The following is a 71870-nucleotide window of genomic DNA, read 5'->3' as shown; positions in this document are numbered from 1 at the left end:
ACGGCGTCTGCGTGCTGGGGGTTTTCTGGAGTCGACCTGCGACGTCACCGCAGAAAAGGTCACGCTCCCGCCCACGGCGGGTGGCATGCGGGGACGCGATGACCTCACCGACCGGCTCCCCCGTGTCGCAACGCCGCCGCCCCGGTACGTCGCCCCGGGCGGATGTCGGAGCTGACCAGGACACCGCTTTTTTTTTTCCGCTGTTTCGTCACTGAATCCTTCCACTAGGAAAGTATGGCTGTGTCGGGCCCTCCACCAGAGCAGCACGCTAACTTCGCGAGGGGGCTTTCCAGCTCTCGGCTCCCCTTCCACCGAGCGATAATGTTCTCTAGAATCGGGCCTGTGTGAAAGTGATGTGGTCATCGCTGCCGACTAAACCGACGAGGCAACAGGGTGTGTCTCTGTCTGCTCGGCCCCACAGAGAATTCCATCTGAGAGTTCAACCTGTGATAGGTACAGGTGTTCAATCAACTGAACGCTGGGTTTGGAAAATGGGTTTGGGTTCGGATTGGGACTTTGCTTTGTGCGCATGGGATTTCCATGGATAAGAACCAAGTTGTGTATTCTTAAAAAATGAGTAAGAGACACCAGGAAGACATTGCCAACAGTCAATAGCATATTTTATTTTGTTTGGCATTTAAAAATAAGAGTAAAACAAGCAATAAAGCACAAAATGGTATTTTTTTTCCACTGAAGGGCAGTCAGGTTCAGTGTGAGGGAATAACATTCAATAACAGAAATATCACTGTAATACAACAATTACTATGAAACCTGGCTCTCCAGTGGCCCCTATAGGAACAGTGAAGTACACTTTTGATCACCGGTAGCTTCCCGCCACACAAACTGGTATGGCTTGGCACAGAAACAGCACTTCCATGGCTGCCTGGAAGCATGAAGTGCTAACCACATGACCCCAACAAGCCCTGGAGTTTCTCACTGCTGAGACCAGCTTTGATTGGCCGATTCTGACCAGCTTGATTTTGGCAGACCGTTTCTAATATTACATATCCATTCGTTGTAGTCATGCAACTAAGTCATGCTCCCCACCACATCTGAGGCAGCGTGAACAGACAGGACAGTTTTCTGAAGGTGCTGCAAACCTCAAACAGTAGACTCGTGCCAGAGCACAGAAGTTCTGGCAGAAATGTGAAGTGAAAATAAGAGAATAGAAGTCAGGTAGAAGTAAACAAGGCAACGTGATTTTCACAGTAAACAAAAGAACAAAAAAAAAAAAGAAAACATTTTTTTTCTTCTCTTCCATAGTTAAAGCTTTGGTGCGAGTCAGAATCAATGCGGGAATGGATTTTGCGAGTCGGCTAAACTGAGCAAAATATAAAAAGCGGCTGCTATCGATGTCTGAGACGATTCTCCGCTCCAGACTAAATGTTATGGTGAGACCTCTTCTGTCCCCAGTTTCAGAAATCTGACGTCTGTGGCAGTCTGTGGCCGCCCCCGGATTCCAGTGTCAGCGGCCGCTGCTCCACCCCTCCTCAGCAAAGACCCGAGCACGCCCAAATTTAGCTTATTACACAAATGGCCCAGAGAGATCAGCCGGAAGAAAGATGGTAGCTTCGCCCTGCCAACATTTATGCTTTGCCTTCAATGTAGCTTCCAACTGTGTGATAAACCGTGTTGAAAGGAACGAGTTTAAAACAAGGGGAAGAAAGTGGCAGGTCTGGGATCAGCTAGCTTGTTGGTGAGGTGCTCTGAAACCCAGCGGAGGAGTGGGTGTGTGTATGGTCTTTATGAGGACATGTGAGCCCAGAGACATGGTGGAACAACTGTCACAATCTCTTGTTTTTCTTCATCTTGCTAACAGACACCCAAGGTCTAACTGAGAACACTATCAACAGACTACCTCATTTTCCATTTAACCTATATATGTCACTGCAGGCTGGCATTACTTTTTCCTGCAAGAAGTAAAAGTTTGAACTTTTGAACAGCACTATGTACTGTAAAACTGTACGTATTCTGTATACATGTAAGTGTTTGAAATCTGAAACGTTTTTAACACTTGAAAATGAATAACAGGGGAAATGAACAATTGGTCCCTCTGAGCTCACATCACATCCCTGCACTTTCCCTGGGCTTCACTTCCTCACAGAACAAGCCTGTGTGCTTTTTTTTGCCATTACAGCAGAGGCAAGTCAGCAGATTGTCATTCAGAGGAATTTATGAATCACAGGTCAACACAATGAAGAAGAGCAGTGTTCACAGCTCCTTTCTCTGAAGTACCTTCACCCCGTCACCGTCACATTCATAAGTAGTGTCTATTGGCTAAGATTTGATATATTACTGTACATTTTCACCGTCGCCACCAACATTTCAACTAACACAGCTACAGCATTCACGCCTCACGTGCAACTTCAAGTCTATACTGTCCCCTACAGTTGGAGACCGTAGGCTAACCAGCGCACTGCACAGTGGCCAGACTGAGGAAATGTATTCTCAGACCCTTCTCAGACCCAAACCCGGCCTCGTTGGGCGTTTAGGGCGATCCAGATAAACTCTACCAGCTCGCACAAAAGCAGCCGAGGGAGTGGATTGCATCCTCTTGTGAGGTAATCGAGAAGTTCAGTTGTTGTTTGGTTGTTAGGGGAAGCGACGGGGGCGTGGCTTCCCCTGGCGGCTGGTTGTCAGGATTTGGGTCGACTCTCGGAGGGGGTGGGGGTGGGAGGGGGAGCGGGGTTCACTGTTGGGGGGGCTCAGGGTCACTGCCGGAGAGCTGCTGGAGCTGCAGGTCCACTCTGGCGCGCCGGTTCTTCTGGATGGCGTTCCCGCCGGCGTATCCCAGCAGCCCCCCGCTCACCGCCGCCACCACCCCCGCCACCTTGAACCCCGCCAGCAGCCCCAGGGGCCCGCCCACCACCCCGCCCAGCACTGCCCCCGCCACCGGCAGCACTGCCATCTTGTACTTCACCGCCTGGGAGAGGAGAGAGGGGCGGGGTAGAGGAAAGACAGGGTCAGAGCGGAGTGGGTGGCGGGGAGAGGAGAGGTCAAGAAAGGCAACGGGGTCAAAAAGAGGAACGTCAGGACGAGGAAACAGAAAAGGGGAACAGAGACAGTGATCGTGACCACAGAGTGATGACCCTCAAGGCACAATCGCTTGGTTAACACTAGTAAATCTCACGAAGTACAGCTCCTGCCCCCAAAAAAAAACATTTCACATGCACACGCACACACGTGTGCTGCCGTTCCGACGGACACAACCGGCTGGCGGTGTTCCAGCTGGGCCGGAACTGAGGGATCTCTGTCGTTTGATCGGGGAGCAGGGTCAGCGCCGGCGTACTTGTCGGCAGGTTTTTTAACAAGCGAGGTGCTGGCAAAGGGGCCCGATAAGAGCAGCCTGCAAAATCTCCCCTTTCATGATCAGTCGCCCTCCCAGTGAGAAGGGGGGGCGGGGGCGCATTTTAATCAGCGCAATTAAAAAAACCAAAGGAAATTAAGCTTCTGCATACGTCGCGTTCCCCAGAAACAAATTAATTGATATCCTCTGAAAAGGAGGAGGCTTCTTTTGGGGCCTCTGTGGACATTAATAAGAAACTCCTCTAAACGCTCCTGGAGAATTCACTCTACGCCCCCCCCGGAACCCGGTGCCACCTGATTAATGCTGAACTTTGAAATTAATACCTTTCAAACGAGCTTACGGTTGCAGGAAATTTAATTTAAGAGATGGCAAACTTTAAATGACGGAGGGACGTGTTTGGTGAGCGCTCCTGTAATTGCGCCTGGTCAGATGGCAGATAGTGGCTCTTCAAACGCCGTTCTGAGGAGCTCCCGGCTTCTGACACTCCTCTGATCTCCGATATCTTCTGAAGCCGACAGGGTTTCTCTGCCCCCCCCAAACCCCCCCCCCCCACACCCCCGCTGCTGTTTACAGACAAATTAATTAGCCCCGGCCTCCCGTGGACAGAGGCAGGGAGGCGGCCCTTTCTTCTCCAACCCCACCCAGGGCATTTTAATTGCCTCCTCCAATCGGGCGGCGTGACCTTCTGCGTTTTGATTTTCTGACACCAAAAAACTCCGGAGCAGCCCGACGGAAGTTGTCCCGGAACTTGCGTGAAGCTGTCCCCGTGATTCCGCTGTTCCGCATGCTGTTCGTCCGATTGGGCGCTGGCCCGGTGATTCCACTGTTCCGCATGCTGTTCGTCCGATTGGGTGCTGGCCCGCTGATTCCGCTGTTCCGCTTGCTGTTCGTCCGATTGGGTGCTGGCCCGCTGATTCCGCTGTTCCGCTTGCTGTTCGTCCGATTGGGCGCTGGCCCGCTGATTCCGCTGTTCCGCTTGCTGTTCGTCCGATTGGGCGCTGGCCCGCTGATTCCGCTGTTCCGCTTGCTGTTCGTCCGATTGGGTGCTGGCCCGCTGATTCCGCTGTTCCGCTTGCTGTTCGTCCGATTGGGTGCTGGCCCGCTGATTCCGCTGTTCCCCTTGCTGTTTGTCCGATTGGGTGCTGGCCCGCTGATTCCGCTGTTCCGCTTGCTGTTCGTCCGATTGGGTGCTGGCCCGCTGATTCCGCTGTTCCCCTTGCTGTTTGTCCGATTGGGTGCTGGCCCGCTGATTCCGCTGTTCCGCTTGCTGTTCGTCCGATTGGGTGCTGGCCCGCTGATTCCGCTGTTCCGCTGATTCCGCTGTTCCCCTTGCTGTTTGTCCGATTGGGTGCTGGCCCGCTGATTCCGCTGTTCCGCTGATTCCACTGTTCCCCTTGCTGTTCGTCCGATTGGGTGCTGGCCCGCTGATTCCGCTGTTCCGCTGATTCCGCTGTTCCCCTTGCTGTTTGTCCGATTGGGTGCTGGCCCGCTGATTCCGCTGTTCCGCTTGCTGTTCGTCTGATTGGGTGCTGGCCCGCTGATTCCGCTGTTCTGCTTGCTGTTCGTTCAGTCGTTCACTGGCCTGTTGATGCTGTCCCGTCCACTCACGGCCACAGCTCTGACACAACGCCCCTGTTCCACGCCGCTGAGCAGTCACCAAAACCATCCCCCTTTTCTGGCCACCACATTAGCATTCTGTCCTGCCATTGGTGGAGGAGTCATATTTCCAATCTGTTCGTGATGAATCAATGTCTGACTATAATTCTAGAATATTCAGAGTCCTGATAAACACCTATACAGCCGTGCTCACCAGCAACCTGTCTGCCTTGCGCTGAACCCTGTGCTGCTGAATTGGCAGAGGAGTTTTCTGGTCACTCCTTTTTCTGTCAGGCTGCAATGCCGTATGGGATATTAGGGCAAAAAACTACACCAGACACAAAGAGTATCTTTCTATCATTTCCTTAGCATTACATCACGTCCTTAGCGTCCATCATGCAGTTTCTGACCCCTCCCCTTCACACTCATCTCCCCAAGTACAGCACCATGGTGTGCCTTTAGCATTGCCCCCAGTGTACACTCAGGCCTACTCCGTCCAAGCCTGCCAGATAAAGCTACCGGCTGCGTTATATAGCTGGAGGGCAGGCCCTAACCAGTGCCAGATTCCCGCCACTTGAGCGATGACATTAATGTGGCTGTTCATGGGACAGGAGGACATCTACACCCTGCACGCATCTTTGGTTCTCTGCTGTTCTTCTCAGCGCCCCCTAACAGCAATCCCACAGAACTGCAACTTCCTGGATGAACACGAGAGGGATCTCCCTACACGAGTCTGGATCGCCAGTTACAGCTCGCTAACCTCTGATACGACATGCAAACACAACAGCGTGCACCTGACAGAGAGAGAAAACTCACTACTATTAGGAACGGTCAAAAGCAGGAATCTGAGGAAGTGAAAGAAAATTTTACAAGTAGGGTGTATGATGTGTGAATATCTCAATTATTGTATCTAAATACAAAACACACACACACACACACTTGTTCACTCAAAGCCGTCTCACACACACACACACACACACACACACACACACTCAAAGCGGTCACACACACATACGCGCACGCCTGTGCTCGGCCCTGCAGTCAATCAGCATTTACAGGCTTTTTTGGCTGCGCTCGGGGGCCGGGCTCTCGGCTATCGAGCGCGCCGCTGGAGCACAAACAGCATTGGCGGAGGCTCTTTTACAGAGTTAGGAATTGATGTGGCCCTTCAGCACTCTCAACACTTGCCCACATCGGCTCGCTGCAAGAGACCATCACAACACGGATTGATTTTTTCCCTTTCTCTCGGCTCCCGCCACCCCCGCCCCTCCCTCCCCCTCTCCTCTTCCCCCCTCCCCCCTTATTTCCTTAATTGCAGCTTCCCTCAGTATTCGGAGGGGGTGGATCAATGGGGCGAGCGTTGCGGATGGCTGGGAGGCAGAGCGCCATCGATTCCCCCCCCCCAGCAGGCGCTCTCCCGCTCACCTTCCCCAGGCTCCGCGATCCTTCCTCCACGTTGGCCGCCGCCGCGCTGACGTTGTCCTCGATGCTGTCAATCTTGGCCTGTTGGGACTGAGAGATGATGGGAGTGAGGCGCGGGGGGAGGAGCGCACGCTGGGGCGCGGCGGGGGGGAGGGGGTCGGGCGCGCGCACACACGCACTCAGTGCCCGTAATCGCGGGCCTGCCAGTCGACGTGGGCCCCACGGCGGGCACCGGGATCTATTAAAGACGCCTCTTCCTCCTCCTCCTCCTCCCGCTGCCTCTCCCTCGTGCCTCCGCTCCCCACCGATGCTCGGGGCCGTCACCACGCTGAGCGCCGTTTGTGTGACAGTTTGCGCGCGGTGACAGCGTCTCTGTGACAGACTGCTCAGCTGCGCGCGACAGAGGTCGGGGGACCCAGCTCCGGGGTGGCACGCTGCTGTTGCCCCCTCTAGCAAGGTTGGGGCTGGGGAGGGGTCCTCACCACCTGGACGTCTTCAGCTAAGATGCCGGCGTTTACGAGGACCCCCCCCCCCTTCCCAACAGCTGTAAAATGGGGGCTTCGAAAACTTTAGGGGCACAGGGCCTGGGGATGTGAATCGCATGGGCAGGTGATATGTTGTCTTTGGGGGTGGGGGGTGCAGGTGTTGGTGAATGGAGCGGGACCGGGTTCAGCGCTTGGATGAAAGCGTTAAAGAGGAGCGGGCGGGGGCAGGAAGGCCGGGCGGGTGCGCGGGAGGCTTATGAAATATTCAGAGAGTGGCAGCTGTCTCTCACTTTGTGCCTGGGCCGTGTCAGTGTGAGCTCGCAGCAGCCCGCTCCCCTAGTCATTAGGAACTGCTGGTAAATCTGGCTTTAAAGAACCCCCCTCCCGCCTCACCCCCACTCCCCACCGGCCCGGAAGAGGGGGGGGTTTGGGGAAGGGGGGTTACGTCAAGGATATTGAGAACCTGCAGAAGCAGTAACCAAGCCCTCTCGCCGCCGTACCCCCGGGGCGCGCCAGTGTCCCCCCTTTCAGGCCCTGGCCTGCTTTTCTGGCCCCGCAGACAGGGAGGGAATTTTTCTCTCACCTCTCCTGGCTTCACTTGACAGTGGGGTGTGGGGTGGATTAGTGTGGTCGGTATGGGCCCGCTTAGGCGTCTGTCGGGCCTTCCTTCATTATTCACTCACATTTATCTTCATTGTTCCACAATAACCACCTATCAGTCACGTCCCACCTGTGTGTGTGTGTGTGTGTGTTTTGCTGAACGCCTGAGCGTGGTATCTCAGGACAGAGTGTTTACTTCGCTGGTGAGAGGAGGAGCTGGGTATTACTCCCTGCGCTCGGCCATGTACCCCTAAGGACACTCCCACACACCACACGCAAACATCCTTGCAGGCATGTGCGCAGACAAACACACACAAACACACACGAGCACAGCCTTTTTGTCTCTACCTTTCACTCACTCACACACACACACACACACACACACACACACACACACACGACTCCCAACTCTCCGCTCTCCCTCCCTCAGTGACAGCCTCCTGTCTTTCATTCTCCCCCCTCAGGACACGGCTGCTCACTACTGAGGCCTAATCAGTCCTGTCTGTCTTTAACCCGGGACCTGTCTCCCGGGGACAGAGCCCAGCAACAGCCCCGCACCCAACAGAGGAATGAGGGGTCCGGGGGGGGATATGAGCTTCCAATTATAGACAGAGCGGAGGCCTGGATATTAGCAGATCCCTGTACATTTAACGCAGCTGTAGAAAGCTGTCTGATGTTTGCAAGGTCCGTCGCAAAGGCCTGTTTCACTCCCATCCCTTTCAACGCAGCCGGGAGAGGGGAAATGGTGTGAGGACACTGGCAGCTGGGCTGGATCAAAACTCAGAGCAATCGACTGGTAGCATAGCCTAGCGTTCAGACGGCGGTCTGTCGCGACACTCCCGCTGTAACCGCAGGGCAGTTTTTCGTAAGGCCGTGGCCCATGACAAGAGAGCAGCGGTGGGACAGGGCCGCCGCCCAGGCCGCGGCGGAAACGTCCTGGCCTCCTCGCCCCGAACGCAGACGGACGTGCGCCTCGACCCGTCCCTGCCTCGCCCTGGCGCAGGTGAGAGCGTTTATTAAAAGCAATGCTTTACCGCCGGCCACCATAATCGCCATTATCATGAGCGTGATTACCCTGCAGGCCCATTAATCCTGGCTTGTTAGCGGCTGCAGGGCCTGGGCGCCTTGTCATGTCGGCGCGGGTCCCCCCTCAATCACCCCAGCCCCTGGCAGACGGGGGCCTTGATGAGATTCTCCGATCAATACAGCCCCATAGGCCCAGCGGAGACAGGGCCCCGCCACGCCGCGCTCACTCAGACACCCTTCCCAAGCCCTTAGCGTTCCTGTCACCAGGGCGTGCCAGAGTGATCGCTGTCACCCCCTGCCCCTCCCCCCCCCCCGCCCCCCCTGCAGAACGGGCTCCTGGCCCAAATACAGAGGGCTATTACCCAGAGCTAATGGTGATCGATACTCACATGGACCAGCTCCGAGAACTCGTTTACCAGGCCGTTCAGTTCCAGCAGGTCCTGGGGTAAGCAACCAAAGACAGGAGAGGGGTGTCAAAAAACCATCTACTGCACTCAGACAAACAACGAAAAAAGATACACTGTAACTTGACTTGATGCGTTTTTTAATGTAATGTATACCGTGTAATCTAGAGAGTGATGCTGAGTGTCTGATGTGGACTGTCGAATGGCATGTACCTGTAATCCCACTTAATTCAATCAGAACACAATGGGCTCCTGTCAGTCCTGCCTGACCAGATTATATCGATACACGGAAACCCCGCCCAGGCCAAGAGAGACGCATCACGAGGCTACGCTTTCATGGGGCATGTTGTGGACACTTCACTCTGCTATGAGACAGACTGGGGGGGGGGGCAGGTGTACCTCCTCCAGGGTCTCCCAGGACTCTGCGGCATTCTGGTCATGCGGGATTTCGGGCAGAGGGAGCTGGGTCTGAGCGAGGTGATAACCCTCGCCCTCCTCACCGCCCGCAACATCGTCTGATAGGAGAGGGAAACACAGTCGGTATGCCCATTCATTTACCACGAAACCCCAAAATCAGCATCTGATGCATATAAGCGTGCGTTGCGTGTACCTCACTCGTAAGTCGCTTTAGATAAAAGCGTCTGCCAAATGAATAAATGTAAATGACATAAGAGTATCAGAGCCACCAGATGGAGAGTGGGGCGTGGCAGGTTTACTGGTGTGGCGGGCTACCTGGCGTGGAGATGGAGCGGGAGAGGGCGGGGCCCGCGGGGGGGCCCTCGGCGGCGGGAGGCGGGGGCCCTAGCCGCGCGGCCGACTCAGAGTGCAGCCTCAGGAAGTCGTGGGCGGCGGTGGAGGCGCGCTCTTTGGTGGGCCGCACCAGCTTCTCCAGGGCTGCTGCGTCCTCGCTTCGCACACGCCCGCACAGCTTCTCCATCTCCCGTATGTTCGCCCGCAGTTGCTGCGGGACACCAGAGGGAGGCGCAAGGGAGTTACTTCACTGCCTCTCACAGAGCTGGTTCCTTATTAAGGACATTATGCAACCCTGTGCTCTCAACATCAGCACCCTCACCTCTACTCCATACTGCTATTCACTACTAATTTAACCAGCAAAGATGTGGCACACACGCTGAAACTCTTAATGAAAGGATTTGTTGGCAACGCTGCGGCTGGTGTCCACCAGGATCAATTCTGCTCCGATTCACTGATCCTTACATCATCTGGATGCACCGAAACGAGGGCACAGAGCATGAGGCAACCCATTCAGAGGATATGGGGATCACTGAACCCGCGCGCAGTTGCCGCATGACCTGAGACCATATGCGTGACGACTGGTTAGACGTTCTGTATTCCTGAGGGCACGGCCACTGGGCTCCACTTGTTAGAGGGGGCTACAAAGGGATTGGATATTGCGTGTTCCACCTCGGGGCTACAGAGGGATTACAAATCACTGAATCAGCCTGAGGCTCCATGTGCGGCGGGGGGGGGGGGGGTCAAGAGGAACGGCTGGAGGGGGTTCAAAGGTCAAGAGCCTGCCGATAGAAAGGTTCCACTCCCGCGCGCTAATTACGGATGCTGAATAAACATGCGGGGGCAGCACAATTACGCTTGTAAAGACTGGATTAGCGCTGAGCCACTGCAGTAACGGGGCGGACACGTGCTCTTCAGCACGCTTATGTCCCGCCGCCATCCACGCTGCCAGCCCTCCAGCCGCCCGCTGTCCCGCGCCAGACAGCACTGAGGATCTGCTCATTCAGCTTCATGCAGCATCTGCAACATCGTCTGACAACAGCTGCAACCCTGCTATAGCCCATTGTTTTCCACGTAAAAAAAGACCAGGCCGGTTATGCTATGGAAATCCACTCGTAATCCATTCTATGTTTGCAAGCTGTCTTGTTAAAGCAGGCAGGAAGTTGCAATTTTTTATGCTTTTTCCCCTTTTTGCAACGGTGTTTTGGAAGGAGCAACTGTATACTTGTCTCACCGTGACAACCTCTACATCTGCACAAGAGGGCTGGGGCAAGACGGCTGCAATCCTCAGATACGTGCTGTCAGTACTTCAGCCCCCTAGCTGTTGTTTTTGTGTTTCTCCCTGTCTGTCAGTGTCGTCCATGTGCTTTTGTGTACAGTTCCCATGTTTTCCGGCCCTGCCCTGCTCTCCGCCCTGTCCCCGCCCACCTGATCACCTCCACCTGCCTGCCTGCCCACCTGCATCCCATCTCCTCGTCAGCCCAGTCCTTTATATACCCTGCTTGTCGCTGTCTCGTTGCCAGTTCGTCTCAGTTTTTCTCTGTTGCGTACCCGCCTGATTACTCGTGTTATTGATCCTGTGCTGACTTCTGCCTGACTTCCGACCTCGTCCCTGCCTGCCACCCCGACTTGGTTACCTGATCTGCCCGCCTGCCCGGTTTGACCCAGCCTGCTCCTGTTTTTGATCCCTGCTCCTTCGATATCCTGCCTCTGACTGCCTTCCTGGTTTTTGATCCTGCCTGTTCTGCCACTACGAACTTGCCCTGCGATTTTCCCATTCCAATAAACCACTTGGAACCTGAGTACGCCCGGTCTGCGCTTGAGTCCGTGCCTGCGCCCTGGCACATGCACCTGCAGCCAATGGATGTTTTCCACACTGGTCACACAGTGCACTGCAGTGGAGTGGCCACCCACTGGAGGATAGGCACCCTTGCAAGAAGAACTGCAGGGTCCCTGAGAGTGGCAATACGAGGAAGCCCTGTCTGACCTGCTCACCGCTCTCTGCAGCGGAACCTCTGTTCTTCCTGTCAGTGTCACAGCAAATGACATGATCGGTTTCAAATTTGGTTCACAGACCTCAGCCTGCACCCAAAGCACCTTGCTGACTGTAGGGGTGCAATGAATAATTGACGTACGAGTAAAATCGACCAAATGACCAAATTAGTTGCAAACAAATTTAACTGGCGATTAGTTGGTGATGTCATCACGTGTGTTTTTCGTGCTGACTCGGGATGCTTAGACATGTAGCCTAAGCTGCGTTGCTTTACTGGAGTGAACAATAGAGATGGCAACACCTTCACGACCAAAGACCTCAAAAGTGTGGCAGCATTTCACTCTTAACCCTTTCGCACATAACTTATTTTATGCTATGTAGCGCACGTGTTATGTTATATGGTTCGTTATGTTTTCATTAGCGTTATTAAGCTTCTCATAGTTTTGTTAGCATTTGCTATATTTTTTAATGTTAAATCGCTGTTTCCTCAAAGCTAAAATTAGCTAGAATTTTTCCAATCTCATGTTCTAATCACAGCGGTGCTAACATATGCACTAAACAGCTAATCACACCGGTGTGACTGTACGTGCGAAAGGGTTAACTCTGCCAAGAAGGTTGTGAACTGCAACATTTGAAAACCTGACCTTGCCTGGCATGGGAGAATATCGGTTATGTTCGAGCATCTGAAGAGGTGGCACGTTGGCTCCCTGGATGATGAAGACTCGACTCGTTAAGTTAGTTAGCTAGTTAGCATAGCTAATGTTAATGTTAAAATCCATGTTACTGAACATTATGAGCTGTAACGTTTTCTATTTTGAAATACATTTTCTCTTGATCAATAAATTATTAATGACATTGAACATACAGTGTAGCAAATAATAACCTATTATTCACAACAATCCTGTTCACATTCCAAATGTGCCCTAGCTTTACAATGTTAAACCAGAGCCTGACTGCTGTTTAGAAATTCTCTGGAGACAGTGTTGCTGCTGATTGCACAAGTTTAGAGAACACCGGAGAATTTGATACTTTCTAAATCGCGAAAGATTTCTACAACTCGTGTCTATGCGTGTGTGCCCATTGTGGGTTGCATTTGAATTAATTCGAACGAGTTATGGGTTTGTTGGATCTCATAATGCTACCATGTATGGCTTTCTTCAAAGGAAGCAGACTTGTACTCTCCAGCAAGCAACTGCCCTCACTGAATTAGTCCTAGTAACCATTCATTAAAAGATGTATTTTTGAATGAAGTTCTCATCTTTATTGTCTTTATTGTTATTTAGCATATGCTTAAAACAGCCTCAAGCTAAATTTAAAAGCTGATAGATAAATAAGAGCCATTGAGTAATTGTACGATTCATAATCCGAACAGTCGATTATTCGTTTCAATAATCAATAGATTATTCGACTCAAAAAATAGTCGTTAGTTGCAGCCCTAGCTGACAGAGCCATCAAAACTGGGACACACACTGGGAAGTTGCATTTCAGTTAATGATCATGAACACTACCACTTCACTCTACCACATCCAGTTTACTCACTCCTCAAACTGAAAATGCTGAACTCAAAATGAAAGCATCACTGATGAAGGTTGAACTTAAAGCCTCCGCAGAAATACGTAAACAAAACACACACACTATATATGTATATAAATATATAACATGTATATACATACCAGTACCAGTCAAAAGTTTGGACATAACAGTAAAGACATCAAAACTATGAAATAACACAAATGGAATTATGTAGTGACCAAAAAAAAGTGTTAGATTCTTCAAAGTAGCCAAAACAATTTTTTAAGTAAAATTTTTTTGGGAAAGAAATTCATACATTGGCATCAACTACATTATTTACACTTGTCTAAGAAACACGTTTCAAGCATTTAAGCATATGTCTTTAGATCAGAATGTCCTGAATGAATGCATGTTTTCCATTATCTTAATCAGGTCTGTCTTTTGACTGGTATGGTGTATACGTGTGTGTGTGTGTGTGTGTCTATATATATATATATATATATATATATATATATATATATATATATATATATATAGCGAGAGAGCAAGATGGTATTATTGTATTATTATATTGTTGCATTCTAGGTATTATTGCTTACACTAATTTACATTAGATCAGAAGGCTCAGCTTTAATAGAAATTGAATAAAAGCAATACAATTTTCAGAAAAAGCCCATGTCTGTATTGTTGACTTAGGAAAATTCTAACAAAGCTGAATGCAAATTGGCCCTGTGGAGGTGTGGTGACTGTGTTATCTGTGGGTGAAATCTCTCTCCTGTAACAGGTCACAGAGAAAGGAATGGTTCAGTGGCTTCTCACAGTCATGGGCCCACAGGTCATAACACCAGGCCATCCCACCGCTGTCACCATGTCCACAACAGCATGCGACGCACTCAGCAGTCCATGGGGGCGTTGGAGAAAATGATCTAATCTAGAGCATGCAATTATTTTGGAAGCCTTAGTGCATCACCTGCAGCCCCAAGCTGTGAACTTTATGTTACAAAAAGCAGCTTTGCTGAGGCTGGCAGTGTAGGACATTTAAAACCACAAAAAAATGTAAACACGAGGACTAAAGAAAAAAACCCTTGCCTCCCTCTTGAGCCGTTAGAAAGAAGGTTGTGGGTGGGGGCGTTGAATCTGCAATGTTTTGCGTTTTTCTGCTGTTTGAAGCCGAGGGGCAGGTGGTTTAGCCGGGGCTGGGGAGCAGGCTAAGAAAAGACAGCATTTCGCGGCTCACGTCAGTCTGTGGGAGACAGACACACTGCGCCGGGGGGGAGGGGTAGTGGGCTCCTGGAGCAGCAGGGACGCGAGCTCGAGAGGGACGTCTGGCTGCAGACGTTTATTCATCGTCACCCCGAGAGTGGTGGGTGGCCACCCGAAAATAGCTCGGCTCCTCCTCCGGCAGACGCGCTAATGTCAGGCGCTAACCGCCTCGACAGCGGCGCTGCAGACCGGGCTGAGAGTGCCGCTGGCCCGCCCACCGCTGCCGGAGCGCCTGCCCGATGCCACCAGGGACCACCGCGCCGTCCCCTCTGCCCCGCAGCCACGGTAGCGGACACGCGCCACGCTTGCTCATTCACCTTAAGCCCTTAATTGTGCAATTGAATGAACTGTGTTTTATTGGATACGGTTTAACCCCCTTTCTCTGCTCTTGAGACGGGTTATTAAAGAGATTTGTAAAAACCAGACCGGCTGACTCTTTGTACGGGGTGTGCCTGGCCTGCTCATGGCACGCTTTGACGCACCCTAACCACCTATTCTAACACCCGAGTCCAGGGCGAAACAAAGCAGGGGACCATGTACCTAAACATGCACTGGCTGGCAAACAACCCCTGAACACTTCTGCTGTCAGAAGAAGTAGAATGTGTCTCTCAACGGTGGGTTGTGGATCTCCACCGGTTAAAAGCAGCTAAAGATAACGCTCCGCGTAATTAACTCCTCAAAGCCGAGGACGGGGCCACGGCTTCGCCCTGACACATCAGGGGGGAGGGGGGGATCACAGAGCCCTCGCCAGCTTTAATCTCCCCCCACGCTTTAATTACCTCACTCTGATCCCCCCGTTCCCGCTCCCCGTTTGGGCCTGTTGACTCCACCACACCTGGCTCCGCTCACGGTCCTGCTCCCAGTTCTGCGGGGGCTACGGCAGCTAAGGGAAGGAGGAGGGAGCGTTTTCAACTCGCAGGACCCTCACGTTTGCGGTAGCTTACAGGAGCAAGCGCGACAAGACACCCCAACTCTGGTGGTCTGCAGAGGCTCCCGACTCTCCTCCAACCCAAACACGTGCACCCCGCCTGATCCAAACGGTCAGCGGCTCCACTGACACAGCCCAGCCTCTCCGCTTATCGTTATCTGCGCACTCGTGGTTCCGAGAGAACGAGAGAAGCCCCGGGGCTCCAGCCCCCCCACCCCCCCCGGGGCCAAAGAGCTCCGTCCAACGGGAACGGCAGGCGCACGTCAGGGAGAGAATGAATGAGCCGTTTTGTTCACCTGCGCAGTAAGCGTGCGCCACGCTAACTTGGGCTCCACAAGGAAGTTTCACATCCTTCAGTTTCAAATGCAAAAACCAGGTCCTGCCACTCCCCAACTGCCTGAACCCGCTGACCTGGGCACCCGTGGAGTTTTCATATGACTGCCTTCCACTTTCCCTTCTTCATCTGTCTTCTCTTTTTTTTGTTTTTCCTCTTTGCGACCAAAAAAAAAAAAAAAAAAAAATGAAAGAAACTTGCAGAGAGAGAGAGAGAGAGAGAGAGGTGGGAGGGCTGATTCAGTGCGGGTTTTGACAGACAGTGAAATTCAGTCCTGCGGTGCCATTTCACACCACTGTCATTTAAAGATTGTACAGATGAGCATGTGGGATGATATTGAGCGGATAATCACCCGCTGCAATGTGACACATATATAGACGCGCCGCTCATGAATGTCACGGTTATCTATTAATCAATGCTTTATTGTTTTTATCGGATCGGATCCTGCCGAAGCGCGCTTTCATCCCCCCTCTGTGACATCGACACTGCTTTCGGCGGTCGATGGCGGGTAGCACGCGAGGAAGCGCTCCACTGCTTTGAGTGGCACCTGAACGCGAGTCACCGTTTCACGGTCGGTACAGTGAGCGTGTTAAACTTGTGAAGGCTTTTACAATCCAACCATCTCAAACCTTCACTGGGGGAACGGGGCATGAAAGGTGTTTGACCGGACCGATTTGTATTGAGGTCAACAGCCATTAAAAATATCTCCGCAGACATGCTAACACGCGAGGCTGGACAGAGCAGGTGCATGATCACACCAATATAATTGTATTCAACAGGAAGGCATTAAAAATAACCCAGACGGGTGGTGGTGGTGGTGGGGGGGGTGGGGATCGGCATGGACTGAAAGAGGAGAGGCAGAGGGGCCCACTTCCTGTGAAGCAACACCTACCCGATTTACAGCCCACCGCACACACAACACACAGGGGAGATCGCCTGCAGAACCCCTCTCACTCTCACTCTCACTCCCTCCTTCTCTCCGTCCTGTCTGTCCCTCCGCTCCCCGGCTCCCCAGAGCCATGCCTGCCGCTCAGACAATGGCCGGTACCCCCCCCCCCCCCCCCCACACGCTGGCATTCGCCCCCGAGTCGCTGTTAGGCTACCCGCACACGCGCGCGCACTCAGCAGCCCGAACACAAGAAAGCACTCTGGCCTCCCGCGGGACACCCGGGGGGTAGGTGTATGTTATTTGGGGGGGGGTGTACGGAAGTCGCCCCTGGATGGAACACGGGGCAGGAGGGCAGAGAAACCATCGCTCAACCCCCCCCCCCCCAACCCGAACACCCCCACCTCCCAATGTTTGCGTACCACTAACACAGAAAGATTGTCACACTGCCACAGTGTGCTAAGAGACCCTCCACCACAAGAGCTGAAGCGCAGCACATGTTACTGCTGTGTAAGTACAGACAAAAGTGCGCACCTCAAACCTCATCTTCAAAGCAATCAGCCGCCGACAAGAGCATTTCCATACAGAAACATGAGAGAGATACATAAAAATGTATATAATAAATATGTCAGTACAACCTAATGTAAAATAACTTGTAGTAATAATAAAAAATACTATTAAAATGGTTCACTTTCAGGTTATCCTCTGGATATGTCTGTAAATTTTCACTTCAGTCGCAAAGCACATAAATGCACATTTATGATACAAGCCCATAACAAACGGTATGGCATTTAGCAAATGAACTCATGGATCATTAATCTAATAAACTGGTCCTTTATTATTATTTGACTAATTAAAGGCTGATATGTATTTTATACCTGTATATGTTTATACATATTTTCTGTAGCAACAGTAATATATTCCAATTCTAAAGCTTCCTTTAACTAAACACAGGCTTTGTTAATCTAATAAACTGGTCCTTTATTATTATTTGACTAATTAAAGGCTGATATGTATTTTATACCTGTATATGTTTATACATATTTTCTGTAGCAACAGTAATATATCCCAGCTAAGGCCTCTTTTAACTAAACACAGGCTCTGTTTTCCTAAAATGAATTATTGTAGCCGGTAATGCACCCTTCTCCCTTACAAACACGCAGAGCATGTCACAATATCATGGTAGAGAGGATTACTTTTTATTACACCTTACATTACTGTGCATTTCTGAGTATAAAAAACTATCAGCAGTATGGCATGGAGGTAAGGAGCAGGGCTTGTAACCAAAAGGTTGCTGGTTCAATTCCCTGCTAAGGCAACTGCTGTTGGACCCTTGGGCAAGGTGCTTAACCCACGATTGCCTCAATAAATATCCAACCGTACAAAGGGATAAAACTACAACCTACTGTATGTAAGTCACTCTGCATAAGAGCATCTACTAAATGACAATAATATAATGTATTAAATAGCAAACAATTTCACAAGATATATATACATATAGTTTTTGAGAGGGGCTTAAAAAATAAATTGACGTTGCTTTTATTAATAATAATTTTACATTATGCTTGCCTTAGACGAGGAAAATGGCCTCATTAATGGAGATGGGAGGCATGTAGGCTATTACTGAAGGACAATCACACAAACCATGAGGTACTCATTATCATGTGCAAAAACCTACGTTGTGCGTGTTTAAATCTATAAATGAAGCATTTACTACATGTGTAAAATTACTCGTTCATTGCGTCATTACAGCCTGCAGTTGCTGCTCTTAGTACATTCCTCCACTGGAGTAAACACCGAGACAAAGGGTGCCATTGAGTGCTCCCCTTCTCCCACAGGTTACATGCGCAATGTAGTAATAACTTGTGCCTGTGAATCATAAACTTGCTCACAGTGGTTCCTGCGGCCTGACCGTGCTTACGCGGCATGGAGATATGGAGGGGGGGGTGGACAGGGAGTTGGAGTGACTGTGTATGGAAGAAAGAAACAGCTCTCAGAGGGGGGGAGAGAGAGAGAGAGAGAGAAAGAGAGGGGGAGAGGCAGAGGAAGAGAGAGAGAGAGAGATAGAAATAGACACAAGTAGACAGAGGACTGTACGCCCATTGTTGCACGCTCCCCCCCTTGTTCCTGGACGTAACTTTCCTAGTATCCTGGAGGCTGTGACATCACAGCCTGCCGGGTAACGCGTGAGGTGGATGGTGGGGGGGGTACATTCCACTGGCACATTCTGCGGTGGACAGTTTCTGGAACAGCGCGAGCACATGACGGTCCCGGCCCTCTGACGATGACATCACGCGGGCAGCCCCTGCCCGGCCCCCGCTCGCCCCGGGACCCCGCCGCGCCGCTGCTGAGGGAACCGAGAGGAACTGGCAGCTTCCGCCGGGGCAGGAGTCAGGGCAGGAAGCGGTGCTCGAGAAGCGTCGCCACGAACGCGATGCGAGTGACGTCAGGAGGGAAACTCGTAGCGGGCGAATCTGGGAGGGGCCCTGCCGATCGAAGACCGGCCTGCTAATGTGGACGTCTCGGATGTGCCAGATTGACCGAGGCATCGGCATAGCCTCAGGGCTGCGGATTCCAGGGAACGGTGGGGGCTGGGGGTGTGGGGTGTGGGGGGGTTAACTTAGAAACACTGGGTATAAACTGTGACTCATGACTCATATGCTGTTTTGGTGGACGACTCACAGAGGGGGAATGTGCTTCCTGTAAGCCTGTAAACTACTGCACTCTTCCCACTGCATTTGCCACACTGCTGCTGTTGGCATTCCCCACACTGCAAAAGGGACACTCATTTAGAAAAGACCAGCATGAAAAGGCAACCTCTTCAAGTGAACCTGAGCATTGGTTCAGCACCGGTTCAGGTGCGCTATAGTGCCATTGTCTCCTCAAAACCCTCCAATTAGCTAAACTTTTTCAAAGTACACACAGGGTCTACTTATCCCCATACACCCTTTAAATTTCCAGATGTAAAGAAGGACAGTATCACTGACACTTCGAGGTGGACGGGTGTTACGGGGGGAGTTGGAGGGGTGGGGGCTGGGTCTCACGCATTAAGACATCGGCTCCCACACCACTCACACCCTTGAGGTGGACTCTGAGGGACATGCATGCACGAATCGTGCGCACTTCCTGTGAATTGTCACAGTGAGAAAGTGTCGCCCAAGATGGGCCGAGTTTCAAATGGAGTAAAAAAATACCAGAGGCGCAGCACGAAAAACACACATCAGCATTTTAGGCGGGTTCTGCCTTTCCTGTTCACACACATGTGTGGTTCAGAAATCACACTTTCGTACACGCTAAAGATTTCATGGAATCAAAAATCTTGACACTTCTAGGTGAGTGGCTGGTACGACACGTGAAATTTTCAGTAACAGCAATAAAAAATTCATAAAATGAAACCACTGCCCTAACGGCAACACGCCCGACATTACAGCAATCTCAGACAGGAAGGGGCAAATCATAATCTCTAATCCACTTCCCTCTACCAACAATAGGCTGCACGCGCTGCAAATTAATTACATTATGCAAATCAGCGGTTTGGCGATTCATTCTGTGGTAGATAATTGCGTGCCTGTTGATTAAAAACGCGGTCGGCTATATGGGCTGTGCACTTAACCAAACTGGTGCGTCTTTGAGAAGATGACCTTCGATTGGTCACTCAGATATGACCCCACATGACATTCCTAAGTCCAGCTGCCTCACGCTGCTTTGACCATCTCTCATCCCATCTGATCTTTCAGTGGCAGCTCTTAACCTCCAGCACTTCAGGTGAAATTCAGAACCCTGCCAGCACTAGCTAACCACTAGCTCTGCCCTGCTGCACTAGCTAACCCTGTACTCCAAACCATACACTGAACCTTTGCTCAGTGTACATTAAAATTCCAGACCTGAGACCAGACAGAATGCTCTAGCATAGTGATGGGGACCCTGTGTGGCTGGAGGTGCCATTTCTTAAAGGGGTGTTGAGCTGAGGTCCTGGATGGCTGTGGAATATCCTACTGTAGTTACGGTAAATACTGAGAGTGCCTAGGCTAGAGTCCCAAAATCGCCTTCTAAACCCACCTTCTCATCATCCTCGCTACATTTAACGTGCTACATAATCCCTTCCCATGAGGGGCTCTGAAATGTACCCTGACGAGGGCCAATCCCTCCAGCAACCTCCCAAGTCTTCTCATGATGAAGTAACGGGCCAGGAAGCCAGCCCAGGCCAGGTTATTTGGGGGGGGGGGGGGGGGGGGGGGGGGCAGGGGGGGGGCAGAGGAGTCCACGTTTGTATGGGAGGGATGCTGTCTTACCTGCACGGTGCGGCTGGCGTTGATGTGCTCCTGGTGCAGCCGGTCCCACTGCCGGCAGCGCTGGAACTGAAAAACACACAGATACAGATGCATCTCCGTTACAACACACACACACACACAACTGACCCATCAGTCCAACTGCCAACTCAGATGTCAGGAGGAAAGTTCACTCACAGAGTGCGTGACAGTTCATTCTGGATTTGAAATATTCGATGATTATTGTCTAGGGCCACACAGTAGGCCCATTTCTCCTGCTAATTGAAAATCGTAATGACATTTATGCCAAGATGACCATCAAAATGGTAGGACAGGCCAAAGTGACTATCATGTCCTGACTGAACACATGACACTCACTGCATGGCAGCCACCCTCTTGCAAGTGCAACTGCTTTTCCAACATATAAGGCTGTCACGGTACAGACCAATGACAGAGGGAGTGGTACAAAGAGCTCTGTGATTACCATCTGCCAGGCCCACGACAAGTTATCAGACACATGACAGGCCCCGCCCACTGAGACTCTCTGTTTTCATCATCATGGCTGCACGCATGTCCCAGCGCCCCGCAGCTGTAGGAACACACCGTCACACGATATGCCAGAAACAGTCACCATCAAACACTGAAAACATAACGGGAGAGTGAGGCTTCATGAACCCCGGGAGCGCCATGAGGTGGAGGTTACCATGGGCTGTGAATCGCTGATGCCCAGGAAGTAATCAAAAGAGTACTTTCCGCGGCAGCATACCATGATTTGTTCAAACTGGCAAGCCACTGCCAACACAACAAGGCTCTGTCCATTCTGGGGCTTGCGATGCCTCGCTCTCCCATGACTAATTAAAAGCTTGAGCTCTTTCAACAGACGTGTCCCACAATCATTTCAGCGGGGGGTGGACGGGATGGGGGGGTTTGATCATTTTTTTGCTTCCGCTGGGGTGCGTCTTGTGAAACGTGCCCGCGTGCAGCTCGGTTGATTTTAACAGCGGCCATTTCAAGCTACGTTAATTTAACATGACCGCGCTGGCCTGGTAATTAACAGGCTGTCTTCCGCTGGAGAGGGCCTGCCCTCGCGGAACAATGCTTCCCCTGCACCCCGCCGTGAGAGGCCGAGCCGCGAGCCGCGTGCCTCTGCCAGGCCCCGGCGAGCGCCGGTCCAGCTGGCGCTCTGAGGCCAGAGCCCTGCTCCGGGGGCGAGGGCGCGGGCCAGGCCCCGCCGTGCCCTCTCCTCCACCCCGCTGACATCGACAGGTGCTGGCCCTCATGTCCCCTAATCCTCCACCTGGACTCCGTGCCCCTGTTCCCAGAAAGGGGAGGTGGGGGGGGGGACCGTTGGCGCACCCCCACAGTAAAACTGCTAGGGCGGGCACAAACGAACGCCTGGTAAGGTGGCGGTCAGCCTGGATGAATTAAATAAGGGAGAGAGCAGCCAGACTCTGGATTCCTTAAAGACTCAGGGTGTGTTGCATCTGCATCAGTCAGTGAATGAGCAGATTCTGTGTTCCAGCTCTCGGAATGGCCCAGAACACCTGACACAGATTACCCAGATGGGTACGTGTCTCCACATGTCAGACAGTGTCACAGATCCAACATCTGTGACACTGTTAAACCCGCACCGCCAACCTCAAAATGTGAACTGCAGTGGTCAGGCCTGATGATTCAAACGTTGCCAGGTTGATTCCAAGGTGGGGCACTGCTATTGTACCCTTGACAATATGTCAGCTGTGCAACTCAATCCAAATAAGGGCATTTACAAAGCAAATAATGTGACATGGTGCACACACTGATTTCATATGGGTGCGCTGTGTAGACGTTTTGCGATGGAAGTCCCTGTACCTTCTCGATGTTGATCTGGTGCTTCTGCAGCCTCTCCAGGTCGGTGGGAATGGCCACCTTGATGAACTTGTTGATGGGCGGCTCCAGACGCCGCAGGGGCAGCTTCGCGGCCTCGTCCGCCATGCCTCCGCCCCGCCCACCCGGCTCACCCCTAGGTTTGCCGCCCGGGTCACGCAGCTCCGTGCCCTTGCATTCAGGCCCCAGGGCATGGACTGCACCCCCGCACGCTCACGTCAGGGCTACGCTCAGCCTCCACTGCTGCCTGGAGGGTGACAGGGGAAAACAGGAGTCTGGGCTTTAGCACAAGAGGACCATTTCTTGGGTAGAACTTAACCAGCACTTACAAAAATCCAACCAAGGTACAAATTACTATACCAGAGTCAGATCAATGTGTTATCTGTGGGACGAGATAAATTATTTTAGGTCTTTATTGTAGATAAAGTCTGGAGGGAATGCTTATTTTTCTGCAGCACACTGTGAGGATGCAACATCATTCACTAACATGGCCAGTTTTATTGGCTGTAGTTAATGTACTGGTGGGCTGTTGGGCAAGAGCAAGGGCATCTAGTCTGACGGCTACATGACCACTTATGATTCATGATGGCAGAATTAATTAGCCAAGCAAAGTTCAAGCTTTCATGACAGGTAGCTAATCTCCACAACAACACTTTCCAGCGCTAGTCTTGTTAGTTAAACATCATTTGCTAAAGTTAGCTAATTTAAGCGTTACATGCTCAAAAAATTGTTTCGTTGTTTCGTTTTGTGCTCGCTGCCTAACAGCTGCTACACCACACTAGCGCTTAACTAGCTATTTATAGAATATTTCACCCGGGAAAAGCTGACATTTTTACACTTCATAGCGTGTGTACATGTACACAGCACTGATAACGTCGTGTGTACAGACACAAACAATTTCAAGCGGTGTCGTTCCAGTCCTTTTTAGAAAGTTGGCCAGCTAGCAAGCTAGCCAGCTAACCATAAAGCTAATATTTCAGCCAGCTGGTTGCTAACGTAAGATAACTACATCCTTCAACGTTAGCAAGACGGCTAACTTGTCAGATAACTTTGCAAGAGTTAGCTAAGTTACCTGCTAGCTAGCTACGTAGCTAGGTTACTGACAATGCAAACAAGTTGTCTTCACTATAAAGTATGTAAGTTAGCTAGCTAGCTCTTCGGTTGCTGGCACTGGAATCATCAAAAACAGACCTACCGTTACAGAAAAAGGAATGGCAGATAGCCAGCCAGACAGATAAACGGGTCACTTTTTGTTTCTTTTTCTTGCGAACTCAGAAAAACAGCAGCTGACCAGCTGCAACTTTCTGTTGGTAAACAAGGCTGACAGTATCTTCCTTGTGTTCCTACTAATTCCTTCCGACCTAAAACTGTAACAGAGATTCAGAACCGATGAGGAAACAGTGCGTTGCAGTGTACGGGGAAAGTAGACGACAAATACCGGTTTGAATTGATGGTAATGGATAGTAGGTTATTAAATAATAAATCGCATTCTACACGTAGAAAACTGAAATCATCTGCATTTGAAGTACTTGTGAAATACATTTTCAGCACAACTGTAAATAGTTACTAAATTCACAAGGACATTTCTAACAAACTTTTTTTTTAGATTTTAAAGTTCTAAAGTTTTAAAGTTCATTGTCATTCTAATTATATTCGTTTAATTTTAAGTTTGTCTCCAAATGAACAAAACCTGATGCTGAAAAGCCATTTCTGCTGTTCCTAATTTAAAGTATCCTTAGACTTAACACTATTACTTAGGCAAATACCAAACCTAACCGTTTATCATACTTGTGGTGTTCTGTAAAGCACCATGCACCATGACAAAAGCACAATGTTGCTGAAACACTGGGTTTTGTGGTCACATGTAGCAGACAGGTTGACACCACTAGAAACAGCAGCTCACTGAAGACTTTTTAAGGGGTGATGACTTGATGTGGCAATGCCAATTCAACTGTGGCATGGGAGACTGCAGTTAGATAGAATGTGTTAGGTCAGCTCTTTACCTGATACATTGGTGTTAGTTGGATGCATAAAGTTGCTCACTTTTTCTGGTATGAGGTAAGATATGCCAAATGTGATGTGATACAGACTCAGCAGCTCCCCGATAACCACAGAGCAGCTTTTTGCTAGCACAAGAAAAGGAGTATGGACACTCAGATTAAGGTGGAGGCATCATTGCTGGTTTTGGCCTTGTTATCATGTGAAGAGGTCTGGACCGTTTTGAAGTGAATTGCTAACACCGCTGTGCCATTGCACCAAAAACAGGTTTACTTTCTGGCTCAGGTTTAAATAAGAAAAGCTTTTTGTGTCGAAGGGTGTATAACCCTATCTCTTCACGATTCCACCAAACAGCCAATGAAATAAGAGAATGTAACAGTGTCATCAAATGAACCAAATACAGCTCTTGACATGATAACAGCCAGGAGGGAGTGATGTCAGAGGTAGGGTCCCTCCCCTGCCGTGGCCGAGGCCTCCGACACAGGCTGCTGTTCTTCCACTGCGCTCACCCTCCGGGGGGCCCAGGGGAGCTGTCTTCCGGCTTAAGAGGATAGCAGCAGATTAACCGCCACACGTGAGCTCCATCGCGGGGCCTCCTGCTCACTGTGCCGCGGGTCTGGCGCCTCGCTGGGGCCTCCCCCCGACCACAACTGCAGCCTCCTTGGCTACCACAGCTGTTCCCTCTTGATGTGCACATTGAACCCAAGGAGTCAGACCAGTCATGTCCAAGGTCTAGCTGAAGCAACCACAGGACCAAGGCAGGAACAAGGGGCTGATTGCTTTCATGACTTTCATGATTGCTTTCTGTCCACCTGGTGCATGCTTATAAAAAGTGGCTCAAAAAGGGTTCTTCTTGGAGGTGTAAGGTTATGCCTAGTTCTCCCAGAGGGACAAGTCCCAAAAACCTGCATGGCAATAGTTACAACCCATTTTTCTTTATTCTTAGAGTGCATGATGGATGTGATATTATAGAGTCAAAGCAGTGCAGTGAAGCCCCTGTGCAGATAAAACATGCATTAAAGTACATTATGCTATATATATATACGATGATATGTGTGTATATACATATATGCTATACGGTATGCTGTATTATGCTATCGTGCTCTTAGAGGGGATTGGATAGGTAGAGACGAATCGCATGGTGTGCACTACACTACAAATGGCATGTACTGTACATACATTGTATGCATATGTGCCTAGTACTCAACATGGATTAGCCTACAGTATCACATGCAATATGCAACATGCAACATGGGTTGATGTAACAGAGATCTTGGGCAGCAAAGCCTTTGGTGTTGGGGGTTTGGAGTTTCGCGATTACCAGCGGCAACCATGCGTCACATAAAGTGATACTCTGGCATGGCGATAAACATAGATTAGGAAAGAAATCCACCCTCGGGTCTGAGGACATGAGGCACAGTCCCAATGTCTGATGCTCACCATTGATGCTTAAGTCTTGAGGTGCCTTGTATCATGGTTTGGGATATAGGCTTATGACCAGAGGCTTGCAGATTTGATTCCCTAATGGGGCACATTTGCTGTAGACATAAGGAAGACATTTACCCCAAGAAGTCTCAGTAAATGTATTGTCATTCACTCATGAAAAGCATATAAAATATAAGTTGTGTAAAGTGCCCTGGATAAGCAGCTGTGTGATCAGCAAATAAATTATGATAATAACTGGCAACCACCGGTGTGGAATTAAAGTTTACATGATGTGATCTGGATGAAAAAAACACCAAGCTTGTTCTGTTCTCGTTCGTGTAACACAAACACAGTTAGAAGTAAACAGTTGTTTGCACTCCCATTAAGTGTTATGACACTTAAGAGGTACAGAGAGAAGAAAAAATAACAGCCACTGAATAACAAAGCCCACGAGTGGGAGGATGGAACATGTGAAAATCTTGTGGTCGAAACTGAATTTGTTTGAACACTAGCGTTTGAGCTTCACCGTTTCTCCCTCAAGATATTAGAATCCGAGCGGGGCTTGGCTCGGATCCCCAGCCTTTCTGTCTCTCCTTCACTCTGTCTCCCTCTGTCTCAGAAGCAGCGATAACGATCGCATCAAAGGCGAACAGATTGCGTGCATGTATCTGCATTTTTTTGGTACCAGCCACTGCCGTCTCAAAAACCCACCCCCCCACCATCTCCTACATGCAGTTTCTGAAAAGGAGACGGAGCCTTTGATGAACGTCTGTCACTCCCCACACGTGTGGCTGCTTGGGCCCATCTAAACTCTGGCCAATGGCAGCTGCAGCACTCACACCCCCTCCGAGTCTGCCTGAGGCTGGGGGAGTCCCGAAAGCGCGAGGGCGTGTGAAGCCATGGCTGAGACAGGAGCAGGGCTCTTTGACAGTGGAGGCCTCGTCGCTGGTCAGGCCCAACCCCGCAGGCTAGGCGAGCCTTCCATTTTCCCAGCAGGCCTCTTGGTGAAGCCAGGTCTGAAGGGCTTTGATGCCAGCCACACTTCAAGGTCCGTGTGTGCTTTTAGGTAAGCGTAGCTATGAGGCTATAAGTCAAAGTACACACGTACACACGTCCTTCTGTTGACCTGAGAATGCTGGAGGGAAACAATGACTTGTGGTTTGCATAGAATAGGGTCAGTTAGTGGTTTCAGCATTGGTCTGTACACACCAGGTTATTGTTCATGTTTTCTCATTGTTATTGTTATGTGTTATAAGTGCACCTTCCATCTCATTCCCAAGCACCTAACTAATCTCACACTTCTCCCCCGCTTCCTGCCTAATCCCCTCTTTGAACACTCTAACACAGGGCTGAGAGGACAGGGGTTGGCGGTATTCTCCCAGACTGATTTCCCAGCTCGGGTCTGTTTAACCGAAGGATAATCCGTTCAGCCTCCGGGGTGCAAACGAGGGGCGCGCGTCTGTGACTCTCACACAGCCGTACTGAGACGCCCCGCGCGGCTCACCCGGCCCCGTCACCCCGCCCTAATGTACCTGCGGACCAGGGAAATTGAACGCAATCACACCAGGGGCTTGCATGATGAGCATTTTCAGGGTAGACGGCAGGCTAGGTATAAAGGTGTGGGGGGTGGAGTGGGGGCAGACAGAGAGGAGCTGTGCTTGAGCGGTCACACTAGGAAACGTCGCAAAGGCGGAGGGGGGGTGGGGCGGGACCTGTGTGTCTGCCTGGCTCTGGGAAGGTGGTGGTGTTGTGGGGGGGGTGTCTGGATGAGTTTGCTACTGGTCGGTGGGGCGGGGATTGTGGGCGGAGCCTGGGTCTAGCAGGGTGTTCTATTGTGTCGGGGCCAATGCGTGACGAATGGCGAGAGGATGCCACACAGAACCCCTCCCCCCAGCCCCTGTCAGAGCAGGAGTGGCAGGTGCGGCGCATCGCAGGTGCCACACACTGCAGGATAAACAAGAGCGTGCCAACCATCTGGATGAGAGGAGCGCGCTCAATAGAGGCCCCTTCACGGGTGTTTAATATTACATCGGTCCAGCCCCCCCATGGTCTCCCCGGGCGGAGAAGCGGGGAATTAACCCCCAGCCCCCACTCAATCACCCGCTGGCTCTCACAGTGAGCTGCTAACTCCTCCAAGGTGTGACCAATCCTCTTCTGCTGCGATGGGAGTTTTTAATTAACGCTCAAGGGGTATCTGGTATCTGTCGGACCTGATCAATTTCGACTGGACGTGACTGACAGCTTCCTTTCAGCTCGCCTGTCGTCCCACATATCCATCGTTGTAATCTGTTCCCTTTAGTATTTTATTTCACACCATCGCTGTGTTGTTCACACTCTGAATATTTCCCATAGTGCACTTGGAATATAGATTACTTCCTGTGAATGGGGACACTATAACCTGGTTGGGCCAATTGTACAAACAACCAGGAATTGTCCATATGCTTTCACAATAAGTATCCAAACATTAGTTTGGTCTTCAAAGCTTGAGAATTCCAGAGTGAAATACTTTAAAATTTAAGCAAGCAATCTGAGCCTTTAAAAACATTCACATGATCCTCTTGTGATGTTGCTGAGAGTAAATAGATCTGTGGTATGGATTACTAAATCTTACAAATTCTTGGCATTCTCTTCACTGGCAAACAAGGAGTGTTTGACACTTGTTTTTTGAATGAAGCAGCCTACAGTAGACAAACTGTTTGACAGCAAAGTCATCTACAAGATTCAAAACACTCAGTGTGATCCTACAACCTCAAATCAAAAAGTTTCACACCCCCGGACCACCTCGAGCTTACGCAAATGTACATAGATGAGCAGTGTCACTTGAGAAATGACAAATCGCTTTTGATTCGCCTCCTCCCCTTCACGCTTCCTACATGAAGCATGTCTCTCTTTTGTGTGTGAACCGCGCCCTTTCAAACAGGCGGGATTTGGACGTGCCCCTCAGTGCAGCCATGTGATGTCATGTGATGGCTACTGACCCCCAGGCAAAGTAGGAATGCCCTGGTGTGCTGAAATGACAGGCCATCAGAATGGTCCAGCCTGAAGCCCTGGATCAGATTTCAGTGTGAGGAGATCCCCAGGGCCAACAGTGCATACGAGGAATAAGTGTTGTGGATACATTTGTAATCAAACCTCACAGGTGACCGGAATCCAAAATACGCTGCAATTTTAAACAAAAGGGCTTCGTTCTGGACCAAGCTGACTTTTGTTTTCACTAACCACTACTGCACAATCAGTACACATTGCACATGCGAGTGCAGCTAGACAGAGGCTTGCCCGCATTGTCTTTTCAGGTCTATGCCTCTGAATTGCAACTGTAGGTAATTTGCTCAGGATGTGCGGTGGAGGGTTTTATTTATTTATTTTTTTGTGTTTTTTTTTTTTTTTTTCCTTGGTTCTCTCCAGAAGCAGCCTTTGATAATAGCGACGGCCTGTTTGTGGTGTGACAGAGGTGTACAGACAAACACAAGACACTCTCAGACAAAATAATCAGTACTATTTTATGATTTTCAAAGTGCTGAACAGAAACTCCAGTGAACCGAAGGGGAAAGAAAAATAAAACAGAAAAAGGAAACCAAACAGGGACATCGAAAAAGTCTCTTTTTTTTTTTGCCTTTTTGTTTCTCTTCTTCAAAAAACAATGCACAACTCGTACCACAATATTTGAAAAAAGCTATCAGATAAAAACACTTCAAAATATTAGTTTTGTATATATATATTTATATATTTATATAATTTGATTTTTTTTTTACTTAAAACCACTGCCACTTGTTTTGTTTGCTTGAACTCTTGAACTCGGTGTGCGATCAAGCCCTTGGTGAGTGCCCAGTTAAAAAAAAAAAACAGAGCTACACAGAGCCGGAAGTCTTTGCAATAAATACAGGCGAAGCCAATACAATATACCATGCATATAATCCTTTTTTCCTTTTTTGTACAAATAAAGACATTATGCAACAAATCCTTTTGTCTTAATAAATGGCATCGACAATATAAACATACAAAAAAAGAGTATGAATTCGGAATGTATCGTGCCAGCCCCAACATTCTGTCTAAGGCCCTCAATTCTGTTTCTGCTGCCCGAAAAAATAACCCATCCAAACGTCCTTCCTCTTGAGGGGTTGTGAAGAGACCTCGTCCCCACTCCGTCTTCCACAACCTCTGTGAGGGTGTAAGTGCTTTAAACCCAATTCTTTCCGTGTACCTCCTCCCCTCTCCAAATTCCGTTGTCCTACCCCTAAAATCAGTTTACTACGGCAAATTCAAGTTTGTGGAACTCCGTCATCAAAAAGTTAGTGCGACTAGTCTGCTGTTATCTCTTGCCTTATTTTGTTTCGATGTTTTTTTCTCCATCTTTTTGAAGCTGTTATACTCTCTACCTATGCCTTGTGCCTTAGTATTAAAATAATTTAGAGTTTGATAAAGTAACGAGACCTTTCTCTCTCTGTCTTTTTTAAGATAGCACTTAAGAAATTGCACTTAAATTACAGGAGCAAAAAATGCCATTGTCACCTTGCCTCGTGTGTATTTCTCATGTATTCAGTTTAATGCACTCCATAAAATACAATGTGATGTCTAACTGCAGTCAGAATCCAACTGTCCACGCCTTGATAAACCGTACATAAACTGAATACACCAAAGACATCCACTGGTGATGCTTTTGGCCTGCGATACAATTTGATACAAACATCCACTGACTTTTTGAAAAAAAAAAAAAATAGAATTCGCAGAGTTCATTGATTACCCGAAATAGAAACTTCGGGACGTTATACTTTACACACAACTGCACTACAGGTGTAGCTCTAACAGTGCACGCCAACCTGTCCTGGTGGCCAGATTGGGTTAGAGTCTTTTCCTCAGAAAAAAATCACTACTGACTAACCACAGCCAAAAAATACGCTGCCCACTGTTGCCAAAATAGACTGACCTCCATGGGGAGAAAGTGTCTTTTTTGTTTCCTCTTTTGTTTGCTGACGATACTTCCCCCTCCCCCTTGAAAAAGCAAAAAAAGAGAAAGGAAAGTGAAAGCAGTTGATTGATTTGTGTTTTTTTTGTTTTTTGTTTTTTTTTTTTTTGTCGTCAGAAATGTAAAACCAGGGGTTCATGGGACCCCGCGAGGTTTCTGGCCTGTAGAAGTCAATGAGTCTCTCAGTGTCTCTGGGCCAGAGCTCCGCCCCTCTGTGCTAGTTCAGGGCATCTGGTGGCGAGAGCGTCTTCGAGGGACCGGTACAGCAGAAGGGTGACCCTGCTGCACACCGGATTTTGGTGGGATGGGGGGGGGGGTGGGGACAAGGGGAGTCGTGTGGGGTGGTGGAGCTGTGGGTGTGGCTAGCGTGCCCCCCCCACCATCAGTAGGGAAGGGTGTCCAGGAACCTGTCAATGACAGGCGGGGGCGGCACCAGGTCCTCCAGCTTCAGGTAGAAGATGCGCTGGAGCCCCTGCGTGCGCTGGGAGCGGAGCTCCACCCTCACGTTCAGCACCCTGCTCAGGGAGGCCGGCCCCTTGGCTGCCGCCGCCGCCCCGCCCACCGCCACGCCCGCTCCGAAGCCAAGGTGATCCCTTAGGCAGCAGATGATCTTGTTCTGGATCTCCTCCACTTTCTTTGGTTCTTTTAATCCTGGGCACTGTTCTGGATGGAGGGGGAGAGAGAGAGAGAGAGAGAGGAGGACGATAAATCACGGTGACTCAAGAACACAAGCAAGGACTTTTTAATTTGCTCAGTTTTATTCCTGACGTGCACCACACATGTTTTTCCATTTAAGACATCTCCCAGAAATGCCTATAACACCTTGAAGCCTTCCTGATAAATTTTATCTTTGGTGCAAAGCACACGTGAAAAAATGCCTTTGTGTGGTCAAACCTTCACTCCAGCTCGCACCCCTGAAGGCCCGGCTTCCCTTCCGGTGGGAGCAGAGGCCCCTCTCTCAGCCTGCTACATGCCACCACACACCACCCCGAGAGCCAGACACAAACACAAGTACCCGACGCTCAACAATTAACAGGATTATACAGCACTCTGAGCAGCCAAACACGATTAGGCCTTTCACAAATTAAGTTTGCCATGGCAACCCTGCAGTCAAGGCACAGGCAAGAGCTTTAGACCGGGGGGCTTGTTAATGTGATACTAATTTATTCTGTGGCAGCTATACAGAGAACAGGGTGTTCAGCCTGTCAATCTCAACATACATAAATAAGCGGCAAAAAAGAAAAGACATAAGAAATAACCAGATAACCAATTGTGGGCATTGTGTGTCTGTGAGGCCTTCGTATTATTGACAGAGCGGTAATGCGATTTATGATCCGGCCTCAAAATAGATTCGCTGAGGATAGCATGGGTGGCGATAGCGGCAATGGTCGGTACTGCTAGGTGATGGTGGGTAAGGAGCTACCAAGTTCAGACTTGGTGCCAACCTGTCTGGGCTGACTATGCTGAGGGGACCGCTGGGCTCAGGGTTTCACCATAGACGCCGCAGATCACTGCCACTCATTCTGTGAGTCCCTAGCCCTACGCCGGCTGCACTGCCTTTAATCCATAACAAGGACAATTGTTGCCAATGTGAGCATGGATCAATACTGTTCCTGGCATTCATGTCAATACCTCAAACTGCAGGTGCCCAAGGGTGGAGACCCCACAAACCTAAATAGTGTGTGTGCGTCTATGTGTGTGTTTATGTGGTGGTGGGGGGGTCAGGTAGCCATGGAGACATGGAGAGTTTCCACCTGTGGCGGCGTCATGCTGGAATAAACAAAGTTGTAGGAGTATGGAGTGGCGACACTGTGTTTGCCCACTGTCGAAAACGCCAGACCGTGAACCACATTGTTCCCTTTTTCTAAGGGCGCCAGTACTCTTTCTCTCTCTCTCTATCTCTCCCTCTTTCTTCTATTCCACTCTCCCTCTCTCCCTCTCTCCCTCCTCCTCCTCCTCCTCCTCCTCCCGGGATCTAATCAATGACACTTTTTTTGTGGCGAACACTTTTAGCGCAGTCGATAGGCGGGAGCGCCACGGTGGGATGGGGGGGAGGTGGACGGCTGGGCTCGGCACAGTCAGGCGGCCCATTTATGAGGAGCGCACCATGGGGATCCGCTCAATTCCGCCAGAGAGTTAAGTGCTCCTCCGGAGGTGGCAGTTTTGGGGGTGGGGGGAGGGGTCCACCTGACGGTTCCACGACACTCTCCAGCAGCCCGACGAGCATTTGTGTCCCACTGTGCGAGCTCAGGAAGTCCAATTAGCTGGTGGCTTTCTCTGGCCTGAGAGCTGGGACTTGTGGTTTGATGTTGGTGCTGTGTGCTGCTCGCAGCCACCACAGTTCACTGTAGATTTTTTCCACTTGCTTCATTAATTTGATCTCGTGGAATTGGGCTAAATGGTGGACCAGGCTCTTCCTAAGTTGGCTGTCTGTGATTCAGTTTCACATAGCGCTATTTCAAAACTCATGTTCACTTAAAATGCTAACAAGATCATCCAATAAAAAGGCTATGATGCGTCGATATGAGGTACGCTTTAAACGTCAGGCTACAACAGCCCACAAAGATCTTCAGCTTTGGCTGCAGTCTCAGGACAGTATGTTCCTCATGTTGAAAAACACAGGCGATGCAGTTGAAAACACGATGATACTGACCCCAGATACTGACCCCCAGCTCCAGATCACACTGCCGCGGCATAGACCGGCCAGTGTTCCGAAACATTCCGCCCAATTTAAGAGGAAAATTCGACTCCGAGGCATCACAAGACAAATGGAATTCAATTCAGCGCTAGATAAGAATTTTTCTCCAGTTTTCCAGGAGTGCACTCAGCTCTCTCTCCATCCCTCTTTTGCAACAATGGATATGTATAAAAAATTGTTCATGGTATTTTTGCTCTGGTGGAAGTGCAGGAAATAGAAGTAGTTAGAGCGGTGAATGGGAGCGACGCGTGAGAGAACAGAGGGAGACAGAGTGGAGAAAGAGGAGAGACACTGGAGGTAATACAGAGAGTCTGAGCTAAAGCCGCAGCGTGAGAAACATGAGACGCACTAGATACAGCAGTGAGAGGCTGAGCAGAAATGGCAAGAAAGAGGAGATAATGGTTAAAAAAGAGACAGTACAGGGAGAACAAACTCTCAGGGTTGGGGAGAGGTCAAGAACTGCGCCGAGGCACTGGAAGAAAGAGAGGTTTAACACTGCCCCCCCCCCTTCCCCTCCCTCCCTCCCCTCTCCCTCTCCCCCCGTCTCTGTGAACCTTCATTTCCTCAGGCCGCTCTCCTCCTAAGCTAATCTCCCTGCTTCGCTTATTCACACACACTTATTCAATCCATCGATCCGGCCACACTTGCCATTCATCATGGACCCCTTCCTGCAGGTTTTTCTGTGTGTGTCACTAGGCAACATGCGCAAACAAACACAAACTGAACGGCGGAAAAAAAGAGAGAGAAAATACAAATTTAATTCGGCATTATGTGCTGTCAGCGTCGCTCACGGGTATGGTTTCCCGTAACTTACAAGGAGGTGCTTTCAATTTTCCACTCCTTTGTCGAGATAAAAATAAAAACATTTGTTTTTCACTTAATCTAATACCACTGTTAAAGACATCCTTTTCAAGGCCCAAATCGTGTAACGAGTGTTCTGGGTTAAGGCCGGAAAGTAAAACTTTCATGGAAAATTAACTTGATTAGCAGAGCGTTATTCACCTGGTGATAAAAGGGATCCATTCGCAATAAACTGCATGTTCGCTTGCATTTCTGCAAATAGATTGGAGCCAACCCAAAACATGGATGGTGTAAAACAACCTCTCTTGCCGTCTTAATTTTCTACGCTCCAAACCCCTTATCTGGTCCTGTTCCGTTCCTGCACCACTTTATCCCAGCTCTGGCCCCTCTGTATACCCCATCCTGCACCAGCTCACTTTCCACCCTATACTCTGTCCCAGTATCCCTCCGCTACCATCATGCCTGTCTGTGGCATTTCTGCAGTCCACTGTCACTCTTACAGCCAGCACTAACCTTCTGTAGCCCCACTAGAATACTGACTGTTGAGGCCACCCTGCCAGAGTAAAAGTCCCTGCTATGTCCTCCACAGACACCACCAAAGGCAAACCCCCTGGTGTGTTCTCCATAGTACCATGGAGCTACAGAGCTCTCCTTCATCCCCCTTCGCCTCCTGTGATTGGCCCAAATGAAAAGTGCTCAGGGAGCTTTTTGCCAGTGGCCCCCGAGGCTTGGAGCATTCTGCTTTCACTGCATTCCACCCTGTTAAATCTGAGAGAGATGCGGCCGGTAATCCTGGCGTCCCGAAATCAACTCCCCCCTCGTAAACGGCTTTTCATTTCCACCATCAAACCCTGGCATGAGGGGAGCAGTCACACCAAGTAATAAACATAAAATACAGGAGGAGCAAAATCGGGAGCGTGGGAATTATTGATGAAACAGTGCTCTGTGTGTGTGTGTGTGTGTGCTGGAGGGCTGAGGTAAAATAAAAACACACACACGAACACATCCCCACGCACACACACAAACACGCACACACACAAACACACACAAGGCAGGCGTTTGTGGAATACCCTCAAGCCAGGTTCCATTCACGGCCTCTCTGATACATTCTCCACCGGGCGCTCTCTTTCTCTCTCCCTCTCGCAGCTCATGCGGCTGCCGCGATGACGGAACGAGGAGCGCTGACGTCGCTTCACACATAGGCTCTGATTGCATCAGAGTACACCGGGTACTCACCCGCCCACACGCAGCGCGCTAGGTACACTCAGTCTCCGCCAGCACCTGTCGCACACCTGCGCTTAGCTCCACACCCCGAATTACCGGAACAATCGCGTCTGAGCCGTGGTTTAATTAAGCGTTCCCTCGCAGAGAGGTGTGACATTGAAAGTATGCACAAACTCGATAATTGCCTGTCAACCGGCGATGGGAAAAAAGAAGGCAAAGACCTGTGAGAGCGGCTGACAGGCACGTTGCGGAGTCGGGCTGCGTGCGCCAGTGCGTTTACCTGTCAGCATGGTCAGGGCGGCCAGGCAGGCGAAGGCGGACATGTCCAGGTTAAGGCTCTGCAGGTGGGAGGAAAAGTCGCGGATGGAGTCCAGCCACTCCCCGAACCCGCGAAGGCACTGGAACCGATGTAATACCAGCCCGTTGCAAAACACAAACTTGTCCTCTGAGAGAACGGATCTGCAGGGTGAGAGAGGGAGAGAGACATAGGGAGAGAGAGAGAGAGAGGGAGACAGAGGGTTACTGAAGATCCTCACAAGTAAGTTCCAGTTCTTTTCAAGAGGGACTCTTGGACTTTACCTGCATCCTTTCTTTTCGCTCTGCACTTTTTTGCTATGCGTAACATCGTTGATTTTAACACGGAAAACATAACCGAAAGAGCATTACACATTACATTACACATCACATTACGGTCTTCAGCAGAACACTGGAAAAAAAAAACCAAAAACATTGACCTTTTTTGCAGATAAGACATGAGCAAGAATCCCAGGAGTGCACGTCAAAGGCATCACATGTTAAGAATCTGAATGCCCCCCCCCCCCCCCCCCCCCCCGACTGGCCCTCGCCATTCGACTCCAAGACACCGGGCACGGAAACAATTACAATAACAACAAATTAGAAACACTGGCGAGAAGGGCACATCAAAGATAGGAATGCAAGTAATTAAGTTGCGTTTTCCAAATTAAACCTTTTTTTTTAAGACGTTCCCTGAAATTACATGGGAAAGCGGAGGGACGCTAACGCTGCTGCTGTTAGAGCGGGAGAGAGACGCGCGTCGGGGGTCTCAGCGTCGAGAAGTTGCTGGTGCCGTCTCATCTGACCGAGAAAAAGGCCGCGCGCGTTTAACGAGAGACTGACAGCGCCTCCGCGGACGCAGGTAATAAGGCCGAAACAAAAAACAGAAATCAGCTCAATCTGCAGGTTTAGCAGAAGGTAGCCTCAGCTTGCCCCGGCAGCTCAGCGCATGCATATGCATGGGGCAAATGGACTGTTATTTATTAACACACAGTTACTGCGTGGGCCAATTTCCTTAGCATAAAAATTAAAGTAACATGTTTACTGCGTCGGCTGGGGCGGGGGGGGGGAGCAGCGAGGGCCAAAAAGATCAAAGTTCATTCCTGCATTTGTTTTCTGCTGGTTCTGTTTTGCAAGATACGAGGAGAAATTGCATTTCGTTATTAATGTAATTAAATGTATTTCCTTCAGATGAAAGACGCTTGAATTTTGCATTACGAGCAACAGCAAACGGAATGCTGTCTTGGAACACGGGTCATGCACTCCTCTCCTTTCCTGAGGTTTAATTTTAAGAGAAATGTCTTGAGATGGAGGGGGGCTGTAGGGTCACACACACAAACACACACATACACACACAAACACACACAAACACACACAAACACTTACATGCGTACAGATACAGACAGACATATGCATGCCCGCACACAAATGCACCCACACACACACACACATACAGTCACATGCATGCATGCACACACGCGTACACAGACACACGCACACACACACACACACACACACACACACATACACACACACACACACACACACACATGCACACACATACAGACAGTCAAATGCATGCATGCACACACGCGTACACACACACACGCACACACACACACACACACACACACACACACACACACACTCGCACTGGCCATGTACAGAGGGGAAGGGACACAAGTGGCTGGGAATATTAAAAGCTCATTACCCCGGCTGTGTCTGCTGCCCTGGGGTGCGGCTAATCAGAAAACATGTGCTTTATTAATACTGGCTAATGGATTTAAGTTCCCCCTCATCCGCCCTGCAGGCAGGCTGGGCGAGTCACTACATATCAAAGGCTGGAGGCTCCAGTGGGGAGGGAGGGGTAGAGAGACAGAGGGAGTCTGACACCCCTCTTCCGCCAGCTTGCTGTGGCGTACCCAGACGTTTGCTAGGTGAGTCGGAGCCGCAAAAAAACCCTGTCCAAGCACACAGCACGGAGCAGGGAGGAGAGGCGTCGCTGCTCAGGGAAATGGTGACACTGATACGCCCGCCTACCGCGAAATCACCAGGGCCATGCTGCAGAGAGCGACAGAGCCTTGCCCCACGGAGGGCACGGAGTCCTCTCCCTGCGTTAGTGCGTGTGCTGCTTCCGCACGCCAGAGCACGGGCTGCCATAGAGCTGCATGAGGAAACCAAAGAGAATGCTGCCGTACGCTAGACTTCATCTAACATTTCGGCTGTGGCGCTGCCAAAAAGACAGCAGACATTTTGTCAGGAAAAGCCAGGAAATGGACCCTCCCGTTTCATGTGCTTCACAGAGGCAAAGGGATAGTTGGCTGGTTGCTTTGTCACGCATCTCTACAACGGAATCAAAATGACTAAAACGCGCCTCTGCCACCTGTATGCGATCTCATGAAGTCAAACCTGCAACCAAATATGCCTGAGGTTACGGTCCCAGTGAAACAGCGACCGTAGTGCTGTTAGGGGGCCAGAAACTCCACGGTTCATTCCTGCTCCGCACACACCACCCGAAAGTGGAGCCAAGACATATGTTGAGAATAAACGAAAATGGGACAGGAAGGAGACACAAAAGAGAAGCAAACAAGACTTTCCTGAATCTCCAGCAAATATAGCAGATTAATCCAGCTCCTACCTTACTACCTACACTGCACCTGGGCAACAAGCTCCCCAACACCATCCCGGTCCACCAAGCCAGTGCCCTCTCCATCAACTGTAGGAGTAACCACAGAAACTCTCACCCAGTTACTCCGTGGTAGAAATACAAAAAAAAGGAAACCGACGGGAACACCAGCTCTCACGGATTTAAAACAAATTGCTCTCTGTTGCGGAGGAGAGGGGAGGGGAGGCCCGGGCGAAGGCCTTTAGGGCGTAGGGCTCCAGGGTAACTGTTTCACAGGGTCACACTGAGGACAGAGATCTGCTTCTCTGTGTCTGTCTTTCAGCCTCTCAGGGCACAGGGGACATGCGCAGAGGATGAGGTTTGGGATCTGGTGGGGCGTGTGTGGTGCGTGTGTGGTGTGTGTGTTTGTGTGGGGGGGGGTGAGCTGGAGTAAGAAACACTAACGCTATGCATTTGCGAGCCGTAGAAAGAACAGGGAGAGGAGTCCACGCATCCACGATGGCAGCCTATGGATCGCACCATAAGGGAATTCTGTGCCCAAGTCTCATTAACTGTCTCAGTGACTAACGCAGGGCTTCTTCCTGCCTTGGACTGGCTGTGTCACTCGCTCTCGTGGCGTGGGGTGCGGAATTGTGCTCTGAGGGCGGGGTGCGGACAGGGTTCGGGCTCAGAAGGGGCAGGGGGTCTCTTTGGGAATGGCTTGGCATGGGGGAACAAACCCCTCTTTGACGGTGAAAATTAAGACGTCTTATTATTTCACTGCCCTGGCCACAGGGAGACAGGGCAAGCACATTTGTTAGCGGAAGGCGTCTCTTTCAGGGGGGGATTTCGTTTCGGGATGAAGACATGGATCTCTTGTCAGGGCTAACAGGCGCTTTGTAGAGGGAGAACAGGAAGGCCTAATTAGACTTGGTTATCCCAGATTGATTTCGCACATGATGTCAGATGGCTTTGCAGTGCGCCCTGTAAAGCGTGTGTGTGTGCGATATTTCTCGCAGGTGTCGGTTTTTCCACTCAGAAACAGGAGGGATGGAAGAGGCAGCTCGTCCCCGGCGGTGGCCAGCTGCCGGAGCGTGCCGTGACGTCCCCTGCGCCGTGGGAGTTTGTGTCAGGACGCGGCGTGTGACGAAGGGCCCGGCTGAATCCCGCGCTCTGAAGTGACTCAGAGTCCCCCGGCCCACGGCCCCCCGCGGAGCCGGCGCCATCACCGCCCACTGCCCAGCCCGTCCCGCACCTGTGACTCGGGCCCGCTTCAGGCACAGAGACGGGCACAAAAAAACAAAAAACTGCCCCCCAACACCCCCCCCCCCCCGAGCCCCTGAGGAAAGGGCAAAATTAGGGGGTTTCTGAGCATGTCACTGTCACTGAAAAGAAAAGAAGAAACCTTGATGCCCTTGATACAGGTAGCGTCCCTTTCTGAATCAAGATTTTCACAACACCATATGAAAGCTGTTTCGGTTCCTGCAGCATTGATTAAATCAAAACATCGGCCCCCTGCTAGCCACAAATGACAAACTCAGCTCTGCGTGTGATATGAAAATAAAAACAACCCTCTGCTGGTATTTGCTTCATAGTGCGTGGGTGGGGCAGCGCTTTGATTCCAATTTCGCCTGGTAACGTTCTCTAATGTGGGGGGTGGACTTTCTGTCTGCATTGCTCTTCAGAGGGGAAGGGGGGGGGGCTGTTGGATGGTGCTGGGGCGGTGGGGGGGGATGGGAGATTGTTTGGAGCAACCCCCGGAGCAGCGGGGCCTCTGTCCCGGGTAACCGTTCACACAAAAGGGGTGAGTTCCCGCAGTGAGAGACCTGGGCCGGCCCCTGTTGCCTAGCTACCAGCCCATAAACCGAAACGGCCGCATTCTCTGGGCCGGGCAGCGGGGCGTCCGTGGCAACCCGCCGCGGCAGACCCCCGGCACTGCATGCTCGAGAGTCACACTGCCGGACCTCCCGCACACCCGTACCCACCCGCCTAATCGCATGCGCTTGAGAGATGCCACGCGTTTGGGGCCTAACTTTGATTTTGTCAAAGAGAAATGTGGTGCCACAGACACTTCTGGTAACAACCAAGTTGTGGACACCCACAGGCTTGTGTGACGTTCGTGCTGTGACACTCTGGAGGTATGCTGAATGAGTGGCCCCTGATGTCACCGGACCTCAGATTGGCACACATTTCACGACAACCCTCTGTGTCCCCCCCGTGACAGTGCTGTCTCCTGACGTCTCACCAGCTAACGCTCACGACAGCAGGAGGAAGCATGCATTTCCTCTCGGCCGTGTGTGCGAATCAGTGCATGTGTACGTGTGTGTGCATGTGTGTAATTACAGTAACAAGCCCACTGCTCTGTGGAGACTCATTATCTCGACAGCATTGGCACTGAATCACTCAACCTCCCGCGCTGCAAATAAATCAACAAGTTAATTATTCAATTACTCCTGCGTCTCTATTCACGGACACAATATCCGCGCTTAACTGCGCAATGGTCCGTCGTGACTCAGCCTCCAACGATTCAAAAATCGCGAGCGGAACTGAGGCAGTCTGCAGGGGGGCGGGCGCAGGGGCGGGGGCGGGTTTGGGTGTGAGGGTGGTGTTTGTGTGACAGACACAAAAAAAAAAAAAAGAAAAATGCCACCGCGTCAACATCACGCCCTGCGCGGCATTTTGGGAGGAAACCCAGGGCATCTCACCTGTTGGCCAGCCGGAGCACAAAGAGCTCAAGGAAGGCGGAGTCGATGAGCAGGTTCTGGTCGTCGCGCGGCAGCTCGGAGAAGCCCGGCAGGCGGTCGGCCCAGCCCCGCGTCACCTCCATGGAGCTAGTCAGCAGGCGGTAGAAGAGCTGGATGTGCTGGGCGTCTGAGGAGGCCGTGGGCTGGTCAGTGGCACTGAACTGTGGGAAAGAGAGCAGGGGTCAGCCGGCCGGGAAACCAAGAGGGGCGGAGGGAGCCGGAGGAGTAAAGAGAAAGGGGTTATGAAGAGAAAGGAAGGAGGAAGAAAAGACGGGATGAACAGAGGAGGTCTGGGCAAAAGGGGGAGGTGGAGAGACACAGCAAGGAAGTGAGGGAGGTTTCACGGTATGGAGGGAAGGAGAAAGAGAGGGATGAACAGAGAGGGAAGGGGAGAGGGAAACATGATGGAGGGGAGAAGAAAAATGAAAGAAAGAATGACAGGGTAGATAGAGAGAGGGAATGTTTTAGGAAAAATATGAAGGGGGGTGGTATCACCATGCTATTCTCGTCCTGATCAATATCGGGTGCTCATCTCTAATGGGCTGATTGCATTATATAATTTCAGGCTGAAAGTTGGAGTCTGAGGGATTCTTTGAAAAGCTTGATTTGATGTGGCGCTTGGGGGGGGGGGACAGTTAAATTTAGAGACCTTGAGCGATTGTGCAGATACTGTACGTATCAATCAGCTTTAAATGAGTTTGCGTGGATTTTACATTGCATAGGTCTCACATTTCAGAGGGCAGAGAGTAACCAATAGGAGGGGACATTCAACACCTACTTAAAAAGAAGGTGCTGATATTCTGAGACACATCTGAAAAAAATCTAAGCTTTCCTGCACAGCACACAGTAATGTACCATCCAGCTGTGGGCTCATTGACGAAGAGACAGAGGAGGTGGGACTGAGAAGATCTTTGCTCAGTGAATTAGGAAGAATGCGGCTCGAAACAGCAAGCAATAATCAATCACTGACTGGACCCGGCGCTCAGAATCGCACTTAACAGACGCGCCGTAGATCGCACAGCTGTGCAAAGCTTGAAAACAAAATGCCATTCACAGCGTTTTAGAGTTGCGTTTATTATGACTCCTCGAACGAGGAGACGCGCATGGCATTAATTGATCTGAATTTAAAAAACATTCAATTAAATCTAATTCAACAAATTATCATTGTGGTGCAGAGAAAGCAAGAGTGAGAGAGATAAAATGGAAAAGACAGGAAATGTTTGCAGCAGGTGAGAGGTGTAGGGGAGAAATGTCTAGAGAACATGCCAAGAGAATGTGTCTATATGGAGACACAAACAGACATCCAATCTCAATCACTCACACATGCACAGACATACATAGGTACACACAGAGTCTCTTACACATACACAAGCACAGCCACAGACACAGACACAGACACAGACACAGACACAGACACAGACACACACACACACACTCACACACACACGCAGACAGCTCACCTGGCTGTAGTCCAGCTCTCTGGGAGTGGATTGAGAGTATGCTCTCACTAAGGCATTGAGGAGGCTGATGGGAGGAGAGGGGGGAGATGGCTCTGGCTGCAGTGGGCTCTTTGGTTTGGAGGGCAGGCGACCTCTTCTCCCCTTCAGGTTGTCTGTCCGGACCACTACAAGCAGCAGGAGAGAAGGAGAGAAAAAAAAGCATTCATTAGCACTACCCCTCTCCATGCTCTGGTCTGGATATAATCCTAAATCTTTGCGTCGTATCCTTAATTTGGGATTCACACAGATTAATCTGATTCATTCAAAGTTAAGGACACAATCCGATTGAATTGTCGCTTTTATTCTGTTCATTTCTGTGACCGTGTAACTCGTAACATGCAAGTAAGTAGGAAATTGACTAAAAGCCCTTAAATTAAAGCCCTTCTTTGAAAATGGAGAAGGGGAAAAATGCAATGCGGTAGGGTTGAATCCAGCACCAATTTCCAACCCTCTCTGAGGAGGGAAGCCCCCACTCAAGAGGTGCCGACGGACCCCACGCGGGGGGGCTGACGCTTCGGCCGGGATAATGGCGCTCTGGACAAGAATGGAGGCTGACAAGTCTGCCGTCTCCTTTGTAAGTCAGCTCTGCGGACGTTCAGATCGATCGCGGCGGCACGCAGAATTAGCATGGGCTGTGATATTCGAGCGGAACACATAAAGCGAGAGGTGCCCACTCATAAGAGTAGTGTCATCTCTGTCCGCTGCTCTGGGTCGCGTGTGTGGAGAGTGGCTTTCACTATGAGAAATCTCACGTCTGCCTGATTCCTGTGGGCCTCAGAAAAGGTCAGCTCGCTTTCCCCTCCAAAATACAAAGCTGTGACTGATCTGTCATCTGCAATATATAAGCAGTGAATATCAACAGCTCACAGGACAATATTTCAGTACATTATCAGTTTTCTCAGGACAGCTATTGTCTGGTATGATAGCTGTTTAATTGCCACAGATAAACAGGACTCCTCACTGCAGTGATGCCTGTAAACTTGGACACCCTTTAGAACCAGCAACGCTCTGGTTACACCATCACCCAGGTCACTGTCACCCACACCTGTTGCGGACATGGTCATCTGTGTTTTTTTTTTTCCAGACAGATTTGAGAGCTTCCTCATTCCGGAAGGCTCCGCCATGTGCTTGACCAGGAAATGCTTAAGCGTGATTCATTTGTTGACTTTATTTGTTTTTGCGAAATGGACGGACAGCATCAGTGGGCGTGCGGAATGAGGCAGTGGTACGCAGCGTCTGATTCATCGGCTTTCCATCTAGAAATCACCATCTCCTCTCACAAAACTGATCCCACAGAAAAGACTGCACGCCCTCCCGGCACGAAAGAAATGTATTTTTAGGGCTATTGTGCTGTGAATGTTTTTTTTTTAAAAAGCAAGCAGAGAAAAAAAAGAGGACTCCAGCTGCTCCTGGCCAGTAGAGGGCACTTCAGAGCTGTCCCAGTAATCGCATGTGGCACACGGGATGAGAAACTTGGACAGCAGTATGCAATACTGTTAAGGAGGAGGAGAAATTTTGCAGATAATCCAGTCCTGCCCAAAGCTGACAGAAACAGTGTTTGTAAGTAGAAAGACTAGCAATTGATCTTATTTTACGACCGTGGGTTGTCAGATGAAAACCAATTGGACTGGCGCTGCAGCTTCACAGGGACAGAGACCTTTTCATATGTACCAGCACGCAGACCAAGTATTTATGAAAACCCTTGACAAGATTCAAAGTGACTTTTGCAACCTTAAACTACTGTTTCAAAAAAGCTGCTGGGGTGGAGGGGCTGAGAAAATCGCTACCACCGGTGCAGTCTGGACTCATCATAACGCATAACCACCTGGCAAATTACACACCACCGGTGCGGCTATGCAGCCTGTGACACAACAATAGGTCAGGTCATTAACGGCGTCGCTGCCGATGATTAGATCTGTGGAGGGCTGATTATTGCACACAGGAAGTGTTGGTTGCCGGGGCATGAGAGCGTGGCAACAGGACAGGCTGGGGGGGTGGGCTTGATGCTGACCGCTTAAGTCGGAGCATAGTCTAATTGAAGGCAGACACCGAGTCCCCAAGAACGGAGTCAGTGATTAGGTAGCGTTTCATGGTGTCTCTAAGGGCCGGCTATTTTTTGGTGCACCTCCCCTCTCTTTCTACATGACGGTGCAGGAAGAGGTCACATGCAGAGGATTTCTGCAATTGGTTGGAAATCAGGAAAATAAATCATGTACATTCACAATACGTGACGAATGTGTTTTGGATGCCATGGGGATAGTGTTTGCAATGCAGTGATCACATTCTCTCTCTCACTGTGTGTGTGTGTGTGTGTGTTTGAGAGAGTCCGTTTGTTTGCTGAGTCCTTACCTTCCTTGACCATGCCCACGCTCAGACACTTCTGAAATCGACAGTACTGGCAACGGTTGCGTCTCCTCTTGTCCACTGGGCAGTTTTTACTGGCCAGACAGACATACTTGGCATTCTTCTGCACTGTTCTCTGCAGGGAAACAATGAAAGGAGAGAGAGAGAAAAAAAAAACAATGAGCAAACCAAACACTTTATTTATTTTATATTATTAGTTTCTTCCCTTCTGTGCAGAATTAAAAAAGAAGCTTGCAGGTCAAATTTTAATTATAATGTGAAAGGCTACAGTGCCATCAGTATAATTAGATAAAATTAATTTCCTAACATGCTCGCCTGCAGGAGGGACAATTTTATTAGCGCTAGCCGCTGACAATGAGGATCAGCGCGGAGCGTGCTGAAGCTGGTCCCGCGAGACAGGCAGCGCCGCGTGATAAAATTGTTTGTGAAACTCCGGGGTCATCTCGTGGCTCCTCCGGGGCTTCGCGGATCGCGCCTCTGAATAGCCCCGCCGGGGATTGTTTTCTCCTCGGCTGGCTCCTCTCGATTATTACTGACCTTATTAAAATGAAATCAAAACGATCTGGGTGAATTTCCGTCGTCACCACTGTTTCAAGGAGGGGGGGGGGGAAAGAATGCGACGATAAGTAATTGAGTACTTCGCGCTGTTGTGCGGAGCCCGCGAGAAGGGGAGGCTTCGTGCTGCAACGGGGAGGGAGGAACACCGACGGTTTTTGCAAGGTGTCCGTGCACAGTGCGAGTGAAATCGTACAGTAATTCCAAGTCATCTTAATCACAATGAATACGGCGCATGCATGGCATTGCACAGACGTTTTATTTCGCTGACAAAACAATATCAAAATGACATATTTTATTGGTAACCTATCTATTAATTATTAATTAAATTCAAAAACATAAACGTAGCTCTAAACGTTTGGGTTTGTGCTACGTTAAGGGAGAAGGGCATGGAAGAAAGACATGCTTGTTAATATAGTATTAAAATACACCGATATATCTCAGTAATTGGCGATAATGTTTAATCCAGGTTCGCCACAATGCATTATAAACTCGGACGCTAGCGGGGATTGCGCAGGTTAAATAGACGGACTCCGGGTTTTGGCGGACCCGCATTACTGTAGGAAGCAGAGATCACTGAGGGCACCCAGTATCTCTTCGGCGTCCTCACCAAGCGCGAGAATGTCGTCCAGTTTAAATGCCTCTAATACACATCAAAACAAATAAATCCAATTAAGGGTAGGCACGGCGTACATGTCCACTCCCACAGGAGACTAATAAGCAAGCAATTTATTCCACGTTTCCCTTCCTCGAAAAGGATATAAAACAGCATTTCCAAATAATAAAGGTAAATTCAGAATGACAGGGTCGCACTTCCACAAATTTGTCGCTATTGCATTCACGCGGCCTTAGGTGTGTTACTCCTTTCACGCAAATGCATTAATGCAATCCCTGAACAGACCTGCCGAATATCTGAAAATTGTATAATTAGCAGTTTTTATGCATTTGGCATTCCCATTTCCCATTGTTTACATTCATACCATGTATTTGTTATGGGATAGTCAATTGAAGACACTTCTGTCTTTATATATATAAAAAATCATATTCATATAAATCCATTCCGAACGGCATTGAATGTGTTTTAAACGAATGTGAAATAATGTTTTACAAAGCAGATATATGCGAATTTATTTTTGCCACGAGTGTATTTTTTATTAAAAGGGAAGGTAATTATTTCGAGTTGGACAACAAAATGCCCCTACTAATGCATGCATCATGTAGAAAAGCATTCAGCCATTTGAAACGAGAAGCTGGCAAAGCAACACAAAAGACAAAAAGCCCTCTTCGTTATCTTCATTTCCAAATGTACAGAACATTCACACTTGGAAACATCACTGCACTACTGAGATGATCAGTTATAGGTGCATTTTTCTCAAACTTAACCTTTATGTAGGTTATGTTTATAAATAATAAAAACTTGTAACTACAGATGCCCAAAAAAAAGGGAACAAGCATTTTGTGAATTGGTTTCTCATGAATGAAAATCTCCTGACCTGTGACATATGCATAGCAATGCATGGTTTTTTAATTGAAATAATTTTAGCTGTAACGTTTGCAGGAAAAATGAAGTAAAATTTGGCATGTAGGTGAAAATGCAACATACGATCCACTGTTGCTGATCTCCTCTACAGTTACCCTGCATGATCGTATTTGCAGGTTTCTCTTCAGACCGAGGGCAAAGATGACAAGTTTACTGGTTCCGCTGACACGTGTGGTCAACGTTCCCACTGTTTTTGCATCAGTGGGAGTGCCAGCCAGCACCTCGCCCTCAGGGCGTCAGGGTCAGCGCGCCGGCTCTGTTGACCTGCTTGTCACGGTCACGGTTTGCTGCATCTCGGAACACTGGGAGCTTGACGGGTCGCGCGCCGGGCAGGCCGTCAGTTACTCCACAGGGGCGGAGCTGTGGGCTGGAGGTGGAGGGATCGGGTGAAAGAGAGCTTCTTCAAAACGGGAGCACGCGATACTGGCCCTGTGATGCATGAGGGCTGTGGAAAGGGGCGCAGGGGAGCCCGTATACCCTCCTCAGTCCTTGAAAGAAGGGCTCGGATTAGAGCCCTCCGAGTCACTGACTGCCATTCATGGCCTGCGCTGTGCTGCAGACTCATTGCTTTAATGATTTACTTTGGCATGGGCTAACCGACTAGGGGGCAATTAGGAACACCCTGAATTGACAGCCTTACGACCACAACAAAGCACCTCGCCGCCGTCACACCTTGGGGTAGGAGGCACTTTATTTGCCTTCACCAAACTCAGGAACACACCTCCACTGCGAAACGCGGCCAAACTTTCACCTGTCAGTAGGCCGCGACTGCAGCGCAGACAGATCGTCCGACAGCCGTGCGCATCGAGCTTACATCTGGCGATTGGGCCTGCTGATCCACTGACCTCATCATTCGATTGGGGCGGCAGTGGTGCCCGGCTAGATAACCGCGATCGTATCGAATGAGCAGCAGCGGAGTAATCCATAACTGCCTGTCACTGTGTGAACATGCCGCCGCTGACAAATTCAAATCGCCCCCTGTGAGATTGATCCATCGCAGATGGGTAGAGGCAGGAGACTTCGAGCTTCATCCCTGGGCTAAAGCAAGTCATAAATGGAGCCTAAAAGCGATGGAATTTGCACTCTAGCAACACGCTGCTTGAAGGATGTTCTCTGCACAACTTCGTAATTGATTAGAAGGGAGAAATTGCAAATTCCAGTACAATGCATCGTCAGAGCCCTTTTTGCAGTGAGTAAGTGTGCAAATCACATTTCTTTAGTCTGCATTTCATTTTTTGAAGCCCATAATGAACCACTTAAGTAACCTTCAAACAAACATTCAGCACAATACCACACGCACTCAGATAAAGCTTCTGTGCTATGACAATGGCAGTCTTCCAAAACACATTGCAATTCCTCCTCATCACAATGAAAACCTTCAGAAATCCGAGGAACAACTTAGCATTCTGACAACAAAGAAATAACAAAGCGCAACAAGCTGAACTTTGATATCTTGTCATCGCCACAAACAGACTGGCGAAACAGAGGAAGGACCAAAGAATCGGTTTCAGAGCGACAGTACATGAAACACTGTGTTCTAGGCATGCACATCTCAATTAGTTTGACATTCAAATACTCTATGGCTCCCGAGACTGAATAATCAAACAATCAAATCCTGCTTGTCCCCCCCCACCACTGTATGAACCACAACTTCTTTGTCTAAATAATGACTTACTGCAAAGAGATCTGCACTAACCCCACACTTTCAGGCAAGTGATGAATAACATCAGCGAATTATATTTCAATTTTATACCAGCTTGTTAGGTTCTCGTTAATGTATATGTATTAGTAACGGTGATAGATTTTTTTTCCGGTCAAGCTCGTTAAAGACGAAGCATCTGAATACTGATCCAGGTAATCGATATGTGATCTCATGGATGAATATTTGAATAAGACGTACATTCACTCCTGTTAAATTCTCCCGTCCATCTTGAGGGAGAAACCAAACCCTGTGCTTAATCTGCTGTGGATAGGACACCGTGTGGCGCGGCACCAACAGCAGCCTCTCCACAGACCCCATTCAAACCCCTTTCCATTCCTCTGCATTTCAGGCACACAGGTGAGTACAAGGCAATAAGCCTCCATCCACAGAGATGTCAGCCTTAGGCCTGCAGCGGGTGTGCCTCTGGGTCTTGCGGACAGAGATGGGACACTGTGGTATTTTAACTGCACTCATTCGAGTTCTTCCTTTTATTTGTTATTTATTTTTACAGACCACGTGACCGCATCTGTGCAGACCTACCACACGCCTCTAGGGACTCCCCCTGTGCCTGTCACTGAGGCACCCTATTCTGCTGTCTGAACCAAGATGCCTAACAGATCTGTTCATCTGTACCCATGCTGAAGCCGTTTCGGTCGTGGTAGGTGCCAGGTACTTATGACCACTTCTTTTACTGAGGGATTGTGTTTAATAAGTCGGCTCTGCTTTGCCATTTAGTTGTGCACCCCAGGGTATATCCTGCTTGCTAATACGTTATTGGTAGTCTGCAGTGTAATTTGTAATGCTATGTAAGTCTCCCTGTTAAAGAGCCTGACAAATAAATTTATAGAAAAGTGAGAAAATAAGCATGTTGAAGAAAAGGAAGCCCACGGAAAGGATTCCCAGGACTTAGACCCAGGGTCGATTTACAGACGTAGACAATTGCGTTGTAATTGCTTTTGAGCCACTGTCCTGCCGCACCTTTAAAAACTGTGTTGAAATTGTCTGTTACATCATCATTATGCAAAACTATAGCAGCTCTACAGGAAAGACAAAAGAAAACTGCAAGAGACAGAAAAAAATGTAAGACACAAGCTCCTGCAGGTCCTGACACAAACCTGAGACAACACAAAAGGAATCTAATTAACCTGCATGTCCTTTAACCAAACTGTACCCCGTCAGGCCTAACCTGCATTTCAGGTTAGTCACGCTGTCGTTCCAGATGTTTGACTGAAAACAGAAATTACTATGTACATTTGCCTGGAGATACAAAGCCGGCCTCCCACTGCAGAGCTGCAGGTGAACCAGGCCTGCAAAGAACCTAATCGCGTTTAAACTGCGAGCGAGACATTCCGCACGGCGGAGGCTGACAGTCTACAAGGGCTGTCATGTTTATACACAGGCTAAAAGAGCGGCGTTCGCTCACGCTCTCATGAGTATGCCGGAGCACAGCGGCTGATCGATGTCTTGTCCGTTTAAGCCCTTGTTAAAGGCTGTCCATGTGCTGCCCTTCAGTGCACCCTGTGTGACACACACACACACACACACACACGCACACACACACATGCACACATCCACAAACATACACACACACACAAACAAACACACAAGCGCAAGCATGCATACATACCCAAATACACGCACACGCACACAGACACACACACACACAGACAAACACACAAACACAAGCATGCATACATCCACAAACACATGCATGCACATATTCACACACACACACACACACACACACACACACACAAACACGTACATGCACACACAAACAAGAGCACAAATCCACAAACAATCACATGCACTCACACACACAAATATATACATAAATGGATGCGTGTGCATGTATGCGCACTTACACACACACGCACACAGACACACACACACAAGCAGGCTCGGCCCAGCGCCCCCAGAGTTCCCAGGAGCCAGCTGAGGCAAGCCAGAGCAGATTCATGACATGTAACATGTGCTAATAACCCAGGCTTAAATTAAAAGCCTCCAGGGACCCCCACTCCTCCCCTCCTCCACTCCACCCCTAATCAGCGGCTATCAGACGCCCGGCTCTCCACAGGCAGCATGACAGGCAGTCACCGACGGCCTCCGTCTAATTAAAAGTGCTCGGGCGTTTTTATTCATTTTATTTTCTGGGGAGAAGGAAGTGGGTCAGTTTTAATTGGCCAGCCGAGCGCGGCGAGGGTTAACATTAGGTGTATTCCGCCGGCTCCGTCCGATCCGCTCCCCTCTGCCCGATCCCTGTTCATTAACTCGTTTGTCACGTCTCGTTTCCTTGAGCCCGGATATTAATTAGGTAGATCGCATCCTTAATTGTTTGTTTTGAGCACTCCTGCTTTGATTTAGCCCTTATTTATTTACTTTTGGGGTCAAACTGCCGGTCTCCTTTGGCGATTCGACTCTGTTCGCAGTTAGAGGAGTGTAATAAGGGGACCACCCTTGACCTGTACAGGTCAACGCACAGGCGGGGTTACAAAGTTCAAGTCCTACACTTGTGTGGAGAACACTTCAGACTTCGGGAACGGAAACGGGAGAGCGCGAACACTCCAGAACAGCTCGCGAACTTACAAAAGACGGGTCGGCTTTCTTTGTCGGCGGTGTGGTTCGTCCGCTACGGTCACACGCGTATTCATTGGGAGTTGGCTTGGCTCTCTGCCGCTGGAGGTGTGCGTCTCTTTCAGATGTCATCCACCTCTCCTGCCTTGTTACAGCACGTCGGCTGTCAGATCGCTCAGATCGGTCGTGCCAAAACTGCTTGGCTAAGCATATGAGATTGCATACTTGTAATACATTCATTCAGAACACGACACCGTAGCAGAGCAAGGCGTTCTTGTGTTTCATTGTAAAAAGGCTCAGGAAGTGGTTTAAGAGCCACTTCCATCATGTTTCCCCTGTCTGTGAAATAGCTGAGCGAAGGAATCGAATGATTGATTTTTACAAATCACAAACCACTGAGCCCTTCTAAGACAACTGAGCCAATGGGTATGTTTCAAAAGAATTCTTCTTATCCTGTCAGTTAAATATGTTTAATTTTAATAATGAATGACATTCCTACACTTTGGGCAAATTCTAAAGGGAATCTTGTTTCTTTTTAGTGAGTTATTTGATAACCTGCCAGTACGCTGACAGCATCTGTCATTAAAAAAAAAAAATTATACTAAAAGAGCAATTCAGTGAAAACACTGTATGCTAACTACAAATTCAATAAAATATAAAAAAACAAATAAATCCCAGTTCCAGATTATAATAAAGACTACTATTCAAACCCAATTAGCATTCCATCAAAAACACGGAATGGCAAATAAATTCACTTTTTTAAACAAAACGCATCCATTTTTCGAAATTTCCACAAGCAAAATGCTGACGTCCTACGGCACGTCACACAAACTCGGATATCAGAAGGTGCTAAAAACTCCATCTGGGTTTACCGCTTTATACAGCATGTTAATCAATGCATGTTGGCTGTCTCATCCAATCAACAAATCTATTGACTGTACTGACTTGTGCTGTAAATATGTACACAGGGGGGCCGGAGGGGCGGGTGATTTTTATGTCATTGTGCTTTGAGACTGCTGGGGGTTTGGACCCCTCCGACGTGCAGGACGTACGCCTGGCTCTTCCCCTCTTGCAGGGGAGGGGTAAGACTGGCAGATGTTTCGAGTCCTGACAGGCAGTATCTCGGCACAGAGGATTACAGTATTGGACACAGAGGCCTCGGGCCCCACCAGTCCCCCCTGCTTTTATTAATTACTAAATAAAAACAAATTGTGAAACTAATTGAAAAGAGGCCTAATTTATTTCTCAGGACCACAGGCGTTATTCAATTATCTTTTCGCCTGCATTTTCTCTTCCTATTCTTTTTTGTGAGCGGGGTGGTGGGGGTGTGTGTGTGTGTGTGTGTGTGGGGGGGGGTGCACAAAACGGCTTGAGGAAATTAGACACTGCCGAAACACATAAGCGCGTCCGAGCGAACGCGCGTGCTCCTACACGCCGTTCCGGACGTTAATCTTTACTGGTGCTCGGATTATCGCTTTTAGTGGGCCACTATGTAAATGTGGACATTGATTTTAATAATCTTTGGCATCTAGCGCTGGGGTCAAAGCGTTTAGCGTTTTCTTTTTTTTCGATATTTAAAAATAAAAATAAAAAAACAGAACAGCTGATTTTTCAGTGGGGTTTGTAATGGGCTCCAGCTAAAGCAGTGCGTCAGTATTCATCTGCTCTGAAAACTCATAATTTCATCGACTGCGTGTAATGTAGTTGCGTTTCGTTTCAGCTGTACGCACCAACAGGAAGTGACTACAGCTTTATGACCAAAAGCATTACTTTCTGGCTGGGTCAACACAAAGCAGAAAAATGGCTCATAAAACCTACTGCACTTCAAAAATGATTTGATGTCAAATGCTGCGAATTTAATAACGGCATTGCGAAACTGAGCTCGATATTGTGTTTAAAATTAAAAGCATGCCCTGTGCTGAGATTGACACTGCCTTTTTTTTGTACTCAAAATAAAGAAGATGGAAATATCGTAGGAAACGCATTAGTTTGGTGGCTATGAGTTGCACACTAATAATGACACGAAACCTAAAGGCTTATCTGGAAACAACCGGACGATTCCTACCGGTCCACCAGGACAGGGAGCAAGTGGCCAGAAACGGTTGCCAGGCCGGGCGTTGACGTTTGCTGAGGAATCCCTGCCTGTTTGGAAGGAAGGGTCGCGCTGGGCACCTCAGCCCATCCCTTGCGAATTCCCTTGGCCGGTACAGCGCTGATCACCGCAGCGAACGTGGAGGCAAAAAGAGGACCCCTTGGTGCGCTCTAATGTCCTCACCTCTCCTGCCAGTTTGGCCCTGGAAGCTGACCACAGAGCCGCGTCTGCCACGAGCTGGAGGAATCCCTCCTGACACGCAACCGCACAGGGCAGGCGCGTTTGAAGCGGCTCTACCCGCCGAAGCCACGGAGGCCGGGGGAAGTTCCTGGCCACGCTGCAAGAAGCCTTTTTTTTCACTCTGCGGCGCCTGCTACGCCGGTTCTCTCCAGTTCACCGGTTTCTGGGGGAGACGACCCTCAGAAGCGCCGTGGCAACGGCGCGTCACCAGGGCCCTGAGCCGGGGCAGACAATTTGTGAAAGCACTCAATGACCCTCTGCACGAGAGGGGGAGAGAGAGAGAGAGAGAGAGAGAGAGAGCAAGAGCGTTGAGGTCTTTACAATGATGCCCGCTTGCCAGGCAGACACCACTGCAAAGAAACATTCCTGCCAGTATTGTGGCCATTCGGTCACGCCGCTGTTGCTACAACTGGCTGCTCGAGGCCCCCGGTTCCACCCCACTCCAGGCGCACAAAGCCGCAAGTGTGTGAGTGCAAGAAGCGCGCACAGCTCCCGACCCTCACACCCCCCCAACTCCCCAACTCCCACTGCCATACAGCTGCGGGACAATGGATCAGGGGTGTTCAATCAAACTCCGACACACACCATGGGAACGGCACACAAGACCCCGTGTTTGTTTCGGCCAACGGACAGCAGTGGCCGCCACTCCAGGGAGAGGCTGGCCCACGGTCAGTGTTCATCACAAAAAAACCGCAGCAGGCCTGAAAAGGCATGGGCAGAGAGGGGCAGGCAGGGAGCTACTGCAGCCCTACCAGCTCTTACACTCACAAGATCGGCACAGTTCGCCACGAGGCTCCCACTACCTGTCCCTTCCCGGGGTGTCAATCAGTGTAGCAAGCAAGACGGAACATTGAATCGTCAATTATTGGGATAGCAGGCCATGTGTTGCACGCAGGGAGGGTACCAACAGTGCCAAAAACATTGTTACTGATACTGAAAACCCCTGTGCTGGTATCTGCCTTAACATGATGGTGAAACGGTCCGTCCGATCACCACTGCCCAGTCACAGGTTCCCCGAGAGGGATCAACTCTGTCCTACATAGAGGCGAGAGGGTCAGGCCCTGGAGACAGGAGAGCGAGGGGGCAGGGAGGAGGAGGAGGAGGGAGCGCTCACCTTGAAGAAGCCCTTGCAGCCCTCGCAGGTGCGGACCCCGTAGTGCTGGCAGGCGGCGTTGTCCCCGCAGACGGCGCAGGTGCCCTCACCCGAGGACGAGCGGCTGGGCGGCGACGGCAGGCTGCTCTCCCCGAGCAGGGGCGGGCACTGGCCCATGCCGAGCGGCCGGAAGTGCAGCGGGTACATGTGCGGCTCCAGGCCCGGCGCGTGGGGGACGGAGGAGGCCGAGGCAGCCGACGAGGACGAGGAGGGAGACCTCTCCGCCCGCAGCGGCAGGCCCAGGCCCGCCTCGTAGCTGCCGTGGGGCGGGGACTGCTCGAAGAAGTGGGGGAAGCGGGGCGACTTCAGCGGCCCCGACTCCATCAGGGGGCTGGAGCCCATGCAGGTCTGCGGCACGGGGGGCAGGTTGTGGGGGTCGTCCCAGAGGAAGGAAGCCCCGGGTTGGCCAGGCAGGCCGGGGGTGGTGGGGGTCGAGGGGGGCGACTGCTTAAAGTACATTGAGGTACTGGGCATGGCGTCCTCGGACTGGGCCAGGGGCAGCTGTGGGGGCGGGGGGTAGGGCTCGTCCTCCTTTTTGATGAGAGGCCTGTGGCTGGGCATCTGGTACAGGCAGGAGGACTTGGGCTCGTAGCTGCCCTCGACGAAGACGTTGAAGCTGGGCAGCGAGGTGGTGGCTGCCGCGGCGGAGATCTCCCCTCCTCCCAGCTCCATGCCCAGCTTGGTATAGTCTTGGTTCATGATGTCAGAGCTATACTCCCCAGGGTAGGTGAAGGTCTGGGTGGCATAGCTGGAGCCAGGTGGGGAGGGGCCATACTGGGCCTGCACACAGGGCATGTCTGCAGGGACAACCCCCCGAGACAAAGAGAGGGAGAGGGAGAGGGGGGAGAAAGAGAGAAAAGGAGAGGAAGGAGGGAGGAGAGTGAGGGGAGATGGAGGAGAGAGAGAGGATAAAGAGAGTAGAGTGGGGAAATAAAAAGAGAAAGAGCAGAGCAGGGAAAGAAAATAAGAGATAAAGGAGAGAGAAAAATGAGGTAGAGAGGAAATAAGAAAGAGTGGAGAGAGAGGAGGAGAGAAGACAGAGGGAGAAAGACAGAGAGAAAGACAGCATGAGAGAGAAAGAAAAAGTGAGAGAGTGGAGAGAGAGAGAGAGAGAGAGAGAGAGAGAGAGTCAACACTGACTGAACATTGACATCCTGAGCATTCATTTTTATGTTAAGTAAGGTGAACTGTGACCCAGCCCGATGACCTCTGTGCACTGTTTCAATCTAACCACAAAGCAGCTTGCCTTTTGCTATTGAACGACACTGTAAAGTGTGTGATTTTTTTTCACTAGCTATCCAAAATTACACAATATTAATTTTGACAACCACTAAACTCATACTGAGTGACTCACAACAGCAACGACAACAACAAAAAAATTATCATGTTCTTGAGCATTAAGGACAAACCGCTTTGCTATCAGATTGAATCAGGCTTTAACTGTGACCCACAAACCACAAAAAATACACAAGACATTTTTGTCCACATAAAAGCAATTAAGTCTTTCCCAAAGCGTTTGTGGATGCATGAGATCTTCCTTGATTGTGTTAGTACTGGGTAAGACAAATACCCCCCGTCTGAAAGAAACGTGTTAGTCATTCAGTGACATTCACACCCAAGAGTGAAGCTGATGAGAGAGCGCCAATGACAGAGGTTTGGGGAGAGCTGAACACCTGTCTTGAACCTTCACCTACAGCCACCGTGTCAATGACAATGCCCAAGCAGAGGACTAGCCATGCAAGCCACACACACCCTTTCAAAAGAAGAGCTTTGAGACAAAGTGAAACTTTGGCAAAAAAAAAAGAAATTAAAACATCAAGAAGCTTTCGACATAAAAGTGTAAGCCTTGCTCAATTTATGTTTTTAAAAAAACCAAAAGAATAGGATATGTGATGATCAGCTACCCGATTTCTTCTAATAAGTTTCTTCATCTTCTCCGTTTCTTCTAATAAGTGTCATAACCATACAGACATTTAGATGTTTGGTAGTTTTAGTTTTAAATGGTGTCTGAAGTTTTACATTTTGCCGCAAAATTTCACTCAGAAATATTACCCACGATGCAGTGTGCCCTTTGCCTCCCGTTGACATCATAAGGCAGGGGAGGGGCGTTGCTGATAAATAAATAAGGTTCCTTTGCTCTATACAGTCGTTAAATTTTAATCACCCTTGCTGTGCCTGTTTTGCACCCCTGCGGTGCTGCATGGGGGCTAAACCTATCCTCTAAATCGTCCAGGGGTGTGAAGCACACACACGTACACACACACACACACACGCACTCACACACACACACAAGCTCCCCCTTACAACAAACCCAAAAGGACGCCTGCAGATGCTGCAGACATTTTTTACTGCCCTGCTGCTGTGATTCCTGTGACTGCCGGCCGAAACGCTCGACCCAGAGCTCAACGGCCGTCCTCAGCACGGAGGCGAGACGTAAAGGCCGCTAACTCTGCGGGCCGTGTCAGGGTGTGGCCCTCTTCCCGGGAGCCAGGCGCGTCAGGTGCGGCTCGGCCCTCTGCCAAGCCGAGGGCGTGAGCTGCAGCGAATGCATACGCAGACGAGCGGGCGGAGATGCGGCACCACAAACTCGACCGAAACCCCGGGGCCGGGAGATTGATTGGCTCCAATGAGCGGGGAGGTGCGGCCGCCGAACTGATCTCAGACCTGCGCGCCGGCGTACGGAACGTGACCCGTTCCTCAACCCATCTGATGGAGCAGCACTGCGCCTGGAGTATCCCCCACCCCCCCGCGACTGGAGCGACTACCGGATCAAAACGAAATGGGGGCAGGAGAGCACCCAGCAAAAGGGCAGAAGGTGCTAGGGAACCAAACCCCACTGAGCCTCATTACTTTAACAGCATTCCACCCTCTGAAGCCCTGCAGACTCTCATCTGCTCCACTTAACCCCAGTAACAGCCCACGTATGTGATCTCCGTACCAGAGATCGGCCCAGATGATGATGATAATAATAATAATAATAATCATGTCTATAATCACAAACAATCATAATCATAATAATCACAATAACAACGATTATTATTCTATACAACAAAATACAGATTGATTATATTCATTTATTTAATTTTTGATTTTATCATCACTGTTATCAGTAAATATTGTATTGCTGCATATTATTTGACAAATATTTTGACAATATTAACTGCTGCTAAAAAGCTCTGGATTTTAAACAGAAATATCTCAATTATAAATAATAATTCTAAACAAAAACTATATAAACCTGGTCATTAGTAATACAGCACAAATATAACATTTCTTTATCAAATGGGATTACATTTGAACATGAACCAATATGTTCAGTTCGTGTGCAATTTCGTTCAATATGAAATTGGAAATAGAAGTGTATGGTACCTGCTCATATATCAAATAAATAGCTATTATTGATTTAACATGTCTTACTCGCACTGTACTAAATTTGCCGCTTTAAGAGGTCATGTTCATTTAAGAGTTTATGTCACAAACGACAGCAGGCGCGTTGCCTTCTCGAATGCATACACTTTCCAGTAATGTCACCACATCTACAAACTTTCTGTCTGGTGCTCCACGGATCAGCGCGGCTAGAGCATGCCTCTTTAACGTATGACAGCTCCAACCGAGCTTGCGGAATTGAGCAGAGTAAGATGACATGACTTGCCTTATCAGACGAGTTACATAACAGCTCTCTACCTTCGGCTGTTAAGTTTTAAAAGGGAAAATAAAGCGCGTACATGTGTGCTGTTCGCGCGGGGGGGTGGAGAGGGGGCCTGTGTAATCAATCCTGCCTGCCGGCGCACTGAGGTTCCCAGTGTTTGCTCGCTGCGCTCAACCAGGGAACTGTCAACAAAGAAAACGTCCCATTGACGCTGTACACACAGGTTTTTCGTCGGGTGTCCCCGTAATCACTAATATTCCAGTACGTAATATTTGTTTAGTAAAATCAAGAGACTTATCAATTATGTACGGCTCCTTTTCCTCTGATGACTCGAGCGGGAGTGTACACAGACCTGTCTACGCACACACATACACACATACGCGCTTACACATACGCACATACACCCGCACTCCCGTGCGCCCTGAGAAAGTGTGTCGGAATACAACATTTTGCAACTTCCCTCCCCTTCAAGATTTCCATTGCTATTGACCAGAACGTGGTATTACAAACGATGCGCAATATGCTTATCATTTCCAGTTTTAAACACATCATTTCTCCTTAAAGCCAAACGTTCTTTTTTTATTTATTACACAACCTACCGTCAGTGAAGTATATATATATATATAAAATATAAAATTATATAATATAAAATTACCTTGCATCGAGTACTGTTGAGTGTATGCTTTCTTATATATATTGCGATTTCATTGTCTTATCATTACTGCCAGTTTATTTAGTTATTGCTATCAGCACGCAAAAATAACACTTTAAAAACGGACGTCTCAAACTTCCTTTTGGCTACAAACCAGGTTGTTGTTCCTGTAGCAATTTACAACAAATAGAAACCACTCACGGAACTCGAGAATTCGGATGATGGGGTGGGATAATAAAATTTTCCTTTTCTGCCATAGTACTGCCTTGGTATTTACTCTTATTCATTATATCCCAAAATTAGTAAAAACTAGCCCTGCAATTATAAATATATTCATAATATTTTTTTTTGAATTAATAGCAATTATGTAATTATGTTTATGTAGTTATGTTAATAGCTAAATGAAACAATTTGGCTATGCAGACAAAGCTTGAAGAGGAAGCATTGTTGGTTTTTCATTAAAAGAGTGCCAATCTGAAAACAGTTAAGCTTGAATTACAAAAAGAGCAAAACTACCTCTGACTTTAAAATGACACACATGTAAACAAACTACAACCCCAGCCCCCCTCAACAATATTAATGAAACATCCAGCGAGTGTTCACTTGTACTTGTGCAACGTTTTCAAATAGCCTAGCGAAAATCAGACTTGCACTGAGATGAACTTTGCGTTGCCAAGATTGCATTTGTCAAACAGTCATCACTCCTCCGAAGGCTGGTGGCGGGGGGGGGGGTTCGATTGAACAGACAAAGAGTGGAGTGTTTCATGAGTCAAACTTTCTAGCAGGAAATACATCAGAGATGGAGGCCTGCTCTCCCCCCCCCCCCCCCCCCCCCCCCCCCCTGCACTCCCACTCACATTGGAAACGATGGGCGTGCAGGGAGAACCCGAGAGGCTGTGACATCACTATCAGTGCGTGGTTTTGCTGTGGGTGCCTGCGCGAGTGACCAGCTCTTCCTTCCACAAAGGAAACGCGCCCCGCTCGGCCTCTTTCACAACTCCCCTCTGAAGCCAGACTTCGACAGAGGCCCTTACATAGTCTTTCCGCTTCGACACCCATTCCTCAAGTTAAGCAGCTCACTTAAAGTAAATTTAGGAACGCAGCTTCGTTTATTTACCATTGACTTCAGAGACCTCCAAAGCTACACGTACGACTAACGTAACAACAAAAAAAGTGATTTTTTTGAATTGTTGAATTTGTTATGCTCTAAAAAGAGGCTCTAAAACAGTTAGGGCTGCATAACAAATATGCCTTTCATTAATTCGGTTCTGGCCTGATGCATTCTGGGTGTGTTTTTTGAGGACATTCTGAAGTATTTGTCACGGCCTTGAGGTTATATTTTCCACAACGATTCTGTGATGTCACTGACAGTGGATAGTCATTGCCCTGCAACAGGAAGAGATATCAGCACTTCGAGAGTTTCCCCTAGGCTCCTCGATAGGGAAGAAAAGGCCCAGATCTGAGTAAGTCAATTATATTAACATAGTCTGGGAGGGCTGAACACACACACACACACGCATACTCATGCACTCATACACACACACATACACGCAAACACACACATACATGCACATGCTCACGCACATACGCACAGATGTCTGCTTCCAAAGGAATCGCAGCCTCTAAATTCTGGCGAGACGCTTAAGAGTTGTTCTGAACAAAACATGATTTGTGCAGCCCATAAAAATCAGTGGTAAAATCTGACAGCCTTCATGTTTAAAATAACCCCCAGGACAAGTGGGACCATTTTGTCTGCAGAATGCTATCATATGAAATCACATGCCATGCTACTAAATAATTAATTGCAGCAAGATGCACAAATTTCCTTTAGCCAAACCACTGTAATTTAAGATTCTCATTCATTATTTTCCAAATCCTTCAATGAGTCCAGTTATTGGGTATGTTAATTTGAGCTGCAATATTGGACCCTGTATAAAATGTTTTTCCCCTGATGTGTACCACACCATAGCTTTACATCTGATTCACTGACCTCCCATGTGACTGGTGTTATATCCATAAAGACAAGATCAAACAGCTCCACAAACGTTCCAGGAAAAAAAAAAACAGCTCCTGGCCCCTCTGGACTGAATGAGATCCAGCTCAAATAATGAGACATGTCAATAATACGTGTGTCAATCCACAGCCTCTCCAACACTTGAGCTGCTGCACTGACTGATTCCTGATTTACAGCCAAATCTTGCAAGATAAACTGGACACAGACAACCACACAAAAAAAGTCTGGAATGCATATTCATGGACACCGTCATCCTTAAAGGTCAAGGGGACATGATTGTTAAAATAATTTAGAGCTCAAAAAAAAATCTGAATTTTCATAAAGGTGATAAGAGGACCATTTGTAATGTTTTGCAGGAATTCATTGCCCCCTCGCCAGATTGAAAATGGCACAGAACAATTCTGAAGGTTGACCCATGCATAAAAAAGAGTGCATAGAGGACCAGACTGTTATTGAGCAAACAGAGCACAGACACCCCATGAAATAAAATGCTTTAGATACAAGTTTCAAAATGATTAGGACAAAGCGGATGGAACTGAGAGTTTAAAACAGTCTCTAACCTCGAGGTGTGCATTTTAGATGGATAAAATGCAGCTGTTCCAATAATTGTGCGCGCTTGCTCATTGTCAGAATGCCATAGATCTAATGAACAAAAGATGAATTGAAGAAATAAATACATACACATTCTGATGAAAATGGGAAATTAATGCATTACAGAATTAGGAGTATAAAAATGGGCTACGCATTCATAGGAACACGCGCACACACAAACACACACGTGCGCGCGCGCAACACACGCACACAGACAAACAAACACGATCAGATCGTTGGAACACAAGCACTGCAGCCTTGACACCGGCTCAAAAAAAAAGGGGAGAAAAATTTACATTTTCCCCCTAACCGAAGTAAACACTTTGACAAAAGTTACTTAAATACCGTAAATAAGCATCCTCAGAAAAGATGTCACTATGTGTGTCTGTTTGCACGCTGCTGCGAGCCTTCGGTCGCTTGTCAGAGGGGGACGCATCTGAGGCCCCCGCAGTGACTTGTCAAGCAGATGGACACTGTAACAATGTGCTGGTTCCTCACGCGACCCAACTCAGACAAAGCAGACATTTTAAAAATTACACTGTGAGCACACATTCAGCTGCGTTCGTATGTCACAGATGAATGTGCCTTTCTCGCGATGAATATTTATTCATATTTTTATTCGTATTATATGTCTGTGCTGAGTGTTTTACCTTTGGAATTAATGCGTAAATAAATTGTATTTGGTCTATTTTTTTTTTTGTCTTTGGTGGACTGCCCTTAAATGCGGTGGCTGATAAGGTATTCTTAAACTGAGAGACAATTTTGTTGCCTATTGCACTTTCATGCATTTTTATCCCAGTGCTTTTATTGTTGCATTTTGGACCATCAGTGTCATGTGGAATAAGTACCAGAAATAAAAATAATAAACCAAAGGAAAATACACTAACATCCTTTCTAAACGTACGTGTCAGAATTATCATTTAATGATAGCTGTGTTCAATGTCTGTTAATCTTGACAAAACTACATAGCGGTGACACTGCGTTATCTTTCAGATAGTCTTAGCAGGCTGCTGTTTAAAGCAAGTTACACACGTCTCAAAACAACACAGATAACGCACATACACACTTACATACATCCGTTCACACAGCACGCTCAATTAATTGCTTTTGAATTAAAATCCTAATACACAGAATGGAAAACAGACTATGCTTAGGTTTTTTGAGCAACCTGTAAATGGCAAGCATTTGCACTATGTAGACAAGGCATATGTGGCTCACGCAACCCTGTGCGTTTTACCTGGTTGGAATTTTGCTCGCTGAATTGTGGTCGGTTTCCTCGGCGGAGGTGTAGCAAGGCTGTGGTGAGAGGCAGCTTCGGCGGACGCCGCGGTGGTTGAACTGTCCGATAGCCGGGTTTCAGAGCTCGACTGAGGGCGCTCTTCCGAACCGGGGTCTGGAGGGAGACCATTACAAGCCAAAACTGTGAGCAAACACACACGCCACAAATGACCAGTGATACACAGAAAACAAATAATGGAACAGGGAGATAATTGTGACTGAAAGTGAATTGTGACCAAACGAGAATTCCCCCAAACACCCACAAGAATAAACGAATGGAAATGAAAACCGGAAAGAATACGAAGACAAATTATGTATCTTCATGCTAAATCTTAATAGTAAGCAATCAGAATAAAATGAAAAAAAACGAAATATCTTTCAAATAAAACTCAGCATTCGGAAGGATAATATACAGATTAATTAAGAGAAAATAACTAAGTTTCTTTTCTGAAAATAATCGTTTTAAAATCCACCGATTCCTAGTCTGTCAGTGAAAATAACGTTTTTCTTCATCAGAAACTGTGATCGTTAATTATAATTGCAGAATCAGGAATGACTACAAAACAGTCCGTTTTTGAGCACTGATTCGTCCTTGTGCTAAGTTCATTAATGAATCATGAAATGAAATCGTATGGTACAATTTACTAAATATAATATAAAGTGCTCAAATATGAGAAAGCACACAACAACAAAATACTGTCAGAAAATGCAACGTCTTGGTAAAGACTGAACATAGTTATGAGACCGAGAATTGAGATATTTAGAACATTAGTCTATGGCACGTATTTATGAAATTACAACAGTGATCGGAATATTATTGACAACATAAATAGCCTACAATAGAAAAGAATTCTAAATTTGTTTAAATTCCCTCGATTAGTTGAGTAAATCAAAACTTTTGCATCAAACAGTACACTTAAGCCTAAATGTTCAATTTCAATGCAGCAGTTAAGTAAGGAAACAAAGCGTAGATATACCTGCCTCTTGCTGAGCGGCACACAACGCACAATACAATCTTTTTTTCGGTGCCTTAAAATTATTCACCTGAGTTTTTAACACGATTAAGCTGTCCGAGTCCTTTGGCTTTCACATTGAAATATATTGAGGCGCGTTACAACTGGCTATTTAAAAGGGTCTAGCGCCCCCTCTCTGCGATATCGTTTTTCAGACATAAAACCCATCAACCCGTGAGCAACAGACCATATTCGTAATGTGAAACAACTTCATACGACAAACTAAAGTCAAACTCAAAAATAAGACAGTCGCCTACATGTAAGTTATATTTCTTTTTTCTCCCAACTTATGTTGCTACAGCCCAATTTAACTTTTTGAATGCCGTCTTCTGCAAAGTGTAGTGTGAATTGCATAAACTGCCCTGTTGCCTCCAGCAAAAACAGGCCAATTGAACTACGCTGAACTATCAATTCAGTTATTCAATGACAGAGATAGCAGTAGAACGCAGAACACTGATATGTTTCATACATTTCAATAGAAATGAATCAGACACGAGACTCACCCAACTATGTCTTCACAATTTTGACCCACCAAACCTTAATTCCTATTACAAATGTCTGCTTTCGTTTCAACTTAAATTTAAAATTTTGTTCTCTCCCAATGCAATGCATGTAAATAAAACGTTTTTTTCACACTATTTTGTGGCATTCGCTGCTATCAGATCCTGCCCTCAGTTCTGACTATTGCTAAGGGTTTCCAATCTGAACTCAAGCGCTAATTTCTCTCTCGCTGGTCAAGGCGGACCGATCTTGGACTGGTTACCTAGAGAACCGTGAATGGTCTTTTAAACACGCACCTTGTAAGAGGCTCTAGCCCCGACTTCAATAAGCCAGACAGTGAGAGGCTTTTTAGCAAACAAATGAAGACAGAAAAAAGAAAAAGGCGGATAGAAAAACATCTACAAGTACAGTAAATCACCCAGAGGAACCAAACCTGTCAGAATCGTTTTCTGTGTCCGCCTATGTTTTCCCAGCAGTCTATGCTACCGTACAACATAGAATATCTTGCTACAATAGGCCTAATGCTATAACATTGAAACGCACATGAATGATATTTTACTGAATAAATGTGATTATTCTAAAGTTAATCTGGCTATAGAACACTATGGTCATGGTGCGCCAGTCATGGAAACACATCGTGTTTTATTTGTGGGATCAATAAAGCATTTAACTTCAGTGTGGTGCATGTATAAAATAAATGATCATCTTCACCGTTTTCCTATTTTTCCTCTATTCAATTATTCAATTATAGCGTTTGCCCCTAAAGCAAGCCCTAACCATGCTACTTCTTAGTAGCTTCGGCGCGAGAAAAGCAGTTGGTCGCAAAGTCCGTATGCTAATATCTTTCTGATAACACTGCCATTTAAGCAATCAGCCTGTTTTATTTTTTCATTTCTAACATCTGATTATGTTAGGAAAAAGCATAATCAAAACTTTTCCCTCTCGGGAACAAGTGCAAGGGCAGTGGTTCGTTTTGTGTGAGCCTTGTCACTCCTACAGAGTGACTCAAACCTGTACACAACGCGCGCCAGGTTTTGTTCACTTACTTGAGCTTGACGTTACACCAAAACTGATATGGATAACCACATTAATCCTTCAATTCCGAGGGAGACGCCTGATAAAGATAAGGCATCACACTGAATGAATGACAGCTTTTAAGTGCAGCGATCGATCCACATGTAGCCTCTTATTTAAACCATCATTTTGTTCATAACAGCTTGCAACTATAAAGTCATGACAAACGGCAGAGAGGAACAATCCAGTCATGTGGTAACGACACCGAGGACTATGTTTCTTTTGTGCAATAACTGTTATATGGATCAGTTGCTCAATGAAAGAAGTAGAGCGTCCTCTCAAATTAGTGGACAGGTAGTCAGAAACATTATTCTTCGGCTACACAGCTCCCTGAAAAGGCGAACGCGGTAATCTAATCATTCGGAACATGTTCCGTTTTGTTCTAACTTATTACCGATGTAACCACAGCACGTCAAAAAAGAACCAATGAAAATAATAAACCATAAACAACATAAAATGAATTGTTTTATCTTGTCAGCTTTCATTCACACGTGGCAAGCGCTACGAGCTTAGATTCCATGTGTCAGTTATGACAAACATCCTTCTCAGTATGGTAAGCAAGACTACGCAATTGTTAAAATATAGGCTACAAGTATCCATGTATGACGAATCAGAGTAGGAAAGAATATTAAGATTTGAGCGTTTCCTTTGAAATGATCGTGTGTAGCCAACTGTCTAAAGCAAGGAAAATAGAAAAAAGAATTGTTTCACTCCTGCGTCTCGTGGGTCTATTTCACTGCTACGTGGTTGTCAGTAAGTGGCATCCCATTTCCATGACAACCAGAGAGAATATGATACCTTTAATTCTCTTCCAATTCGCTTCAATTCTCCGGTCGACATCAAACATTTTAGACAAATCGTTTTTTTTTTTCCTTTCCTCGTCGTCTAATACAAGCTCGCAATTCAACAGGTCACCATATCCAAATGCATGAGAAAGTTTCGCTGGAGACAGAGACATTTTCTTTGAAGAAAATAATATCGAAGAAGCTAAATGCTGAAAAAAACAAGTTGTCTTTTTTGTCCATAATGTTATCTAGCACACATACCCATTCATTCATCCACAAGAAAACAGATTGATACATACTTGCTTGCTGTAGCGGTTCCGTCTTTACATGTGATATTAACCCCCTTAAAGTTTCCTGTAGATTTCCAGCATTGGTGTAAAAATTAAAAATTGTAGTATATATAGTAGTACTTATAGTCGTAGCAGTAGTTGTAGATGTAGTGACAAGAAAAAAAATATTCTAAAGAAAAAATACTCCTGTGTATGAGGACTGGATCCGCGCGATCCGGTTTCTCCGTGTTAGTAATGCTGATGATGCGCTGTGATGAAGTTGCAATGTGGCTTTGTTTATGTGGAGAGCTCTGTGAGAGAAAGTCTAATAGCACATTTATGTGTCTGCCTTCTGCATAGAGCGCCTGGTATGCGAGACGTCAATGGTGACGCCATGGGAGAGGTGACGTCGCTGAGTGTGGAGCCGCTTCAGCCCAGCCTCGCTTGTTACAGTAGACACATAAGACCTCTCAACACAGTGCCAAAAAAAAAGAGGAGGGTTGAGTGTGGGGAAATTTATTTTCCTGTTCACGGATAAAATAGTCGCTTATTACGTGCAGTCGTGCGATTAAACATTGTCTTTGACAGTTTTCAGTTGTAGAGTTTGTCTTTTGTCTTTAATGTACTGTGATTGCTAATTTGACCTGTCTGTTTCCTTTCATCTATATAAACAGAAGAACGGAGAACTATTCATACAAAAACAGACACTATGTGTATATATATACATATTGACACCTTATTTTGTTATAGACAGTGTAGAAGGGTTTGCTTACTAAGATAATAAGCTTTGTGCTGATTGAACAGTTACAGTTACAAATGAGGAGGTTATACTTAAAGTGTTACCATTGCTGTGTCAAAGAATGCAGCTTTGTACTACTTCAGCTTTTGCACTGTACTGGTCTGATTTGTTGATGGTTGATTTGTTGAAGGGATGATGATATCAGTGACAATGTACGGATGGTGAGGAAAGATCTGAAAGAAAGGACAGTCAGCCAAATGACCTGAGAGACAAGCACAATACATGAAAATTGCACTGACATAGCTCCCAACACAAAAACGAACAGAAAACTATTTGCTCTGCAGGGACATTTTTATATTTATGACCACCTGTAGGCTTACGATGGTGTGAAACAAACATTGACGGTGGCTACCCCTGTTCTGTATCAACTTGTCCATATTTTATGAAAAAACTACAGTACGAAGGGAAAAAAATAAAACAGAAGCAGTCTGAAGTCGAAATTTCTTTCATAACGCAAGTACTATTCTGACTCATCCAAAGAGAAGTAGTGGTATTTTTAATAACCAGCACACACTTGTTGAGCGAGTCAGCTTCAGAAAAAGCACGACGGCGTCGTTGGCAAACTGCGAAATAAATTAGATCGCTTTAACCAAAGGGAAGAGAAAACCAACGACAGCCAATCACAAGACGCATGGTTTCTTGGGCCACGTACTCAAATCTGGCCAATGATCAGCCCCCGAAGGCGGGGACAAAGCTTGACGCACTGGCGCGTGATTGACGCAAGCGATGTACTAAAATTAGCAGTGGCTATGCGGCAGTGTGAGATAGGAGCAGTCTCATTCATTGTGCCGGGGCGGGTCCGTTTATTTTAGAAATTTGATTGTGATCCAGCCAAGCCAAATATAGTCGTAGACAGGTATTTTTAGCGGAAGCATGTCCCCGTTTTTACTTGGCAAGGAACAGCTTACCGATATGTCAGTATTACAATTATCAGCTAGCTAACTTGCTAATTATATGTAACTGGTATAGCTAAATGTATTAGCGAGTTAAACTACCATTTCGCTTGCAATGTATAGCCCAACTTATTTGTGTGGATACCCGGTAAGAATGATGACAAATTCTACATGCACATTAGCTAGCTAAATATTGTGCTACCTGGCAGCAAGCTTTTCGGGAAACCAAAGGTTGTCAAACGAGGGTTTGCTTGAATTCGTTGAAATTTCTTTGTTTGCGAAAGGGTGTCATACAAGACGGAGACTGGGAACTTTTCCTTTAGATCATGGACATTATGCAGTAATCCAGCAGGTTTGTGAATATGACAGCATGCTCGTGTAGATTTCTGCTGCTTCATCGCACGCTAACCTGGTGCTTGACACAAAGATTGTACGCTAGCCGTTGCTAGCGACCGTAAAATTCCTAGGTAGCTGTCTAACTTACCTTGTTAACCAGCTTGTTAGCTAAATTATTCCAACTAGTACTATCAACTTTGTAGTTAGCATTCAACACTTTCATCGCATGCTCTCTTCGACGAAGGTATCGATCGCTAAATTATCATGCTAGAATAGCTGTTTTTTAAGAAGTAGAGTCATCTGGCATGGTCGTAATTATGTGTAAATTAGCTAGTTAGTAACCTTGTGAGCGAAATCTGTATCTGCGACAGCTGACATGTTATGGATTAACGTTAGATTGAGTACCACGCTTGCGAACATTTGAGATGGATGAATTAGCTATGGCCTGAGATACTACCGATCTAAACTACCTGGCTAGTCCACATGTGGCTGTCTGGCAGATGAAAAGCCGCGGCTAATATTGATTTCCATCGATAGGAAAAATATCAATGTCTACCATGGAAACATTTTGCCAAAGGCAAATAAAAATCTTGGTCCAACAAATATTAATTTCTCTCTTCATGGAGTGAGATAAACTACTTTTTCACTAAATGTTATTTTTAAATTCGACTGCACAGTATGCAGACAAATTTTAAAATATCCCTGACTGCACCAGACTGGCGGTCATACCCCCCCCCCTCCCCCCACCCCCTCCCTTTCTGCTTAAGGAGGTGTTATGCTGCACTTGAGTAGGTTTGTGATGGAAAAGTTCTGTACTGCACGCACTGGTGACGAGGTAGTTAACAAGGGAACTCGGCGCGAGCGGGGAATTCCCTTCAGCTACAACTTCGAGCCTTTGACATGATGCGAGTGCAAGATTGGCAGAAAGTGTACGGTGCAAGTTTTGCTTCCATCGTAAGCTAGAGTACTGACTGCATGTAATGTTTTGGAAGAGGACACAGCTGTATACCATTCTACATTAAATGCTTTAGGAATATATTACTTAGTTGGATGCAATGGTTTATAGGGGATACATGCTTAGACAATACTGCCACTTGAGGAATGGGCTATATGCTGAAGAGGTTATGGACTGTGTGCAGTTTTTGGAAACTTTCAAATTACTATATGCAGTCATTCACCAATTAGGGGGCAATGCAGTCTGAGCCTTGCTGTATGTGGTGTCTCTCAGACTGATACACGAAACACAAATGTAGGGAGTCGTACACACTTTGCCCAAACTTAAATAAATGGCAAGTAGTCAGAGTTGAATGGAGCCATGGACTTCCGCAGGGTATAGGCTTACCAGCTGACACACACGTGTAACAAGGAGAGCGGAGATTCACCTGCTCCTTTGTAAGCTTACCGGGTCTGATGACGATTGTTTGCACGGTAATCCACGGAAGCTTAGACCGTGCTTTTATTGAAGCCACCAAACGGAACAGATTAGAGATTGAGATCTGGATGTGATGACAGGGCAGTTAGGGGCAATCGCCTGTGCGTGATGTGTAAAAGAGGACTTGTTGAGGTTCGGTTTATTCGGCAAGAATCCCACGTACTGTGGTTGCTACAATGAAATGGAGGTACTTGTGAAGAGTTTTAGATTTCCCACTGCTAAGTTTAGGGATAACCTAGTAAATCGCCCTGCCCTTCTGCCAAAAATACCTGAGAACCAAACAATATATAGCAAGGTGATCTAATTGCTATCAAAACAAATAATTTTCTACAAAGGCTTTAATTAAACTCAAATGTTAAGGCACTCCTTATCTTAAACAGCAGCTGTGTTGTAAAAAAAGGTGGTTTTGCAGGAGTAAAACATCTCTAGATACTATCTGCGACACTAAATATGGCTGGTCCTCCAGTCTGAAAGAGCAGTGATTAGGACACCAGTGTAATGGAGCAGTGCTGAATGGCTGGCTTATTCAGCCACCTGATTGTTCATGCAAGCTCAGGGGATTCCCCTCTGGTGCAGTGAAAACCGATCACGGGCTTATCTCGCTGCTGCCCGCTAACAAGGTAGGAAGACGCAGGTAATTGACCATTCCTCTGCTATTCTGCGTGAGCACTTCACCACAGGTGTGACTGCTTCCACACCAGTGTTGGGGGGGGGGGGGGAGTTCAACTAGGGTTTATGTGCCCAACTGCTTTCTCTTACCCCGCTGATCCCAGATCAGCAATCAGCAAGTGGGATTTCTATATGGGGTGCAGAGGGCTGTTCAGAGATCAGCAGAGAGTGCCCGCAAGGCATGCCCTCAGCTGCATTACAAGCTTTAGAACGAGGGTAGCTGGATGCTGGTGTGGCTTCACTTGATATAAAACTGCTAAAAACAGGGTTGCTCTCAGCACTAGTTTAATGAGACATTCATGGTATAACTTGCGTCACAATGAGTAAAAGCAAACCATGTGATTCTCTCAAAATGTGTTTTTACAGAACAATGATGACCACTGTCAGCTGGGAGGGAACTAGCAAGAAGTGGTCGCGATGACCAGGCAATTATTTATTTCCTATATATAAGAGCTTAGCAGAAGTCCCTCTCCAGGGCAAATTTTATATTTTTTTCTGCTTGTAAATTTGTGCAGCTGAGTTAATTCAGGTTAAGTCTGTAACTGCTGTACATTATACTGTCCTGCCTGCCAGTGTTTTTAGCAACAAGCATGCATGCTTTTGTTGTGATGACCAAAGATGGGGGTGGGGAAAATTCAGAACTTGTGATGGTCAAACTCTTCAAAGAGGCAATGTGTTGCCGTGTGCACAATATTTCAGGAAGCATATGCGCAGATATATTTCGCTCGAAGATAAAGAGATTTCCCAGCGGAGGTGGAGCGATTCTTTCTTGATTATGTCAGGCTGTCATTATCAAAGGGCCGT

At 48.1% G+C, this 71870-nt stretch overlaps 2 protein-coding genes across 3 annotated transcripts; both read right to left on the bottom strand.

Moving 5' to 3' along the window:
- Window positions 1–637: 637 nt before the first annotated feature.
- On the bottom strand, window positions 638–23986 carry stx17 (syntaxin 17). The gene is made up of 8 exons (XM_036539857.1): window positions 23836–23986; window positions 22626–22887; window positions 20799–20864; window positions 9573–9801; window positions 9240–9355; window positions 8826–8876; window positions 6329–6415; window positions 638–2923 (listed from the first exon to the last, which is right to left on the bottom strand). Exons 2-8 carry the CDS (start codon window positions 22746–22748, stop codon window positions 2690–2692), a joined length of 906 nt encoding a protein of 301 aa, XP_036395750.1. The 5' UTR covers window positions 22749–22887; window positions 23836–23986; the 3' UTR covers window positions 638–2689.
- A 7087-nt stretch (window positions 23987–31073) lies between these two features.
- nr4a3 (nuclear receptor subfamily 4, group A, member 3) lies at window positions 31074–67123 on the bottom strand. Of its 2 annotated transcripts, none has more exons than XM_036538408.1 (8): window positions 66968–67123; window positions 63255–63410; window positions 55073–55908; window positions 45241–45370; window positions 42853–43016; window positions 41354–41553; window positions 36030–36208; window positions 31074–31689 (listed from the first exon to the last, which is right to left on the bottom strand). In XM_036538408.1, exons 3-8 carry the CDS (start codon window positions 55904–55906, stop codon window positions 31409–31411), a joined length of 1788 nt encoding a protein of 595 aa, XP_036394301.1. In that variant the 5' UTR covers window positions 55907–55908; window positions 63255–63410; window positions 66968–67123; the 3' UTR covers window positions 31074–31408. The 2 variants fall into 2 exon arrangements, with proteins under 2 accessions (XP_036394301.1, XP_036394303.1); XM_036538410.1 differs by lacking the exon at window positions 66968–67123 and adding an exon at window positions 61987–62068 and having other exon boundaries at window positions 63255–63409.
- Between the last annotated feature and the right edge of the window lie 4747 nt (window positions 67124–71870).

This window comes from Megalops cyprinoides, chromosome 10 (assembly GCF_013368585.1).
Source record: "Megalops cyprinoides isolate fMegCyp1 chromosome 10, fMegCyp1.pri, whole genome shotgun sequence".
Taxonomy (NCBI): Eukaryota; Metazoa; Chordata; class Actinopteri; order Elopiformes; family Megalopidae; genus Megalops; species Megalops cyprinoides.
Note: the sequence above shows the minus strand (reverse complement) of the source record. Positions and strands in the feature narration are given on the sequence as shown.

Coding starts and splice junctions, on each gene's coding strand:
- stx17 (XM_036539857.1), bottom strand. CDS start 22,748: ATGGCGGACGAGGCCGCGAAGCTGCCCCTGCGGCGTCTGGAGCCGCCC. Junction 20,865..22,625: donor ACCAGATCAACATCGAGAAG/GTACAGGGACTT, acceptor TGTGTTTTTCAG/TTCCAGCGCTGCCGGCAGTG. Junction 9,802..20,798: donor ACGCCAGCCGCACCGTGCAG/GTAAGACAGCAT, acceptor GGTGTCCCGCAG/CAACTGCGGGCGAACATACG.
- nr4a3 (XM_036538410.1), bottom strand. CDS start 62,050: ATGAGCAAGCGCGCACAATTATTGGAACAGCTGCATTTTATCCATCTA. Junction 41,554..42,852: donor GAGAGCTGGACTACAGCCAG/GTGAGCTGTCTG, acceptor TCTTTCCCACAG/TTCAGTGCCACTGACCAGCC. Junction 31,690..36,029: donor CGCCCTGACCATGCTGACAG/GTAAACGCACTG, acceptor CCCTCCATCCAG/AACAGTGCCCAGGATTAAAA.